Below are 70,602 nucleotides of genomic sequence, written 5' to 3'. Positions count from 1 at the left end.
AGGACATTATTTTCCAAAAAAGCTCCGGTGGTTATATGTTCATATGATAACCCACTGAACATTTGTTGAGAACTTTTATTCATAAGAGTGAAAATGTATGGACATTACAACATAGGAAAAAGGTCTCAATAGGATAGGACAACCTGCTGCGTTGACTATTGCTTGTTCCAGCCCAACAAGATGTAATCTTTATATGGCATTAAAACACCAGAATGAATTAAACACAAACAAGCAATTAACAGACCTGATGGTATAGGTGACCTGAAGAAGTGATATTCTAACATCAGGTGTGCTTTTCATTGGTGTGCTTTTCATTCATTTTCATTGTTTATGTACTACTGTAGGCTCCCCAGTTTACCTCTTAAGACACCCATGCTGACTGGATACCCACTGTGAAGATGAGCAATGCTGCAGAAGCATCCGTTTCTACTTCTACTGCTTTGTCCTTTTCCAGATATGAAAGGAGACTTCTCTCAATTATACAAGATGGTTGTTAAATGATATGCTTTGGTCAATCTGAATGGTTCTGTTGTGCCATTTGAGTAGAGCACCTTCACTTTGTCAAGACAAAACTGTATGAATATGTAAAATGTAAAATACTGTTTATGATATTGTAAACATACTGTACTTTAATAATAGGCTACATTGTTGTATGGGTGAAATTAAAATAGTAATCTTTGCTTTGCCTAGTCCCATTGAATATAAAGTATTTCTTATAGCCTAACTATTTTATTTCTTAACAATTTAAACACATTTAGCATAGACAATGTAATTGTGGTAGTCTTCGTCAAACCATCTTTATCACAGTGCCACTCAGACCATGGATAAAAGTATCTGGCATTGGACTTGGTAGTAGTAGTTGTGTGTGTTTTAAGCTAAGGATCCCATCTCGTGCTTCCAGACATTTCACCACCTAGATTTCAAGGGTTGTATTTGAAACAAAATATGTAATGTCAGCACAAGGCATGTACAAAATCTAGTATAATGACTAGCTTCATATATATTGTCTACTGGTATCGTTTTTAAGTTGAGAACATATAGCTGAACAATATGTAAACTGTGATTTAAGCTATCCTATGCTTCAGATGCATAATGTCAAGGGGTTCATTGCAAATGCCCAAAAGGCAAAGGCCATTATACTGTGGGCAGTACAGCTTTAGTGCAGCCCCGGACAAACACACTTGTCAACTAATTATCAGGCCCTCAATGAGTTGAATCAGGTATGTTTGCCTGGGTCTACATCAAAAATGTGTGCTGTTGGGGGTATTCAAGGACTGGAGTTGGGAACCACTGTAGGCCTATGGCTGCACTGGCATTGTATGCCATTATCAGCTGCAAAATGGGTTCACATGGTTGATATCCTGGAAAAAATAGCGAGAATCAAATAAAAATAATTGGAGAGCTTATGACTGAACAAAAAGGTAATGTTCATTTGAGAAAACAACAGACTAATTAGAGACAGATTCCATTCCCCTCTTTATTGCAGGAATGTGATCTGTGATTAATCAACATCAACACTAGTTAATCTTGAATAATAGTTAACAATTAAAACAAGTTTAAACGCAACTTCAAAGAATCAACAAGTTCAATGTGTATAAGTAAGCTAACGCATATGTAAAGGTTAGACATTTTAGTAACAAGTAGGCTATTATTACCAAAACAATTTCCGGTGAACCAAAAAAAAGACAATACCAGTGTTGGCCAACCTCAAGCCACTTATCCCTGATCTATTGGGTGAGCAAACTAGGACACTGGCTTATTAACTAATTAGGCTTGATATATTGAATAAGGTGTTTTAGTGCTGGGCTAAAACAGAAGCATGCACACCCAGCAGGGTTGGTCTGCTCCAGTTGTAATAGGTTTCTACATTGTGACTTTTAAAACGGTATATACTCCATGGCGTACAGGGATGTACCCTTACTCTCTTGGGACATTCACTGGGACCTCTTCATCTGCAGACAGGCTTCGACAGCTCTCTGTATCTGAAGACAGAAAACATCACAAGGAAACAGGCTGCATTTTTTCCTTTCCATTATACTCAAGTTAGACAGCCCTTAATATTACGATGCTATATCACTCTGTCCTCAGTTTCTCACTAGGGGCTGGAACTTCCCTAGCCCGAGTAGCCTACTCTCCCTTCTGACACCTGGAAGTGCTAGCTAATCCTTTCACCCTCTTCCATGGCTGTTAGCTAGCTAACGTTACCTACCTAGCTACAAATGCATTTTGGTGTTACAATGATAAATAAAGTACATCAAGATAGCTAATATGAAGTTGGCAAGCTGGTGATATGTAAAGTTAACTAACGAGTGACATTTTTACTTACTTTAATAGGTTCTCCCACTGCCTCTGTTTTATGGGTCCTTGGAAAACTAAATAATGATTGTAGCAAAACGCAGCCAGTCATGTTGACGATTGGAGGTCTTTCATCTCCTTCTTCTATGAGGTTAACGAGGGTTGCATCCAATTTGTTGCATTACTGCCAGACCTACAAGACCTTATACTTTACTTAAAGTAGAAACATTTACTAAATACCCATCTAACACTATATTCACTAATTTCAAAATTATTTAAAATAAAATTAACACCCCCCTACTCCACTAATTAAATGTATTTATTCCTACCTCATGCCATCACCCTAAAAGGATGGGAAATCACCACATCCTGTAACTCTCCTGCTGTCAAGTCCTGCACACCCAAATGCCTCTACAGCTGCCACCACAACCTCAATTTTCTGAGACTTCTGATCTATTCCTACAGTACAATTAATAACCATTGCTGTAAATGCTAAAAATCCAATCTTACTGAAACTTATTTCACTTTTTGGCCTATCCCTCTGTACTGGTATATCTTTACTACTCTCACCACTTCTCCCATCTTCCTCTACTTTCTCCACCGCCTCAGCATATGACAACTTCTGCTCTACTCTTAACTCTAGAAACCTCAACCTGTTTCTCTCGCACGGGACATTTCTGAACCCCAGCTCCATGGGCACCCCTACAATTAACACATTCCGCCAATACTACACAATCCTTTGTCTCATGCCCTTATGCACATTTCTCACACCTTGGACCCTCCCTCCTACACACTGCTGCCACATGCCCATAAGCTTGACACCTGTAACATCTTAACATATTCGGCACATACGCTCGTACAGGATAACTTATATATCCCATCTTCACTTTATCAGGCAAAGACTCGGCTTCAAAACTCAAAAGAACAGACACTGACTCTGTTTCCCCACCCTGTCTGCGTCGCATCAAACGCCGAGCATCACATTCACCGGGAATATTTGCCTTCAACTGGTCAACGTCTATATCTATCCCAAGTTATATCTCCTTTTATTGGTGCCTTTTTCTTGAACGAAACGCTTCACTTTACTTACCTCCATTCGTTTTACTTCAAGCGCATTCTTCCTCTGCCCAACAGAAACACAAACAATTATCACTAGACCACTTCCAGTTACCCTCATCGATTCCACATGACCCAACACTTTTTTTCCACCCACCGTGAAACCACAAATCGATCAGCCAAAAGGCAAGAGTCCACTTTCTACATAAACTTCACACCTACTGTCAGATTCTTCTTCATCCTGATCATCGGTGCATACATCGATCTCCGATGACTTTACCGCACCTACCACCTCCGATACTTCGCCCTCATTCACTTCCATTTCGCCTCCTGTCTTCTATCCGGCGTACAGCTCACTCTGCTTACACTTTCTTCCAATCTCCCTTTTTTCCGCCCGCCCGCTAACCGACTCAAACACCTTTTCCTCCTTCTCTCTTCGACCTCATCTGCCTCTCTTTTCCCCTCTATTCCTCCCCCGTATTCCAAGTATACCTTTCCTTGTGATAATACTGCACTTTTCCTCCTGACATACATATTGTTCTTGTCCTCGCAAGGGATGCCATTTAACTGTCTTTTCAAGGTAAAGGCGCTCTTCCAACCATCATCAACTCTTTCCCTCCCGAAAAGTCTGATGTTATTTTGGGATGTAGCTAAGTAGTCCATGGCCGTGTTCGATAGGATCAAAACCACAATGTATCATGGGTAAATTGTGACTGACTGACTGACTGACTGATCTACAAATAACAAATTGTAGGTTTATAATTTGTGACGTTTATTTATAATTTGTTTATTTTCATACAGTATAGTTGTGGCTGCCCATAAGGTAATGTAAAAATGGTTTAGATATTGTTGTGTCAAACAGTGGGTTGCGCCCACAAGGGGGAGCGCGCAGGTTCGGCAGGAACTCAGTCCGTCTTTAAATTTACCTTTGAAAATTTTAATAGTAGAATGTACAAGGTGCAATTTTGAAATTGGGTCAAATGCATCATCAATTCATATTGTCATGTTAGTCATTGCATACCTTAGAGAGAGATGTATAACTTTTCAGAAATGTCCAGATCAATTAGCTCATTTTTTTTTATTGCGATTTTTTTAGATCATAGATATTGTAATTTTTTAGACACTCATATCACATGAATACACATTAGACATGGCCAAATGCATAGAATTGCAAGAACATTTGCTTTAAACCTGTTTGTGTCATGAACAGTGTCTGTGCCCACAGAAATAGACTTTACCGCACCTACCACCAATTCTGGAAGGGAGGCCCCGATTGAAAAAATTGGGGAACCCCTTGTATAATCCACTATTATTCTGGTCTTCCAACGATTTCCATTGGGAATTGTTTATACATGTTGCCACCAGCAGGGGTTGCGAAGGAGAATGAGCACAGTGGTTTGCTTCTCCCTCCTATTGCTTTGTTTTGTTAAAAAGGTAGGTACACAGGTAACAATTTGAAAGATTTTACTGAGTTACAGTTCATATAAGGAAATCAGTCAACTGAAATAAATGAATTAGGCCCTATTCTATGGATTTCACATGACTGATCTGTTGGCCACTGATACCTTCAAAAAAAGGTATAGGCGTGGTTCAGAAAACCAGTCAGTATCTGGTGTGACCACCATTTGACTCATGCAGCGCGACAACTCCTTCGCATAGAGTTGATCAGGCTGTTGATTGTGGCCTGTGGAATGTTGTTCCACTTCAATAGGTGTGCAAAGTTGCTCGATATTTGCTGGAACTGGAACATGCTGTCATACACGTCGATCCAAAGCCTCCCAAACATGCTCAATGGGTGACATGTCTGGTGAATATGCAGACCATGTTAGAACTGGGACATTTTCAGCTTCCAGAAATTGTGTACAGATCCTTGTGACATGGGGCTGGCTGTACATTATCATGCTGAAACATGAGGTGACGGCTGCTGATAAATGGCACAACAATGGGCCTCAGGATCTCATCATGGTACCTCTGTGCATTCAAATTGCCATTGATTAAATGCAATTGGGTTCATTGTCAGTAGCTTATGCATGCCCATACCATAAGCCCACCATGGGGCAATCTGTTTAACACATTGACATCAGCACACTGTTCGTCCACACGATGCCATACACACTGTCTGCCATTGCCCGGTACAGCTGGGATTAATCCGAGAAGAGCACACTTCTCCAGTGTGCCAGCGGTCATCAAAGGTGAGCATTTACCCACTGAAGTCGGATACTACGCCAAACTGCAGTCAGGTTAAGACGACAAGCGAAGACGTTTTCGGACAGAAATTATTTGGTTGCGCAACTCCACTGTTTTTCATCAGCAGTCTCAAATGGTCCCGCAGGTGGAGGAGGTCCTCGGCTGGGGTGGTTACACATGGTCTGTGGTTGTGAGGCCGGTTGGACGCACTGCCAAATTCTCTAAAACAATGTTGGAGGCAGCTTATGGTAGAGAAATGAACATTCAATTCTCTGGCATTAGCTCTGGTGGACATCCCTGCAGTCAGCATGCCAATTGCACACTCCCTCAAAACCTGAGATATCTGTGATATTGTGTTGTCTGAAAAACTGCACATTTTAGAGTGGCCGTTTACCAGCACAAGGTGCACCTGTGTAATGATCATGATTAATAATCAGCTTCTTGATATGCCACACCAGTCAGGTGGGTGGATTATGTTGGCAAAGGAAAAATGCTCACTAACACGGATGGGAACAAATTTGTGCACAACATTTGAGAGAAATAAGCTTTTTGTGCATATGGAACATTTCTGAGAATATTGTTTCTCATGGTCTTTAGGTGGCTTTTGCCAAACTCCAAGCGGGCTGTCATGTGCCTTTTACTTGAGGAGTGGCTTCCGTCTGGCCACTCTACCATAAAGGCCTGATTGATGGAGTGCTGCAGAGATGGTTGTCCTTCTGGAAGTTTCTCCCATCTCCACAGAGGAACTCTAGAGCTCTGTGAGTGACCATCGGGTTCTTGGTCACCTCCCTGACCAAGGCCCTTCTCCCCAGATTTCGCAGTTTGGCCGGGCAGCCAGCTCTAAGAAGAGTCTTGGGGGTTCCAAACTCCTTCCATTTAATAATTATGGAGGCCACTGTCCTTTGTGACATTCAATGCTGCAGAAATGTTTTGGTTCCCTTCACCAGATCTGTGCCTCGACACAATCCTGTCTTGACACTCTACGGACAATTCCTTCGACCTCATGGCTTGGTTTTTGCTCTGGCATGCACTGTCAACTTTATATAGACAAGTGTGTGCCTTTCCAAATAATGTCCAATCAATTGAATTTACCACAAGTGGACTCCAATCAAGTTGTAGAAACATCTCAAGGATGATCAATGTAAACAGGATGTACCTAAACTCATATTCAAGTCTCATAACAAAGAGTCTTAATACTTATGTAAATAAGGTATTTTTGTTTTCAATTTGTTATAAAATTAGCAAACTTTCTAAAAACCTGTTTTTGCTATGTCATTCTGGGGTATTGCGTGTAGATTTCAGAGGATTTTTTTTACATATACATTTAATACATTTTAGGATAACCAAAGGCGCTGTAAGTGACCGACTGGCTCGATTCGGTTTAACATGGGATAAAAGTAGAGACTCAGAGCTAGAAAATTGTATATCAAACACTACAGTTGAGGAACAATGGGAAAGTAATTTTGCTTTGAAAGTTGATAAACTAGTAACCTCACTTTTGAGAAAATGTCTCTTGAATATTTTTGGTACCTACTGGAGAGCTCTTTTTAGTCTACACCCATTCAGCATCGTTCTCTTAAAGCATTAGCCTCACCCATCTCTTTAAGGATTCACATGTGAGGCTTTGTACTATACAACCAAAGATTTCAAGACTAAAGACTGGCTTATACTGTGGGTGTATTCGTAAATTGAATCTGCAGTGCCAGAGTGTGCTCTGGGCGTTCGTAAACTCAGAACGCTTTGATCTCGGAGCGTTCAGAGCGCACACTGGGCACTCTGGCCGAGGAGTAGGGTTGATCCAAGCGTTCTGACCTAAAAACAGCAGTCAAGCACCCAAGCTAACTGGCTAATGTTGGCTAGCTTTCTAGCTACTTCCAGACACAAATGAGAGAACAGCTCACTCTGACCATTTTACTCACCCTAGCAGAGCTGGTTAGGCTGTTTTTATGTTATCCAGATCGTTGGTTACTGCAGCTGTTTGCTGGCAACAATTTAATGAAGCTTTTTTGCCAACGTTTACTGATGGCAGACGGCGCACTGGAGTCTCATGTGGGCATCATTCCATACCTCTTCTGCAAGCCTAAACCACTCGTCCACCGCAGGAGTTTCGGTCTGGCTCGGAGTTCACGGAGCCAGGGCTGGCTGATAACCCAGAACACACTAGAAGGGAGTCAGCCCCGTGGAGGAGTGTTGCAATGAATTCTGTGCGTATTCAGCCCAGGGAAGGAATCGTGCCCATTCCCTCTGCCAGTACTGGCATTGGCCCCTTAAGAACCTCCCCAGCTCCCGGTTCATCCTCTCCACCTGCCCATTAGACTGAGGCTGGTACCCGGAAGTGAGGCTGACCGTGACCCCCATCTTCTCCATGAAGGCCTTCCATACAAGTGATGTGAATCGGGGGCCATGCTCAGAGATTATAGCCTCCTGGAGGCCATAGTGCCAGAAGACCTGCAGGAACAGTGCCTCGGTGACCTGGATAGAAGTATGGAGAACAGAGAGAGGGATGAAACAACATGATTTAGAGAATCTGTCCAATATCAAAAATATGGTGGTAAAACTAGAAGAGCGGAGATCGTGACAAAATCAATAGACAGATGAGACCAAGGATGCTGAGGCACGGGGAGGAGATTCCCTGCTGGAGCGTTCCAGGGGGATTTGGATTAGGCACATATGGAACAGGAGTTGTCATAACGAGTGACATCCTGCACCAAGGTGGGCCATCAGTACTTTCCAGAGAGATTGAATGGTGCGGGTGATACCTGAATGACCAGTGATGACAGCTGTGTGCTCCCAGGTGCACAGCCGATCCCTTATTCCCCTGGGAATGTAGGTGCGCTCAGGAGGACAGGTAGCAGATGCCGGTTCCCTCACCAAGTCCTGGCGAATGTCCACATCTACATCCCAGAGCACGGGGGCTACTACTCGAGAGGGCAGAATTATGGGTGTACTCAAGACAGGAACCTCTCCCGAATTGTAGAGATGGGACAAGGCATCAGCTTTGATGTTTTTTTAACCTGGGAGATATGTCAGTGTGAAATCGAATCTGGTGAAGAAAAGGGCCCACCTGGCTTGGTGCGGGTTCAGTAGCCTCACTGTCCATATGTAGCGTTTAAGAGCAGTTAGCTTGGGTGCTTGACTGCTGTTTTTAGGTCAGAACGCTTGGATCAACCCTACTCCTCGGCTAGAGTGCCCAGTGTGCGCTCTGAACGCTCCGAGATCAAAACGTTCTGATGTTGCTCTTGCTGCGGGCGATTCCCTGATCCACCTCTACGCAAACGACACCATTCTGTATACTTCTGGCCCTTGCTTGGACACTGTGCTATCTAACCTCCAAACGAGCTTCAATGCCATACAACACTCCTTCCGTGGCCTCCAGCTGCTCTTAAACGTTAGTAAAACCAAATGCATGCTTTTCAACCGTTCGCTGCCTGCACCCGCACGCCCGACTAGCATCACCACCCTGGATGGTTCTGACCTAGAATATGTGGACATCTATAAGTACCTAGGTGTCTGGCTAGACTGCAAACTCTCCTTCCAGACTCATATCAAACATCTCCAATCCAAAATCAAATCTAGTCGGCTTTCTATTTCACATAACAAAGCCTCCTTCACTCACGCCGCAAAACTTACCCAAGTAAAACTGACTATCCTACCGACCCTCGACTTCGGCGATGTCATCTACAAAATAGCTTCCAATACTCTACCTAGCAAACTGGATGCAGTTTATCACACTGACATCCGTTTTGTTACTAAAGCACCTTATACCACCCACCCCCGAGACCTGTATGCTCTAGTCGGCTGGCCCTCGCTACATGTTCGTCGCCAGACCCACTGGCTCCAGGTCATCTACAAGTCTATGCTAGGTAAAGCTCCGCCTTATCTCAGTTCACTGGTCACGATGGCAACACCCACCCGTAGCACACGCTCCAGCAGGCGTATCTCACTGATCATCCCTGAAGCCAAAACCTCATTTGGCCGCCTTTCCTTCCAGTTCTCTGCCTGCTGCGACTGGAACGAATTGCAAAAATCTCTGAAGTTGGAGACTTTTATCACCCTCACCAACTTTAAACACCTGCTATCTGAGAAGCTAACCGATCGCTGCAGCTGTACATAGTCCATCGATATATAGCCCACCCAATTTACCTACCTCATCCCCATACTGTTTTTATTTTATTTACTTTTCTGCTCTTTTGCACACCAGTATCTCTATCTGCACATGTTCATCTGATCATTTCTCTCCAGTGTTAATCTGCTAAATTGTAATTATTCACTCATATGGCCTATTTATTGCCTACCTCCTCATGCCTTTTGCACACAATGTATATAGATTCTTTTTTTCTACTATGTTATTGACTTGTTTATTGTTTACTCCATGTGTAACTCTGTGTTGTTGTCTGTTCACACTGCTATGCTTTATCTTGGCCAGGTCGCAGTTGCAAATGAGAACTTGTTCTCAACTAGCCTACCTGGTTAAATAAAAAAATTAAAAAATGTACTCCAGGTTCTGATGGTCAGTGAGGATGAGAAATGGGTCCTCTAATGCCAACTTCAGCGCCAGGAGCTCCAATTCATCAACATCATTGTTCCTCTCTGCAGGAGACAGCTTTTTAGAGTAATATGCGCGTTTTCTTTGGATTAACTTGACGTTGGGACAGGATAGCACCCACACTTACTTCTGAAGCATCCACCTCCACCACGAAGGGCAGCGTAGGATCTGAATGTTTGAGCAATGAGGCGGAGGTGAAACATCCCTTCAGTAGGCAGAAGGCAGGATTCCACCCCTATTTCCGGGGACCATCCTTGAGGAAAGAAGTGAGAGGAAAGGCGATCGGGCTAACGTTCTTAATGAATCAGCGGTAGTAGTTGGCAATCCCCAAAAACGTTCGAACACCTTTATGGGGGTTGGGACTGGCCATGACCTGACATCATCCACCTTCTCATCCATCATGACTCCTTGCGGGCCGATCTAGTAACCCAAAAAGGAGACATCCCCTTGATGGAATAGGCACTTCTCCGATTTGACATACAGGTGGTTTGCCAGGAGGCGTTCCGAGACTACTCGGATGTGAGCAATGTGATCCTCTAAGGTAGACCAGGATGTCGTCGATATACACAACCACCTGGCATCCAAGCATGTTCCGGAGCACCTCATTGACGAATGCCTGGAACACTGACAGCGCATTGGCTAATCCAAAAGGCATCACCAGCTACTCGTAGTGACCATTTGGAAAAGAAAAGAAGAGCCGCACACTCAGATGCAATAATTTAATAATTTAATAACCAACATTGATAGACAAGCTGTCTTCATCAGGGTATAATGACAAACACTGCGGGTCACTAGTTTATAAAGTGTAAAAGAACACACAATCATGGCCTGATAACATTGGTTAATTCTCAGATAATAAGAACATACAAAAACATGAAAGGATAGCATACGACAATATATATATATAGTTCAGATCAAAGTCAACGTTGAGACCGAAGGGAGCAAGGGTCTTTAAATTAAAGATCCATGCAGCCTCTCGTTTTAACAATAAATGGTCGAGGTCACCCCCTCTCCAAGGGAGGGCGACATGTTCAATGCCGATATACAGTTGAAGTCGGAAGTTTACATACACCTGGAGTCATTAACTTGTTTTTCTTGCTAACAAACTATAATTTTGGCAAGTCGGTTACGACATCTACTTTGTGCAAGACATAAGTAATTTTTCCAACAATTGTTTACAGACAGATTATTTCACTGTATCACAATTCCAGTGGGTCAGAAGTTTACATACACTAAGTTGACTGTGCCTGTAAACAGCTTGGAAAATGCCAGAAAATGTCATGGCTTTAGAAGCTTCTGATAGGCTAATTGACATAATTTGAGTCAATTGGAGGTGTACCTGTGGATGTATTTCAAGGCCTACCTTACAACTCAGTGCCTCTTTGCTTGACATCATGGGAAAATCAAAACAAATCAGTCAAGACCTCAGAAAAATAATTGTAGACCTCCACAATTTGGTTCATCCTTGGGAGCAATTTCCAAATGCCTGAAGGTACCACGTTCATCTGTACAAACAATAGTATGCAATAAACTCCATGGGACCACGCAGTCATCATACCGCTCAGGAAGGAGACGCGTTCTGTCTCCTAGAATTTAATGTACTTAGGTGCAAAAAATGCAAATCAATCCCAGAACAACAGCAAAGGACCCTGTGAAGATGCTGGAGGAAACAGGTACAAAAGTATCTATATCCACAGTAAAACAAGTCATATATCGACATAACCCGAAGGGCCGCTCAGCAAGGAAGAAGCCACTGCACCGAAACCGTAGCCAGACTACGGTTTGCAACTGCACATGGGGACAAAGATTGTACTTTTTGGAGAAATGTCCTCTGGTCTGATGAAACAAAAATATAACTGTTTGGCCATAATGACCATCGTTATGTTTGGAGGAAAAAGGGGGAGGCTTGCAAGCCAAAGAACACCATCCCAACTGTGAAGCACAGGGGTGGCAGCATCATGTTGTGGGGGTGCTTTGCTGCAGGAGGGACTGGTGCACGAAGGGAAATTATGTGGATATATTGAAGCAACATCTCAAGACGTCAGTCAGGAAGTTAAAGCTTGTTCGCAAATGGGTCTTCCAAATGGACAATGACCACAATCATACTTCCAAAGTTGTGGCAAAATGACTTAAGGACAACAAAGTCAAGATATTGTAGTGGCCATCACAAAGCCCTGACCTCAATCCTATAGAAAATGTGTAGGCAGAACTGAAAAAGTGTGTGCGAGCAAGGAGGCCTACAAACCTGACTCAGTTACACCAGCTCTGTCAGGAGGAATGGGCCAAAATTCACCCAACTTATTGTGGGAAGCTTGTGGAAGACTACCTGAAACGTTTGACCCAAGTTAAACAGTTTAAAGACAATGCTACCAAATATTAATTGAGTGCATGTAAACTTCTGACCCACTGGGAATGTGATGAAAGAAATAAAAGCTGAAATAAATCAATAATTCTCTCTACCATTACTGACATTTCACATACTTAAAATAAAGTGGTGATTCTAACTGACCTAAGCCAGAGGATTTTTACTAGGATTAAATGTCAGAAATTGTGAAAAACTGAGTTTAAATGTATTTGGCTAAGGTGTATGTAAACTTCCGACTTCAACTGTAAGTAGGGACAAAATCAAGGGGTTCGCTTCCAAAAAGTGGGCTGCAACTGGGTAAGTTGTGTTTTTGCACCTAATGGTACTGCGATGCTCTGAAATTCATACATTTAATTTGCGCTTTGTTTTACCCACATTTTTTTATCATTTCCAACACATTTCCAATACTGTCATCGAATCTTAGAATGTGCCAATGTTTGAACGATTCCCTTAATTTGTTCAGAGAACTTTGAATAGCGGGTAGTTAGAACGCAAGAATGCTTATTTTTGCAAGGCTGTCCTTGAAAGAGATCATGTCTCAATTTGTTTAGAATTTTCTCAATGGCAGTATTAATCTGACTATTTGTGTACCCCCACACCTTGAATTTTCTTTGCATCTCAGCCATATTCTTGTCAAAATCTGACTTTTTTGCAAATTCTTTTAGACAGAATTGGCAGTAGGACAAACTGTGTTTCAAGGGAAGCGGGTGACAACTCGTAGTGACCAGACATCGTGCTGAAGGCTGTCTTCCATTCATCCCCCTTCCAATGAAGATCAAATTGTAGCTCCACAGAGTTGTTTGATCGCAGCCGGTACCAACGGGAGAGGGTAGCGGTACTTCGTGGTGATGGATTTCAGATTTCTGTAATCAATGCACGGGCTCAACCCTCCGTCCTTCTTGCCATGAAGAAGAAGCCTGCCGATGCAGGGGAGGTGGACGTGCGAATGAAACCCTGCTGGAGCGCCTCCTGGATGTACACCATAGCATTGGTTTCAGCCACCGACAGAGGGTAAATGCGGCCACGTGGAGGCACAGAGCCTGCAAGCAGGTTGATGGCACAGTCCCAGAGGCGATGAAGAGAGAGACAGGTGGCGCAGGTCTTAGACAAAACCTCCCGAAGATCAATCAAATATATTTATGAAGCCCTTTTTACGTCAGCCAATGTCACAAAGTGCTGAACAGAAACCCAGCATAAAACCCCAAACAGCAAGCAATGTTGGCTAGGAAAAACTCCCTAGAAAAGCCGGAACCTAGGAAAAAACCTAGAGAGGAACCAGGCTCTGAGGGGTGGCCAGTCCTCTTCTGGCTGTGCCGGGTGGAGATTATAACAGAACATGGCCAAGATGTTCAAACGACTTGTAGTAGAAAATTCTCTGCTGTTGGATGCCCCTTAAGTAATGTTGACTCGTTGAAGAACGAGGAGGACCTCATCCATAGCCGTTCCCAAAAATGAGCCAGCTGGTCATGGTGTTGACAAAGTAGGTGTCCCTGTTTGCTGACCATCTGTGAGATTAACTCCTGCTTCCATTTGTTAAGGTAGTATTCTGTAATGTAGACGCAGGGAGTCTGGTGCATTTAGTGAGTTTAATGATAACGAATATGGAATGATACAAAACAAGAGTCTGACCTGAAAACACAGACAATACTACCTGATGACTGACAAAACAGTGTACTAGATACATTTTAAGTAATGTAGGTAGTAATGAAATCCATGTTACGCTCGTCGTTGTAAGAATGGTCAGACCAAGGTGCAGCGTGGTAGGCGTACACCTTACTTTATTCAATGAACACCGAAAAAAATTATAATACAAACAAAACATAAAGTTTAGTAGGGCTAAACAGCACAGTACCAAAACAAGATCCCACAAACTACAGGTGGGAAAAAAAATGCCTTGGTATGATCCCCAATCAGAGACAACGATAGACAGCTGCCTCTGATTGGGAACCATACCCGGCCAACAAAGAAATATAAAACATAGATTGCCCACCCTAGTCACACCCTGACCTAACCAAAATAGAGAATTAAAAGTTAAATTAAAATCTAAGGTCAGGGCGTGACAGATTATTATTTTTTTACCTTTATTTAACTAGGCAAGTCAGTTAAGAATAAATTCTTATTTACAATGACGGCTTATCCCGGCCGATGCTGGGCCAATTGTGCACCCCCCCTATGGGACTCACAATCACAGCCGGATGTGATACAGCCTGATGATATGATCGTAATGATGGTTGCCAGGTGTGCATAAAGATGGATTGCCAGTACCGGTGGTTACTAGACCGGTGCCAGAGCGGGAGTAGACACAACAAATACGTGTCACACATACAATAACAGTCAAAAGTTTGGCCACACCTATTCGTTCCAGAGTTTTTATTTATTTGTACTATTTTCTACATTGTAGAATAATAGTGAAGACATCAAAACTATGAAATAACACACATGGAATCATGTAGTAACCAAAAAAAAGTGTTAAACAAATCAAAATATATTTTATATTTATCATGACACTAGGCGAGACCCAAATGCGGACAGGAGGCTGGTTGATGGTTGTGGACAGGCAAAAGGTCATAGGTACAGAGTGGCAGGCAGGCTTGAGGTCAGGGTAGGCAGAATGCTCAGGCAGGCAGTAAACAGAGTCCAGAACAGGCAAGGGTCAAAACCAGGAGGACTGGGAAAAGGAGAAAAGGCAAAGCAGGAAAAAACGCTGGTAGGCTTGTACATTCAAGACAAACTGGCACAGAGAGACAGGAAACACAGGGTTAAATAGACTGGGGAAAACAAGCGACACCTGGAGGGGGTGGAGACATTGTTGCATTAACGAGGACAGGTGAAACAGATCAGGGTGTGACAATATTTTAGATTCTTTAAAGTAGCCACTCTTTGCCTTTGACATCTTTGCACACTCTAGGAATTCTCTCAACCAGCCTCATGAGGTAGTCACCTGGAATGCATTTCAATTAACAGGTGTGCCTTGTTAAAAGTTTGTGTGGAACGTCTTGCATGTATTTTCATAGTTTTGATGTCTTCACTATTATTCTACAATGTCAAGAAAAGCCCTGGAATGAGTAGGTGTGTCCAGACTTTTGACTGATACTGTATCTGTGACCAATAGATGCATCTCTGTATTCCAAGTAATGTGAAATCCGTAGATTAAGTTCTAATGACTTATTTCCTCACATGAACTATAACTTGGTGAAATATGGGCATATATGAATCCTACTACACTGGCTTTGACGCTTGTCGTATGTGGCAGGGCTAGCAAACTATTACGGACTACAAAAGGGAAACCCAGCTGTGAGCTGCCCAGTGACACGAGTCTACCAGACGAGCTAAATGCCTTTTATGTTCGAGGCAAGCAACGCTTAAGCATGCATGAGAGCACCAGATGTTCCAATGTGATCAAGACAGGTCAACATTCGCAAGGCCGCGGGGCCAGACGGATTACAAGGACGTGTACTCAGAGCATGCGCAGACCAACTAGCAAGTGTTTTCACTGACATTTTCAACCTCTCCCTGACAGAGTCTGTAATACCTACATTTTTCAAGCAGACCCCCATAATCCCTGTGCCCAAGAAAGCGAAGGTAACCTGCCTGAATGACTACTGCCTGTAGCACTCACGTCGGTAGCCATGAAGTGCTTTGAAAGGCTGGTCCTGGCTCACATCAATACCATCATCCCGGAAACCCTAGATCAACTCCAATTTGCATAACGTCTCAAGAGATCCACAGAGGATGTATTCTCAATCACACTCCACACTGCCCTTTCCCACCTGGACAAAAGGAACCTATGTGAGAATGCCTACAGCTCAGCGTTCAACACCATAGTGCCCACAAAGCTCAGCACTAAGCTAAGGACTATGGGACTAAACACCTCCCTCTGCAACTGGATCCTGGACTTCCTGACGGGCCGCCTCCAAGTGGTAAGGGTAGGCAACAACACATCTGCCACGCTGATCCGATCCTCAACACAGGGGCCCCTCAGGAGTGCGTGATTAGTCCCCTCCTGTACTCCCTGTTCACCCACAACTGCGTGGCCAAGCACGACTGCAACACCATCATTAAGTTTTCTGATGACACAACAGTGATCACCGACAACGATGAGAAAGTCTATAGGGAGGAGGTCAGAGACCTGGCAGTGTGGTGCCAGGACAACAAATGTGAGCAAGACAAAGGAGATGATTGTGGACTACAGGAAAAGGAGGACCGATCACGCCTCCATTCACATTGACAGGGCTGTAATGGAGCGGGTCAAGAGTTTCAAGTTCCTTGGTGTTCACATCCCCAACAAACTTAATGGTCCAAACACAACAAGACAGTCAAGAAGAGGCAAGAGGCACGAGGCACCTTTTCCCCATCAGGTGACTGAAAAGATTTGGCATGGGTCCCCAGATCATCAAAAAGTTCTACAGCTGCACCATCGAGAGCATCATGACCGGTTGCATTACCGCCTGATATGGCAACTGCTCGGCATCTGACCATAAGGCGCTACAGAGGGTAGTGCGTACGGCTCAGTACATCACTGGGGCCAAGCTTCCTTCCATCCAGCACCTATATACACAAGACAGTGTCAGAGGAAGGCCCAAGAAATTGTCCGACTCCAGTCACCCAAGTCATTGACTGTTCTCTCTGCTACCGCACGGCAAGCGGTACCGGAGTGCCAAGTCTAGGTCCAAAAGACTCCTTAACAGCTTCTACCCCCAAGCCATAAGACTGCTGAACAAACACACTACATGACCAAAAGTATATGGACACATGCTCATCAAACATTAATATGGAGTTTGTCCCCCCTTTGCTGCTGTAACAGCACACTATGCAGTTTTTACACACTATGCGCTTCAGCACGCCACGGTCCCGTTCTGTGAGCTTGTGTAGCTTACCACTTCGCAGCTGAGACATTGTTGCTCCTAGACGTTTCCATCAGCACTTACAGTTGACCGGGGCAGCTCTACCAGCACAGAAATCTGAAAAACTGACTTGTAGGGAAGGTGGCATACCATTACGGTGCCACGTTGAAAGTCACTGAGCTCTTCAGTAAAGCCATTCTACTGCCAATTTTTGTCTATGGAGATTACATGGCTGTGTGCTCGATTTTATTCACCTGTCAGCAACGGGTGTGGCTGAAATGGCCAAATCCACTCATTTGAAGGGGTGTCCACATATTTTGTATATATAGTGTATGTTTCCACCACATATGCCCATATAAAACATATAAGTAATATAAATATATTGCCATATATAACTTTTCTTAAAGTACTATGGTCGTGTGGTCGAATCCTCCTAGGGCAACATTTTTATTTGATCACAAAACGCTCCACTGTTGGTCGTTGAGTCAAATAATGCTTATGTTGTACATGTCAATTTTGTTTACACGTCTATGTAGTCTGCACTCAATGGTGTCTGAAAACACTTTCGAAAAACTATATATTTATATAACCTTACAAACATGGCGATTGCAGTGCCCATAAGTGTGTTTTAGAAGAGTTATTTTGCTGACCAGTCCTTTACAAGCGCTTTCATCCAATCCCAGTCCTGCTTTGCATAGAATGCCACACCCTCTCTATCGTCACTCAGGAGATGGTGGGGCCTGTGTGAGTTTCTGGTCCTCGTCTTGGCAGGACAGGGGAAACGCTCGGATTTTCAGAACTAAAGCAACAACTGACCGAGAGGGGTACAGTAAGGAAACGGGTTCAACCAATTGCTGATTCACTTCTAAAGGTGTATCATTATCAAGTATCCGTTTGGTTCTTAACTTGAGACAAAACAAAGTTCTAGAATTGTTTCGCGTCATTGTATCCGAAACGAGAACCCGTTTGAGGTTCGACGGATAGATAAAGCGACGGGGTCAGACAGACTATTGTTTCCTGTCCAACTTCAGCCATTAACAGGGTTAACAAAAAAAGACTGGGATATAAAAAATTAAATAAAAACTTTATCCAACGCCAGAGAATAAATGGGCTAAAACATGATTCCGGTAAGTTTGTTTCTTTGTTATTACTGAAGCGTGTCCGAGTGAGTGCGCCTGTGCAGTCTGACCATTTGAGCTGGTACGCCACAAAGGATCAAAATATCTGTTCCAACTTGTGAGCTGTTCCGCATTGTAAGCTGTCTTGATGTTACATTTGTAACAATGTTAAAATGAGGGCTGTTTGGGCTACTATTAGCAAAGCGCCGGATATCTTTCTCTGTCGGCCACATTTGTACCTAGCATTTTTTGTTGTTGTCAAGGGCTACTAGTTTGCTCGCTCACTGGTTGACCCACATCTTTTTGGGGGAATATAAATGTATAATTTTCGAAAACTAATGAGTTGCAACAGAACGCAGCATGATACATTAAGTTCGCTAATCACTTGGGTGATTTGGTTCTGAGTTTGGAGATTATATAGCCCAGCCCCTGACCGTCAGTCTCGTACATTGGATCAGGGCCAGCGCCCGAATGAACCAATTGGACTGCCATTTGAATTCTATAGGCGGGACCATTTTTATCAATGGGTGTTCTAGTAAATGGGTGTCACAATAAAGAATAAGCAGCTCCTGAGTTTCAAATTTGGCCAAACTTACAATTTATCCTAAATTTCTACCAATCTGCGTGTCAGTTTAGTATTTGTAAATGCAAATAAAAAGATGGACAAGTTTCAGTTCAATAATTGTCACGTGGTTAATCATAATCTGAATTAATTAAAATTATACAAATCAAAACGTTTAAATTCAACTAATGCAAGAGCACCAGCCTTTGCCATATGGACACATTGATTGCCTACACCGTGATCCATTGGCGACTAAAGAAATTAGCGCATGGAACTCCGAGAGAGTTCGACTGCGGCATTGGCCTATAGGCTATCACTCCCATCGTCAACTAAGTCATGCATAGGCTTAAAGCCAATAATTAGACACAGTAGAAAATATCCTGATACATGTCTGTCTTTATTTGAGCTATCTCTAGTGAAGTGCAATATTGTATGAACTCAGCAGTTTGGTGTGCTCAAGCGCGCACGCTCTACGTTATCAGGACAGAGGATCCACACACATGCTCATTGCTCACATGAAGCACTCCAAACAAAAGACAATGACAACATTTACAAAACTCGTAAATTATGGTTATGAAATGAACCAAAAGTTATTTCTCACAAGTATAGCAGGTTGTGAACTCTGCAAACAACGTTTCCACTCTGAGAAAGTGAACGGTAAATGACTGTAATGCATGCATTAACAGAAATGAATGTAACCAAATGACTGGGATTAATGGTACATTTACTAGGCCTACTGGTTAAATATGTAAAAGGGAATTGATAAAAATATATAATCAAAGGCCAAACAATTCACACAATGAAACAATGAATGTGCAGGAATTGGCAGGAGACAATGGAGCACATTCTGGAAAGCTGAGTGCATGCATTCTGGAGAGCGATGCCCATATCTTTGCCACACAACCCTTCCGTTCTAGGCCTATGCACTTGTGATTTAAAATGTTATTTAACCTTTATTTAACTAGGCAATTCCAGTTAAGAACAAATTCTTATTTACAATGATGGCTTACCCCGGCCAAACCCTGACCCGGGCGACGCTGGGCCAATTGTACGCTGCCCTATGGGACTCCCAATCACGACCGGTTGTGATACAGCCTAGAATTGAACCAGGGTCTGTAGTGACATGTGATTTGTCACATGTGCCGAATACAACCGGTGTAGACCTTACAGTGAAATGCTTACTTACAAGCCCCTAACCAACAATGCAGTTTAAAAAGAACAAGTGCTAAGTAAATAAAAAAATAATTAAAGAGCAGCAGTAAAATAACAATAGAGGCTATATACAGGGGGTACCGGTACAGAGTCAATGTGCGGCGGCACCGGTTAGTCAAGGTAATTGAGGTACAATATACATGTAGGTAGAGTTAAAGTGACTATGCATAGATGATAACCAGAGTAGCAGCAGTGTAAAAGGGGGGGGGGGGGGGGGGCAATGCAAATAGCCTGGTTAGCCATTTAATTAGCTGTTCAGGAGTCTTATGGCTTGGGGGTGGAAGCTGTTAATTCTTTTGGACCTAGACTTGGCGCTCCAGTACCGCTTGCCATGCGATAGTAGAGAGAACAGTCTATGACTAGGGTGGCTGGACTCCTTGATAATTTTTAGGGCTTTCCTTGACACCGCCTGGTATAGAGGTCTTGGATGGCAGGAAGCTTGGCCCCGTGATGTACTGGGCCATACATCTACCCTTTGTAGTGCCTTGCAGATGGCCAAGCATTTGCTATACCAGGCATTGATACAACCAGCCATGATTCCCTCGATGGTGCAGCTGTAGAACTTTTTGAGTATCTGAGGACCCTTGCCAAATCTTTTCAGTCTCCTGAGGGGGAATAGGCTTTGTCTTGCCCTCTTCACGACTGTCTTGGTGTGTCTGGACCATGATAGTTTGTTGGTGATGTGAACACCAAGGAACTTGAAGCTCTCAACCTGCTTCACTGCAGCCCAGATGACAATGGGGGTGTGCTTGGTCCTCCTTTTCTTGTAGTCCACAATCATCTTCTTTGTCTTGAACACATTGAGGGAGAGGTTGTTGTCCTGGCATCACCCTATAGGCTGTCTCATCGTTGTTAGTGATCAGGCCTACCACTGTTGTCATAGGCAAACTTAATGATGGTGTTGGAGTCGTGCTTGGCCATGCAGTCATGAGTGAACAGGGAGTACAGGAGGGGACTGAGCATGCACCCCTGAAGGGGCCCTGTGTTGAGGATCAGCGTGGTGGATGTGTTTGTGTTACTTGCCTCGACGCGAGCATAGAAGTAATTTAGCTCATCTGGTAGGCTCGTGTCACTGGGCAGCCCATGGCTGTGCTTCCCTTTGTAGTCTGTAATAGTTTGCAAGTCCTGCCACATCCGACGAGTGTCGGAACTGGTGTAGTATGATTCAATCTTAGTCCTGTATTTACACTTTGCCTGTTTGATGGTTCGTCGGAGGGCAGAGCGGGATTTCTTATAAGCTTCCGGGTTAGTCCCGCTCCTTGAAAGAGGCAGCTCTTCCCTTTAGCTCAGTGCGGATGTTGCCTGTAATCAATGGCTTCTGGTTGGGGTATGCAGGTACAGTCACTGTGGGGATGACGTCATCGATGCACTTATTGATGAAGCCAGTGACTGGTGTACTCATCAATGCCATCTGAAGAATCCCGGAACATATTCCAGTTGGTGCAAGAAAAACAGTCCTGTAGCTTAGCGAATGACGGGATGAGGGCCTTGTCGGGTGTCTGGAGTAAATCCTTTGCGTCCGAGTTGTTAAAGAAAATAAAAATCTTATCCAGTATGGGGTGAATAATTGCTGTCCTGATTTCTGGAAGCTCTTTTCTCGTCATAAGAGATGGTGGCAGAAGCATTATGTACAAAATAAGTTACAAATAATGATAGGGGAAAAAAACACGTACATTTGGTTAGGGGATCGTAAAACGGCAGCCATCTCCAGCGCCATTTGGATAGGCAAGGTGGTACAGTTGCCCGTCCATAATGCCGGCCCAGAATTAAACCGCATATCTTAGTCAACTTGATCTAATTTCTCAAATACTTTGCTAATTTCATTTTGGGTTACTTTCGGCTTATTATGTTATTGCAATCATCATTTAAACTCCTAGCTGGAAGGCTGCAGGGTTTGCATATTTTGTCCCAGTTATGCCCTTATTCATTCATCGTATACAGTCGTGGCCAAAAGTTTGATTAATCCCACATTTGCTTCAGTGTCTTTAGATATTTTTGTCAGATGTTACTATGGAATACTGAAGTATAATTACAAGCATTTCATAAGTGTCAAAGGCTTTTGACAATTACATGAAGTTCATGCAAAGAGTCAATATTTGCAGTGTTGACCCTTCTTTTTCAAGACCTCTGCAATCTGGCCTGGCATGCTGTCAATTAACTTCTGGGCCACATCCTGACTGATGGCAGCTCATTCTTGCTTGGAATTTGTCAGAATTTGTGGGTTTTTGTTTGTCCATCCACCTCTTGAGGATTGACCACAAGTCCTCAATGGGATTAAGGTCTGGGGAGTTTCCTGGCCTTGGACCCAAAATATCGATGTTTTGTTCCCCGAGCCACTTAGTTATCACTTTTGCCTTATCAAGGTGCTCGATCATGCTGGAAAAGGCATTGTTCGTCACCAAACTGTTCCTGGATGGTTGGGAGAAGTTGCTCTCGAAGGATGTGTTGGTACCATTCTTTATTCATTGCTGTGTTCTTAGGCAAAATTGTGAGTGAGCCAACGCCCTTGGCTGAGAAGCAACCCCACACATAAATGGTCTCAGGATGCTTTACTGTTGGCATGACATAGGACTGATGGTAGCGCTCACCTTGTCTTCTCCGGACAAGCTTTTTTTCCGGAAGCCCCAAACAATCGGAAAGGGGATTCAAAAAGAAAATTACTTTACCCCAGTCCTCAGCACTGTACACTGTACCCTGTACTTTTAGAATAATATCAGTTTGTCCCTGATGTTTTTCCTGGAGAGAAGTGGCTTCTTTGCTGCCCTTCTTGACACCAGGCCATCCTCCAAATGTCTTCGCCTCAATTCAGCTAATGAAGGTTCGGTATTGGCAATCGAAGTTGAATTAGATGTTAGTTAATTTTTGTCATTTAGCAGATGCTTTTATCCAGAGTGACCTACAGGAGCAATTAGGGTGAAGTGCATTGCTCAAGGGCACATTGGCAGACTTTTCACCTCGTTGCCTCTGGGGTTCGAACCAGCGACCTGTCTGTTACTGGCCCAATGCTCTTAATCGCTAGGCTACCTGCCGTTAGTGCCAGGCTAGGACATCCAGACTGAAGCCCCTCCAGGACCAGGGGGGCAAAAATGGACCATATGGGATATTGGATTTAGTCCGAACTTTGTAAATATATTTGTCAGGGGGAAATGTCCAGATGATACACATGCTGTACACACTACAGTACAATAAAATGTTTACTTCCAGGTTCCCTCTCAATAATGCTACAACAAAAGGAATATAAGAAATACAAAATATGCACTTGTTGCGTTCCATAGTTTTCTCTGTGAATTGACAGTTAACTTCATTTATGCTTTTGGTCAGGTCAGGGCAGAGTTGTACATAAATTCTCCCTAATAGCCAATCTCGAGTTTGCCTTTTGTATGAAGTCAACTGTCCTCTGCCATAGCTGTTTTATTTCTGTTTTTCAAAAAGAGATTATATTATAAAACATCTTACTCTAATTTTTATATATTTTCTCATGTATGAATCGCCTACACATTGAGAATGTCAAATGTTCAATCTATTTTCTCTTTCCATAGGTGTTTCTGTTGTGACTCACTGCCTCTGGTGTGGGGTCAAACTTCATTCTCAGAGGACGGAGAACTTGTGAAAAGAGGACAGAGCGCTTTGAAAAGTAGATGCAATTATACTTAGCTGTGGATATTGTCTCACATTCCTACAGCCCAAAGGACCAACTGCACGGACAACTGGTAAAGTATGTTAAAATACATTTTTTTCCAACATTCTTGCTTGTAGAGGTCGTGAGAGCACACTTTCCTGATTCAAATGCTAATTTCAGTCCGACGGGCAAGCGATCTACCTGTTGGAGACCCCTGGACTAGACATTGGCAAACTCCAGTGCTAGTTCTCATATTTTTTTTGTTAGTGCGATAATCAATTTGAGCACAATGTATTTTACATCTTTGTCTTATCTCTACTAGACTGGAGTGACGTGCGGTGACACCACCGATGGCAACACACATTGACCGTAACAGAAGAATAGGCCTGGAGGTGAATATGGAGACATTCCAGAGTGACGTCACAAAGACGGCGTGTGAAGGAAAGCATGCCGCCCCGCGTTCCTCCAAAACGCCACACCACCAGATAACCAATGGAAAGAGCCATCTATCCTTTGACCACGATGCAACAGACAGTGATGGAGGCAAGGTTAGAGATGGTGGTGTTAGTTTCAGCACCAACCACAACTCTGTGGTGTGCCTGCCTTTGGTCTCTGAGGGCCCGAAGCTAGTATGGACACAGTCAAATCAGACACGTGAGCTTGACACCATCCAAGAGCTGATCCAGGCATTCAATGTGTTCCCATACCCAACATCTCGTGAGGTGAATGCCTTGGCACGGCTCTGTGCCCTGCCTCTGGACAAAGTCAAGGTCTGGTTCATGGTGCAGAGAATCAAATACGGCATCAGCTGGGCCTCAGAGGAGATTGAGGAGACGCGTGGCAAGCTGGCCGGACCTGAGTGGACTAACGACTATGCAAATGAGAAAGAGGAGATAAAGATGAGGAAGGGGTGTGGGGAGATGACTGTGGAAGCAGAGGACACAGGCCAAATGAATAATGGTCTTAACTCTTCCCTGCTCCACCCAAGAAAACGTGCCAGACATGAGACTCCAGAACACTGCAAACCAGCCTCCACCATCCGACATTTCAGTTCCTCTCTCCCACCCCCTCAGGATTCATACTACTACCGCCCTCCTGTAGACATGCCAGCAACTACCGCGACAGAGCCTTCCCTGAACCTCTCTGAGACCTCACTTGGCTCTCCACAGCGACAACAACGCGGACGCTACAAAAAGACCAAAGCTCAGCTTGCAGTCCTTCGCAGCAGCTTCCTGCGTGAAAACTGGCCTGCAGAGACAGAGCTCCGATGCCTGCAGAATGAAACGGGCCTGAGCCGCAATGACATCCGCAAATGGTTCAGCGACAGCCGGTACCAGCTTAGAAATGGGCGCGGACTGCTAAGAACATCCATGGTCTACCCTCAGCTCGTCATAGGAGAAGCAAAGGACGAGTCTCAGCAACTCCAGTCTTTTCCACGCGTAGCTCACAGGCCTCGGGATCAAGAAAATGATATTGAAGTGCAGAGAGGGGCTCAATGGAAGGGAGCTCGCAGCAATGGGGTGAAAGATTCACATTTCTTCCAGAACTTCCTGTCAAACAGCCTGGAGACCTTTGGGGAGGGAGCAGTAGAGGCGGAGGAGGACGAGGTTGCGGAGGAGGACGAGGTTGCAGAGGAAGCCTCTGTTCACACTGAGACTGTTAAGGAAGAGGAGGTGAAAAAGGAAGAAAAGCCCCTACAGTTGATTAGGGGCAACAAAGACCCAGAGATTAAACAACCACCATCATCCGTTACCATCTGTGCTTCTTCCTCCCCCTCTCATTCTACCACCCCTCCCCTTTCGACTATTGTCCCCACTATTAAGTATAGTTCCACTAGCACCAGCACCCTGCAGAAGTCTGCTCGCTCAGCCAAAGCCTCACTCACAGCCCTGTCTCTCTCCAGTCCTCCCTCATCCTGGTCTACTCTTACACCTGCTGGCCGACTACGGAAGACCAAGGAACAACTGGACATACTAAAGGAGCACTTCCTGCACTGCCAGTGGCCTATGAGTGAGGACTACACCCAGCTGGTAGAACTCACAGGCTTGCCCCGTGCAGACATCATCCAGTGGTTTGGGGATACGCGCTACGCTGTTAAAAATGGGCAGCTACGCTGGGTGCAGGGGGTCCGTGAGCAATTTCTGTCTGAACTAGCCACACAGCAAAATGGCAGTGGAGTCACCGGTGGAAACTGTTCCAGTGGGATCCCTCGGGTTATGGGTAGCCGCAAACGTAAGTCTCAAGCGAATGGCGCCACAGCAGCATCCACTGCCGATTTCCCGGACATCAAGCCGCTGGGGGTTTACCATCGCTTGACTGGGGTTCTTCATGAGAAAGACCTTGATGCCCTTTGCAAAAAGTCACGAATGAGCTACCAGCAGGTGCGAGACTGGTTTGCATCTCAGGAGAGCAAGGAAATTGACCCAGAAACCAATGTTACTGATTGAGATGAGGAAATTGTGGGCGGATAAGGGTTGGAAATCAGCACTCTTTTTACAGAGGACAAGACTGATCATCTCTACGCAGAACGATGACGCTCCTTAGTTACAAAAACGTTTCATATTGAATTGACTTTGCTCTAATGTGAGCAGGTGTGACTCTTAAATGCTTACAGTCTTTGTAGTATAAGCACAGATCTGGTGACTGTGCTGAATTATTGCTGCATTCAGTGTTTTGTTTTCTCATAAGCTTGGTCTTGAAGTCCTGCTTGTGCTGCCTGCCTACTATAGATAGGACAGTACCTAGTGCACTGGTTCAATTCCCCCACCCCCTTATTTTGTTTGTGTGTTGTGATATAATTTGTAGTCCAGTATTGTAGCAAAATATAATTAACTGGATATAAAGTATGTATTGGTTGGAGCTCCTTAGGTAGTGTGGTTCTCCATTTTATTCAGAAGTGAAACTACACTGTGGAAACCTAAATAGAACAATTTATGAGCCTTAGGGTAAAGACACTGACTAATCACTGAAAGTATTTTCATTCCTTTACAACCTACAATTCCTCTTCGCTAAATTAACAAACTGGACATTAACACTTTATCCTTCTAAATAGACACGTTGCACTTGAATTTTTTTAACCCTGACATTTTAGCTGCCATAATGTTAATTAAATAGATTCCTTTTTATAAAAGTTTGAATTCCTATTAAAATTGTTATGCAGTTTGCACTGACCTACAAATGTTTTAAAGTGAAGTTCAATGTCCATGCAGACCATATGTTCAAAACATTTTGATCAACTGAATTGCACTCTTTGGTCCTGTAAAATCCTGTATTTGTGGCCTCTGCTCACCAATTATGTTCTGAAGGGCTGCAATGTAGGCTTATTTTATTGTTGTGTGTGCAGTTTATTTCCCCTTGTTCATACCCCAGATTGGTGGGAGTAGAGTATTCTGCCTATATCGAGCATTTGTGTGAGTAGAATGATTAGGGGCACAGAGGTCACTGGAATTGTGTAGTCCAACCAAATTCCAAGTTCAGGCATAGATAGATAGATTGGCTTAGTCCACTATAATCCAAAGCAATAACTAGTGTTTTGTGCAGGCCATTTCCTATGCCTCAGAGATTAAAAAGCATGCAAATGTGTCATTCAAACAGGTATACTGGAAAGTATTTAATCAACATTTTCTAGTGTAGAAGTTTATTCTGTTAGCTATGAGAAGATTACACGTGGAAGTACAAGAATACTGAAGGAGAAATGTTAATGTCCTATTACACTTGTCACATTGCAGCCTTCAGTTGTAAACCGTTATTTACATTTGTACTTCACTGGATAGATGGCACTCATTTTCATAAATTCATCTTTGTTAAATTTCAAATGTGCCCTACTGCGTCACTAGAAACAAGTAAAAAAACATATTTGCAAATGTGTGAATGTTTTCTTGTTTGTGTGAACTGGTTCGATGGAGGCCTTTCATTCCCTGAACTTTCTGAGATGGGGGTCAGTTTTTCATCACAGATGCTGCAGAAAGAGGTAAGAACTATGCCATAATACTTAGTTGTCTTTTGGCTTAATGTTATGTTAAGTCACATACTGAAATCAATCAGAATTTATCAATTGGATTTCAGTTTTGTCATTGACGAAATGTTATTTTAATTCCAATGGGGTTTACTTGCCATTTCTGAAAAGATTTGCAGAGTGTAGTGATTAACCCAGTCAAGAACTGGTATTGGATGTTAGTCAGATTCTCAGACCTGAGAATAGAGGAGAGAGGTAGTAGTTAAGACTGAGCAGACAACTTTCAATGATGCACTGTGGAAATCAACTGATATTAATTCATTCTTACCGGATGGGAGTGTTAATAATGGTGGGTGTCCCTATTCGGAGAGATAAAAACGATTAACATTTCAGTCCCACATTTGACAGTTTGATGTTCCAAGTGATTAACAGAAAAATAAAGTATTGTTCCATGAATGGATAACCATGGCATGCTAAGACAATTTTGTGCCAATATTTTACCGTCTGTATGTGGACTTTAAAAAATATATATTGTTACCAATCATGAGAACCAGCAGTAGAATGAATACACACGGAACACAAATATAAACGCAACATGTAAAAGTGTTGATCCCATGTTTCATGAGCTGAAATAAAAGATCCCAGTCATTTTCCATATGCACAAAAATCTTATTTCTCAAATTTTGTGCACAAATTTGTTTCCATCCCTGTTAGTGAGCGTTTCTCCTTTGGCAAGATCATCCATCCGCCTGACCGGTGTGGCATATCAAGAAGCTGTTTAAACCGGATTATTACACCGGTGCACCAAAGAAACTAAAATTTGCAGTTTTGTCAGACGACACAATGTCGCAGATGTCTCAGCTTGCAATTGACATGCTGACAGCAGGAATGTCCACCAGAGCTGTTGGCAGACACTTTCATTTCTTTACCATAAGCCACCTCCAACGTAGATTACATTTCTTTAGTAGGACAGCCAACCGGTCTCACAACTGCAGACCATGTGTAATGGCGTTGTGTGGGTGAGCAGTTTGCTGATGTCAACATTGTGAACAGTTCCCCATGGTGGTGTACGCTACGGTCAATGATCAGAATTGCATTTTACCGATTGGCAATTTGAATGCACAAAAATACAGTGAAGAGAGGCAAGTTTATTTTTAAAGGTAACTAACCAACAGATGCATATCTGTATACCCAGTCATGTGAAATCCATAGATGAAGGCCTAATGAATTTATTTCAATTGACTGATTCCCTCATAAGAAACTGTAACTCAATGAAATTACATTTTGTTCAGTGGTACAGCTTGGTAATTTTTGAACGGTTAGAAATGATACAATTTGAACGTGTCAATGTGTGAAAATAATGGTTGTGGAAGATCCTTTCCCTCCCCTGATCCCAACCCCTCCTAGCTGTCACTTTGTGGACTGTTGAATTATTTCTGTGACGTCTTTAAAAAATGTTTAGCATGAAAATGTGGCCAAAATGTTTTTTTTTTTTTTTTATGAGATCAAGTAATCTGGTATGTACCACTCGTGCAGAGAGTTACCACCCTCGTGCAGAGAGTTCAGGCTGGAGAGTGATGTGGCAGAACCAGGCAGAGTCTGGGAGCAGGCAGGATTGAGACCATAAGCAAAGGCACTACTGGAGGAAAGAGTTAGTCAGATGCAGAAGAATGTCAAGACAGAGGACAGGGACATGAAACCCACTTCAGCAAAGAAGGAATGCAAATTCACTGCAAGGGTGAGTAGAGTTTCTGTCTCTGAACCTCTCCTGGGATTCAGCAGAGCCTGGGTGTGTCAAACAGTTATTGATGGGTGAAAACATCTCTGAATTGAATAGATTGTTTGACAGACTGTTTTGTTAGTACGCGTACAGATGTAGGTTCTTAATTTTTTGCCAGTTTGCTACAGCATGAAGACAATCATGCAATAACAGGACATGGATATGGATTATGATTAATCAAATCTGAAATTTGAAAGTGGAAATGACAAACATCAGAAGCCTTTTCTAACCTCAATTACACTACAAGTTTTACATTTCCTGCATTGAAGAAATCCTGCAACAGGGTGATCAAATTAAGATCCGACATCTGTACGCGTACTAACAAAACAGGTTGCCCAGCCTGGCGGTGATACAATCTTCGGCATAATCATTCGCAAGGAGATTCCTGCAAAAATATTATTTGAAGATGATATATCTTCTATCTAATAGGATGTGAGCGAGGGGTGGCTGTAAGAGCAAGGATAGATACAGAAAGTGGCACACCATTGCTCATCATCTGAGGTTTAAAATGGATTTCCCCATGGGGATTGATTGAAATAATATCATGTCAAGATCTCTAAGATGCATCTAACCACAACCCATCAGTGTTCCCCATTACCTGGGGAGATGACAGCCACTGGTAGACATACTTTTTACACTGCTGGGGAAACATCTCAAAGCGTAAACGCTTTGAGCTCATGAGATATATTGAAAATCAATATGATAAATAGTAGAGACCCCCCCCAAAAAAAGTATAATGTATAAAGTCAGAAGTTTACATGCACTTAGTTTGGAGTCATTAAAACTCGTTTTTCAAACTCTCCACACATTTCTTGTTAACAAACTATAGTTTTGGCAAGTCAGTTAGGACATCTACATTGTGCGTGACAAGTAAATTTTCAAACAATTGTTTACAGGGAGATCATTTCACTTATAATTCACTGTATCACAATTCCAGTGGGTCAGAAGAAAACATACATTAAGTTGACTGTGCCTTTAAACAGCTTGGGAAATTCCAGAAAATTATGTAATGGCTTTAGAAGTCAATTGGAGGTATTTCGAGGCCTACCTTCAATGCCTCTTTGCTTGACATCATAGGAAAATAAAAATAAATCAGCAATGACCTCAGAAAAAGAATTGTAGACCTCCACAAGTCTGGTTCATCCTTGGGAGCAATTTCCAAACACCTGAAGGTATCACGTTCATCTGTACAAACAATGGTACGCAAGTATAAACACCATGGAACCACGCAGCCATCATACCGCTCAGGAAGGAGAGGCGTTCTGTCTCCTAGAGATTAACGTACGTTTGTGCGAAAAGTGCAAATCAATCCCAGAACAGCAAAGTACGTTGTGAAGATGCTGGAGGAAACAGGTACAAAAGTATTTGTATCCACAGTAAAACGAGTCCGATATTGACAACCTGAAAGGCCGCTCAGCAAGGAAGAAGCCACCTCTCCAAAACCGCCATAAAAAAGTCAGACTACGGTTTGCAACTGCACATGAGGACAAAGATTGTACTTTTTGGAGAAATGTTCTCCGGTCTGATGAAACAAAAATATAACTGTTTGGACATAATGACCATCGTTATGTTTGGAGGAAAAAGGGGGAGGCTTGCAAGCCGAAGATCACCATCCCAACCGTGAAGCAAAGGGGTGGCAGTATCATGTTGTGGTGGTGCTTTGCTGCAGGAGGGATTGGTGCACTTCACAAAATAGACGCCAGGAAGTTAAAGCTTGGTGGCAAATGGGTCTTCCAAATAGACAATGATCCCAAGCATAATTTCAATATTGTGGCAAAATGGCTGAAGGACAACAAAGTCAAGGTATTGTAGTGGCCATCACAAAGCCCTGACCTCAATCCTATAGAAAATGTGTAGGCAGAAAGCTTGTGGAAGTTACATTTTAAGGCAATGCTACCAAATACTAATTGTGTCAACTTCTGACCCACTGGGAATGTGATGAAAGAAACCAAATCTGACAAATCTATTGACATTTCACATTCTTAAAATAAAGTGATCGTAACTGCCCTAAAACAAGGAATTTTTACTTGGATTAAATGTCAGGAATTGTGAAACTGAGTTTAAATGTATTTGGCTAAGGTGTATGTAAACTTCCGACTATCTACATATAGAATCTAAAAGGCAAGGGGTGGCTACTTTGAAGAATCTTAAATACATTTGGTTTTAGTCTTTTGGTTACATCATTTCGTATGAGTTATTTCATCGTTGGTCTTCACTATCATGCTACAATGTAGAACATAGTAAAAATAAAACTTTGAATGAGGTGTCCCAACTTTTGACTGGTGCTGTGTATAGAATTTTTGGAAATGATCTTTAAACCTGCAAAATTCTCACCAACAAGAGGGTTTTGAACAGTGTATTCCCATAGAAAGATGAGACGTAACGATGCTCCTACAATGAATTTACCCATAAATGCCCATGGGAAACTTGGCACTAATCCCAGATGGCTAACTGGCAATCCCTTTGATCTGCACCGAGTTGGAGAAATTTGCCTTCAGATTTTCACACTTTACTTTCGGAATCGTCGCCACAGCACTCACTGGTTCCTATTGGTCAATTCAAAAGGGCCGATTGAGGACCTTTAACTGAAGAATGTGTTGTTTTCTATGATCACGTACAGGGATTTTCTACAACAGACACCTTGGTAAAGAAAGGGTAAATAAAAACTGAAAGACTAGTGGAAGAACTGGAGAGCCATGTCAAAGTGATCGTACCTACAAGCTTAGTGTTGTGGCTCAGGCTTCTTGTTAGCAGCCGAGTACAACTTAACTTGAGTAAACGCCACACTTAAGAGAAAGTTGCCTTCCCTGCTGGGACAGTTGTCAGCCTCTCCAGATCATTTATAGCCACTTCAGCTGCATTGTCATGCTTTTTCACAACTGCAGGCATCGTCAGGGCAGTAGTTGGAGTCTACTTCAGAATCACTAGTACCCAGCTAGTGTGGCCCAGTCATGAAACCTGATGGCCAAGGCATAATACCAGGCCTACTCTGCCAATACAGCGGTGCTACAACTGGATGTATAGGAGAATACTTGAGCCTCGTCAGGTTAGAGCAGGAACATCATTTTTACAGTGGGTTTCTGCTCTGTAAGCATAGTTGAGTCGTCCAAGCACTCATGTTATAATAATGTGCAAAATTTACTGTCACTGCACCATGTTGACCACTGACCTGATGCAAAACCAAGTTATACTTCTGCAGAGTATAGCTTTAGATGCTTATTGAGAGACCAAACCAAGACACCACTGTAAGTATTAAACATTTATTTCAAATCAAGTCAGACACTACAGAGTCAGGCATGCAAGGTAGATGGCCTCCCACGAGTCACATCTGTTCAGGTTCATACCTGAAACAAATACAAGAACTGATGTACAGGTCAATGAAATAATGCAAATCCAACAATAAACTCTCAAATGTTAATTGGGCAGGGATAAAAGCAAACCCAGTCAATCTTCTCAGGCCAGTGAATTGTCAGTGATTACAAGTGGTCCAATAAGAACAGCATTTTGAGTTGACCCATGTTTCCCTGAAAAGAGGAAGTTCAAACATTAAACCTGATTGGGACACCTTCGTTTCTGTGTCCAGCAATCTATTGCCCTGGGACAATAAGTAAACATTTTAGTGGGGTGCACAAAGAGTAGTACCTGATGCAATTCCACTTGTCTTCCAGGGCTCGCAGCTGGAGTCACAGCAGCCACAGAGGGTACTATGGTAGGGGTCATCAAGGAGCGCCCAACTGGAGGGCGAAAACAAGCACATGAAACCAGAGTAGTACTTTAACGTGCTAAAAGTACCTCCAAAATACTAATATTTTTGTAACGTGTACACATTTTACCCATGCCCTTTCACATAGTGGCAGGCCTTCTTGCTTGTGTCAAGGCCACTGGGGTCCCAAGCCAAAAGATTGCAGTGAATATACACCTGAGAAGAAATTAAGGATATTACTGCACATTTAAGAGGTGACAAACTGTCAATCATGTAGATTAGTACACCCACTTCCTTGCCAACGGCGAACTTGAAGGCTTGCAGAGACAGACGGATTTCAGAGGTTTTCTGTCTTGGTTCAAACTTTGAATTTGAATTCTTGCTAGCGACAAGACATCTGAGGAGAACAAAACACTTGACAATCACTAATGATTTAGACAAATCCAGAGTCACGTGGAGCAACAGCTCTAACAGCATCCTGCTGTATAGCCCAGTGGTACATACCCCTTGTTGGTGATGATGGGGTGCACCGGGCCCTCAGACTGCACCTCTGGTGTTGTGGTTGCCACACACTCCTCTAACAGCAGCAGCAGGGGCTGATGGACCAGCTGCTCCACTGCTGCAGAGATGTGGATGAAGGAGCCCAGGGGATATTCCCGAGACAGATGTGGTCCAGAGAAGTCATCTGTAGGATACGTATGTGGTCAGGCTTACATCTACAAGATTCAAGTGGTGTACTTCAGGCAGTGTCAACCCTACCCTTCATAAGTTCCATGTGGAAGACAAGATCTCCTTGACCATACGTATGAAACACTGGGTCAAACATGCGAGGCGCCCAGTCTGCAGGCCTACACAGACCCAGGGAAATAAATTAAACATTTAGCCAAGAGTCAATTCATGGTTAAACTTGTTCTAGTTCAGCATTAGGACACAATGCAACATCAATAAAATAGAAACATTTATTATTGAGTACACAAACAGCCACAAATCACCTTTCATAGGCACAAACCACTGGATGAGAGAAAGACTTCAGTTGAGCTTTAGGACCAGACATATAGATCAGCTCATTCATGTACATCAATGTGTCCCCAGTCACCTGTAGTGAGGTAGGAGGGATAGGGTTTAAACACCATTTCTGACAGCCAAATACACAACTTCTGCTAAACCCTACCAGTCTACTGAAGTTACAGTCACTGAATTCCACTTGAAACATGGCCTCCCCAGCAGAGATACTGCTTGGATAACAGCCTCCCAGCCGGAGGAGTGAGGTGTCCATCTGTGACTGGGCCGCCCCCCATCTCAGGGTGACTGAGTCACGGCCACAGTCCACCTTCAGATCTGCCAGGAGGACAAGGCTGTCTAGTTATAGTCTCAAATATAAAATTAAACTTCTGCAACATTGCCATGAGTTGTATTTTATAAGTCAATGCTCACCTCCCAAACAAAAACTGAATGCACAAAGAAAATAATAGAACACATTACCATCCTGTGCCACAATGGTCGCAACAGCCATGCCTAGGAGGACCGCACTGTGCCAAAAGTAAGCCTTCATGACTAAATAGTATTAATTGAATGACAATGTTCAGTTGAAGAGACGTATTTATACCTGCCAGCAAGCGCTCAAGTTAATCACTGTCATCAGTGTGTTCGCTGTTAACAACCTCCAGCTGCAGGCGATCAATCCCTGATTTGGAAATCGTTACGAACTCATCCAATTCTCCTAATTTATTTACTATCAGATAGGCTAGGCTGCATTTAGATATTATCAGATATCTGCAATGAAAAAGAGCTACAGTGAAAAGATCTAATGTGATTGGTCAAAACACCAAAAAAATATCAGAATTGGGCTGCCTGTGCAAAACAGCCATAGTTCCTAAAGCAAAAGGATCAGATGGTTTTCATTGCAACGATATCGTTGAACAGTAACATCAAGCAAATGTAATCCTGTGCAGATTTAATATTGTGCAAATTAAATTGAGATAGTGGTTTCTGTCGGTAAAGAAAATGGTTAAAAACTGAAACCTTTTATTATGGTGGAGTGCTTTCACTCAGTCATGTCAGATCAGTGATTAGCTCATGGAAAGAAGCAAACAATAATGCATTTTCAAAGTATTTGTACAGGGACAGAAAGATTCAAGGGGAACTGCCTCGTAGAACCAACTTCTCTGGTTATAAACAGCCTATGTGGCATTGATATGAGTCAGAAACATTCAGAATCGTGTCAAGATGGACTACACAGTGTACATAGGATAAATTTGGTCATAAAGTCAGTCTCGTCTAAAACAAGATTTGAAGTGAGTATGTCACAATGGGTTGGGTATGGATTACTTGCATGCCCACTTTTGCCAATGATGTCCAGTTGCCCAGAGACAATAAAGTGTGGTCCGCCTCCCAGCTGCCATGTGTTGTAGACATGTCAAGTCTGCAACGTACAGTGACGTATTGCTGTCACTCAGATTTTTTTCATTTACAGTGGGGCAAAAAAGTATTTAGTCAGCAATTGTGCAAGTTTTCCCACTTAAAAAGATGAGAGAGGCCTGTAATTTTCACCATAGGTACACTTCAACTATGACAGACAAAATGAGAAAAAAAAACAGAAAATCATATTGTAGGATTTTTAATGAATTTATTTGCAAATTATGGTGGAAAATAAGTATTTGGTCACCTACAAACAAGCAAGATTTCTGGCTCTCACAGACCTGTAACTTCTTCTTTAAGAGGCTCCTCTGTCCTCCACTCGTTACCTGTATTAATGGCACCTGTTTGAACTTGTTATCAATATAAAAGACACCTGTCCACAACTGCAAACAGTCACACTCCAAACTCCACCATGGCCAAGACCAAAGAGCTGTCAAAGGACACCAGAAACAAAATTGTCGACCTGCACCAGGCTGGGAAGACTGAATCTGCAATAGGTAAGCAGCTTGGTTTGAAGAAATTAACTGTGGGAGCAATTATTAGGAAATGGAAGACATACAAGACCACTGATAATCTCCCTCGATCTGGGGCTCCACGCAAGATCTCACCCCGTGGGGTCAAAATTATCACAAGAACGGTGAGCAAAAATCCCTGAACCACACGGGGGGACCTAGTGAATGACCTGCAGAGAGCTGGGACCAAAGTAACAAAGCCTACCATCAGTAACACACTACGCCGCCAGGGACTCAAATCCTGCAGTGCCAGACGTGTCCCACTGCTTAAGCCAGTACATGTCCAGGCCCGTCTGAAGTTTGCTAGAGAGCATTTGGATGATCCAGAAGAAGATTGGGAGAATGTCATATGGTCAGATGAAACCAAAATATAACTTTTTGGTAAAAACTCAACTTGTCGTGTTTGGAGGACAAAGAATGCTGAGTTGCACCCAAAGAACACCATACCTACTGTGAAGCATGGGGGTGGAAACATCATGCTTTGGGGCTGTTTTTCTGCAAAGGGACCAGGACGACTGATCCGTGTAAAGGAAAGAATGAATGGGGCCATGTATCGTGAGATTTTGAGTGAAAACCTCCTTCCATCAGCAAGGGCATTGAAGATGAAACGTGGCTGGGTCTTTCAGCATGACAATGATCCCAAACACACCGCCCGGGCAACGAAGGAGTGGCTTCGTAAGAAGCATTTCAGGTCCTGGAGTGGCCTAGCCAGTCTCCAGATCTCAACCCCATAGAAAATCTTTGGAGGGAGTTTGAAAGTCCGTGTTGCCCAGCAACAGCCCCAAAACATCACTGCTCTAGAGGAGATCTGCATGGAGGAATGGACCAAAATACCAGCAACAGTGTGTGAAAACCTTGTGAAGTCTTACAGAAAACGTTTGACCTCTGTCTGTCTTTGCCAACAAAGGGTATATAACAAAGTATTGAGAAACTTTTGTTATTGACCAAATACTTATTTTTCCACCATTATTTGCAAATAAATTCATAAAAAATCCTACAATGTGATTTTCTGGATTTTTTTTCTTTCTAATTTTGTCTGTCATAGTTGAAGTGTAGCTATGATGAAAATTACAGGCCTCTCATCTTTTTAAGTGGGAGAACTTGCACAATTGGTAGCTGACTAAATACTTTTTTGCCCCACTGTATATAAATATTACGAGAAGATCACGTTATTACAAAATAAAAATTCAATAACTCCTTATAACGAAATAAGCCATTAGCTCATTATTACGAGAAAGATGACATTATTATGAAATAATCTGGTTGCACATTATGAGAACTATTCTATGCCTTTATTATGCTGAAATGTTAGCAAAGGCTACTGGGCAGGTTGGCTTCCTCTCATGCACAGGCTGACATGAGTTGATCAACTTTAATTTTCTCCTCGGTTTTAGGCATTGGGAGATATTAAGGTCACTGTTCAACTATTGTATCTCTCTCTCTCTTTGAGTCAACTACTCAACACATTTTATGCACTGCAGTGCTAGCTAGCTGCAGCTTATGCTTTCAGTACTAGAATCATTCTCTGATCTTTTGATTGGGTGGACAACATGTCAGTTCATGCTGCAAGAGCTCTGATCGGTTGGATGACGTCCTCCGGAAATGATCATAACTACTGTTTATGGATGGTGAAAACCATGAGCTTCCTATGTTTTGTATTGAAGTCAATGTACCCAGAGGAGGACAGAATCTAGCTGTCCTCCGGCTACACCATGGTGCTACCCTAGAGTGCTGCTGAGGCTACTGTAGACCTTCATTTCAAAACAGTGTGTTTTTATCAATTATTTGGTGAATATATTTAGCATAGTGTTATCTAAAAATTATAACTTTTTTAATGTTTCACTATTATTATTTGTATGAAATTCACTGAGGAGGATGGTCTTCCCCTTCCTCCTCTGAAGAGCCTCCACTGGTGTGAGGTGCATACTTTTGTTTAAGACTACCAAAAACACTCTGTGACCCTGATTAAGCACACTGCAGTAAAATGTTTAATAACAGCCACACCAAACCTTCACAAAAGTTTCTAAACTTTATCAGGGTAATATCAAAAGTAAATCAAGGTATTGTTTACAGGGAAAATGTGAGCAGGCTATTACATTTCAGCAAACACAGCATTACATTTGGAACTTAATTTGGCCAAAGAAAATGGCTCAACAGAATGAAGCAAAACAAGCTTTCCTGATTAACTGCGTGTTATTGAATGACACCCGCCTGTCTTGATCAATGAGAATATTTGAAATAGATAAGATTGCGGCATACACATTGTCGGTGTCACGACTCCCACCGAAGGTGGCTCCCCTGCCTGTTCGGGCAGCGCTTTCGTAGACGCTTTCGTAGACGAGATTCTCAGAGACCTGCACGGGCAGGGTGTGGTGGTGTATATCGATGATATACTGATCTATTCTGCCACACATGTGTCTCTGTTGCGTAAGGTACTTAGGTGACTACTGGAGCATGACCTGTACGTCAAGGCTGAGAAATGTGTGTTCTCCAAACAAGCCGTTTCCTTCCTGGGTTATCGCATTTCCACCTCAGGGGTGGGGATGGAGTGTGACCGCGTTACAGCCGTGCGTAATTGGCCGACTCCGACCACGGTTAAGGAGGTGCAGCGGTTTTTAGGGTTTGCCAATTACTACCGGAGGTTTATCCGGGGTAGCTGCTCCCAATTACCTCACTGCTGAAGGGGGGGCCGGCTCGCTTGCGGTGGTCAGCGGAGGCAGACAGAGCATTCAGTTGTCTGAAGGAGCTGTTCACCGACGCTCCCGTGCTGGCTCATCCGGACCACTCGTTGGCGTTCATAGTGGAGGTGGACGCGTCCGAGGCTGGGTTTGGAGCCGTGCTGTCACAGTGCTTAGGCACGCCACCAAAGCTTTCCTCTCGAGAAAGCTCAGTCCGGCGTGGGGGACCAGTTGTTAGCTGTTGTTAGTTGTTAGCTGTGGTAAAAGCTCTGAAGGTGTGGAGACATTGGCTTGAGGGGGGCCAAGCACCCTTTCCTCATCTGGACATACCATCTTAATCTCGAGTATATCCGGGCAACGAGGAGATTGAATCCGCGTCAGGCAAGGAGGGACATGTTTTTTTTTTTTACCAGATTTCGGTTCACGATCTCCTATAGGCCAGGCTCCCTTAATACTAAGGCTGACGTGCTGTCCCGTCTCTATGACACCAAGGAGCGGTCCAACGATCCTACTCCCATCCTTCAAGCTCCATGTCTGGTAGCACCGGTGGTATGGGAGGTGGACTCAGAAATTGAGCGGGCGTTACGGTTGGAACCTGCACCTCCTCAGTGTCCAGCGGGTGTTCAGTACGTGCCGCTTGGTGTTCGTGATCGTTTGATTCGGTGGGCCCATACGCTACCCTCTTCGGGTCATCCTGGTATTGACAGGACAGTGCGGAGTCTTAGGGGGAGGTACTGGTGGCCCACTTTGGCCAAGGACGTGAGGTTTTATGTCTCCTCCTGCTCGGTGCGCGCAGAGCAAGGCTCCTCGACACCTGCCTAGAGGGAAGTTACAGCGCCTCAACCGTTCCACAACGGCCGTGGTCGAATTTGTCGGTGGATTCTCTCACCGACCTTCCCCCGTCTCAGGGAAACACCACGATCCTGGTCGTTGTGGATCGGTTTTCTAAGTCCTGCCGTCTCATCTCGTTGCCCGGTCTCCCTACGGCCCTACAGACTGCGGAGACCATGTTTACCCATGTCTTCCGGCACTACGGGGTGCCTGAGGACATCGTTTCTGATCGGGGTCCCCAGTTCACGTCCAGAGTTTGGAGGGCGTTTATGGAGCGTCTGGGGGTCTCGATCAGCCTGATCTCGGGTTTTCACCCCGAGAGTAATGGGCAGGTGGAGAGAGTAAACCAGGATGTGGGTAGGTTTCCTTGGTCGTATTGCCAGGACCGGCCTGGTGAATGGGCGAGGTAAGTCCCATGGGCGAAGGTGGCTCAGAATTCCTTCCGCCACTCCTCCACTAACATGTCACCTTTCCAGTGCGTGTTGGGCTACCAGCCAGTCCTGACCCCATGGCATCAGAGCCAGACCGAAGTTCCTGCTGTGGAGGAGTGGGTGCAGCACTCGAAGGAGACCTGGAGAGCCGTCCGGGAATCACTTAAACAAGCTTGTGGATGGCAGAAGAGGTGCGCTTGACCGTCACCGCAGTGAGGCCCCCCCTTCCGGGCAGGCCCCCCTCCGCCTGCCCTGCCGGAAGCTGGGGCTGTAGTGTGTTGGGCCAAATTTCAAATCAAATCAAATCAAATGGATTTATATAGCCCCTTCTTACATCAGCTGATATCTCAAAGTGCTGTACAGAAACCCAGCCTAAAACCCCAAACAGCAAGCAATGCAGGTGTAGAAGCACGGTGGCTCGGAAAAACTCTCTAGAAAGGCCAAAACCTAGGAAGAAACCAAGACAGGAACCAGGCTATGAGGGGTGGCCAGTCCTCTTCTGGCTGTGTCGGGTGGAGATTATAACAGAACATGGCCAAGATGTTCAAATGTTCATAAATGACCAGCATGGTCAAATAATAATAATCACAGTAGTTGTCGAGGATGCAGCAAGTCAGCACCTCAGGAGTAAATGTCAGTTGGCTTTTCATAGCCGATCATTCAGAGGATCTCTACCGCTCCTGCTGTGTCTCTTAAGAGTTGAAAACAGCAGGTCTGGGACAGGTAGCACGTCTGGTGAACAGGTCAGGGTTCCATAGCCGCAGGCAGAACAGTTGAAACTGGAGCAGCAGCATGGCCAGGTGGACTGGGGACAGCAAGGAGTCATCATGCCAGGTAGTCCTGAGGCATAGTCCTAGGGCTCAGGTCCTCCGAGAGAGAGAAAGAAATGGATGTCAGGAGTATTTGTACAAAGTTATAGAAACAATTTCCACTTATAGTTAAGATCACATCCCTCTCAACAAAAACCCCAAAATAATTGTTCATATTTCATACACAACGTTGAAGATGGAAACTTTGTACATGTAGTGTGTACACTTTTCAAGTTACAGTATTTCCTTTACAACACTTTTAATGACATCACAAAATAACTGAAATTACATTATTATTTTTTTAGATCACCTTTGACCATTCCCCACATTCTATGTTAGAAATATTGTTCCAGTATTCGCTTTAGAACATTTTTCAGAAGGAAAATGTATGTGTCAACAAAGGCACATTCCTTAGGTGAATTTGGAGAGGGAGATAGCTGAATGTTCTGGTTGTGAGCTGTCAACCCCCCACCAGTTCCCTTCTCCCCCCTCTGCGAGTGAAAGGGGGTCTGGCTGAAGTAATTTATTGTAAAGCTGATCTGACCTATTTGGAGCCTTACAGGACTCTCATGAGAGTGCCTTTTGGAAAACTCATAGCGGGCTGTCACGTGCCTTTTACTGAGTAGTTGCTTCCATCTGGACACTCTAACATAAAGGCCTAATTGGTGGAGTGCTGCAGAGATGGTTGTCCTTCTGGAAGGTTCTCCGATCTCCACAGAGGAACTCTACAGCTCGGTCTAAGTGACCATCAGGTTCTTGGTCCCAAATCTGACCAAGGCCCTTCTCCCCCGATTGCTCAGTTTGGCTGGGTGGCCAGCTCTAGGAAGTCTTGGTGGTTGATGGAGGCCACTGTGTTCTTGGGGACCTTCAATGCCTTGACACAATCCTGTTCCGAACCTCTACAGACAGTTCCTTCAACCTCATTTTTGCTCTGACATGCACTGTCAACTGTGGGACCTTCCAAAATAATGTCCAATCAATTGAATTTACCACACATGGACTCAAATCAAGTTGTAGAAACATCTCAAGGATGATCAATGGAAACAGGATTCACCTGAGCTCAATTTTGAGTCTCACAGCAAAGGGTCTGAATACTTATGTAAATAAGGTATTTCTGTTTTTAATATATTTGCATAAATGTAAAATTCTGTTTTCGCTTTTTCAGTATGGGGTATTGTGTGTAGATTGCTGAGGAAATTGTTTTATTTAATACATTTTAGAATACGGCTGTAATGTAACAAAATGTGGAAAAAGTCAGGGGGTCTGAATAGTTTCCAAAGGCACTGTAGAGTTGGGGACACAAACTTCCCATTTCTGGATGGTGCGGTCATGGAGGTTGTAGTGTAATGTTGACTCCCTTTCGCTATTGGGCAGAACATTAAAGAGTAACTGAAGGCAATAAACAAATTATCTTGTAGATAACGGCCTATGTGCCATCGATATTAGTCAGAAACATTCTAGTGTCAAACTTGACTACAAAGTGTAAATAGGATTATTTTGGTGATAAAGTCAGTCTCGTCCAAAATTGAGATTTGAGAGATAATTAGGGGGAAAAATGATATGTCATGGAATGAAGGGTACCGTAAAAGGTTTATTTTAATCCTGCCCACATGCCCACAGCTGACAGCACCAAAGTAATCATCAATTTGGATCGTCGCTGCATGCGACCCGATGGTAATGGCCATGGTAAATTTGGTTTGACATTCCGAATGGGCTAGTTAGGGACCATTAGTAAATAACACAATGTACATGGGGCATTATTTAAAAAAGTCTAAAGCAAAAATGTCTATGACTTAACATTCATATACACATATTTAAAGCATTTAATGAGACATCAAAAATATGTGCAACATGTAAATATAGTCAAATTTACATTCTATAATTTATTGACAGTCCCTAACTGGCATAGGCTATCCAGAGTCAAACCAATTTTGCCACCATTGCACACTGGACGGCTGAAGCTAATTGGTGAAAGAAGTTGACTAACTTGCTAGCTAGTCTAGGCTACTTCCAGACACAAGACCTAGTTAGATTGTTTCAAGTTATCTAGAAGGGTATGTGAATAACTGTGTACTGTTTTAGCAGAGTGAAAGTACAAACGCTTCCCACATTCAAACACACACACAAAAGACACTCACATCAAAGCACGTCTCCAAGACCCAAATCTTGTTCTCAGTCGCATTTCCTAATGAGGAGAATTGAAACCAAAGCTAAATCAGGGAGTTCAGCCTCCCTTTAAATGTGGATGGAACGCAGTTTCCAAGGAAGAGACGGCTGCGTTTTCAACCAACTCTGGACTGACCTTCCATGTCACTTTAATGGAGCATGTCTCACAATCTACATTCAAATCTGAAAATGAAATTTGACAACGTCATCATTCACATCTCATTAGCCAACATCAACACAACTTGGCAAGTCTATTAGGCTGTCATCATGAGATAGGTAGCAGTAGTCTATTCAAATGGTCTCGCAGATATTATATCATGCACTTACCTTTATTTGTAACACTTGCTGATACAACAGACAAAATGGTTGCACATTGCCAAAGGAGAATTATGACTGAAGGATCCCGGAGTGCCTGAAACTAGAAACATTTATGGACTAATTAAGCCGAACCAATTAGCTTAAAGCAGTGGTGGGCCGTCAGGGCCAGCAAGGCCTTCTCTGCTGGCCTTAACATCATCAGAATATATATATTTTTTTAATATATTTTCCCACAAAAATGTATTCAATTATGCCCCAGAGTAAGAGTTATACTCTTCATTTCATCGCTTTCCTCTTGGTTGCACTGCTTCCAGCCCCAGGTTGAGATTTGGAGGGCTGGTCTTTATGTTAGATTTTTTATCCAATCATATTCAGCCATCATGTGTTGCCAGGGGTCTAAAATCTGCCCTCAGGCTTTCAGAATCAACAGTGTGGGCACTTGTAGAGTGAATGGAAATGAAAATTTAGTGTCAACCAATCAGCTTTAGAGTTGGCTATTGTCCGCCTGCTGGCTGGCTCCAGTGTTACACAGGAGCCAGCTAGCAGGCGTAGTGCGTGCACGTCTTTTGATTGGATTACCAATATTGAGAGGCAGGTCTATGCAGAACCTCAGAACTAGGAAACTGAATTTGATAAACAAATTAATTTGCGTACTACTAAGCTGTTTTTTCAACCCACAATGGCGGAAGGAGGAGAAGATATCGATTTGGTCGAGGATATAATTATAACGCCATTCTCAAGACAAACTTTTCAAGAAAAGTTAAAAATTGTAAGGAGAGGTCGCCCGACGCCGACGCTACAAAGCCTGTCACAGGCGGGAAAGGGGTTTGTTCGCCACTTTCAAAGTTCCAACTACGAGCACTATCAATGGCTCACAGGCTCCGAGAAGCACTACAAACTGTACTGCTTGGAATGCCTATTATTTGCAAGTGATCGATTTGGTGTTTGGAGCCACACTGGCTTTGCAAACTTGAGTTGTCTAACCAAGGCAGCAACGAGACACCAAAGTACGGCTGGGCACTTACACAATGGTGCTTTTGAAAACTTTTTGGGACACCGGAGTGGATCTACAGCTCAACGAACAAGCGGGCAGGGCAACGGAGTTGCACAATGAAAAGGTGAAGAAAAATAGTTAAATATTGGGTAAACAGGAACTTTCATTTAGGGGACACGATGAAAGTGCTAACTCTTTTTTTTTTTACTTAAAGGTCAAAGTTTGTGGACCAGAAATGGATAGAAGAAGAATATTAATATAACTCTGATGCACTCGACTATGTTCTTGCCTATTAGTTGAACTGTACTGTATTGTACTCTTCCCCTCTGAATAAAAATGTAAATTTCAAGGTGACGCAACGCATGGTTATACTGCGTTTCTGTCTAAATGTATAGTGTCTAGAGCCATGGCATCATAATGATGGTAATAAGAGGTGGATTAATTTGGGTGGGACTGTGTAGGACCTCACTGAAGGCCCAGGCCCCAGGCCCACGGCACGCCACTGGCTTAAAGTCCTCCTCCAGTCTCCTTTTTCACTTACTTTAAGACCTGATTTACTTAAAGGGCAACATGCATGAGTTTTTACTCAACAAAGTAATAACACAGTGTGGTCAAGGACTTAATAACTTAGTTGTAGTCACGATCCGGTTTCCTATAACTAGAAACATAGCATGTTAACATGTCAAACATGTTATTTCCGGATATCTTTGGAACTACCCACAATGCACTCTTTCTCAACTTCATATGGAGAATCGGTGCTACCTAGCTAGTTCCAGCTGGCTAACGTTAGCTACAAGCCATTCCAAACCAAGTGTTGGTGCAGGTGATTTACTATGTATATCCATGAAGAAGAAACCATATAAATTAATGTAAAAAAAACTATGTTGCCTCTTTTTCTGTGCATTTGGTAGTTAAGTGAGCGAGTGAGTGAGTGTTATAGTAGTTTTCCGTCATTCGTAGCTAGTACTGTAATACCCACATAGAGTAGTAATACCCACAAGGACGGTGTTACGACTCATTTGTGCCCCAAAAACAAGAAGCTGGCTTTGCAGTGGGACCGGTTTGTCTGGTTGAAACATGCGGATTGGAGATTGGGAGCTATGCGCAGGTCTACTAGGTACAGTGCTAATTTCATCCCAGAAAACTTTGGTGGCTTAGTATAACTAGTGGAAGGCAGGATTCGGAATGAGCAGAGCGTGAATGTGAAGCCTGCAACCTCTATTTCCTACCAACCTACCGGTACATCGCAAGTGTCATCGCGAGTGTTACCTTAGCCAGTGAAACATCCTCTCCCGCTGAAGGCCTCTCCTTGGCTCTTCTTTGACTTTGGTAGCTAACTCAGCCATCAATTAGTAAGTCTCCGCTCTCTCTATTTCATATCCCCTTACCAAAAAGATTGCAGTTTTGAGACTGCAGTAAAAGGGCAGTAACTGCAGTCAACTGTGGTATTTTGGCGCAGTAATTGAAGAATAACTACAGTGTACTGCAGTTGACCTGCCGTTATACTGCACTAAAACTGCAATTATTTTGGATGCAGTATTTGCAACATACTGCAGTTACACTGCACTGTAACTGCAGTTACAGTATACTGCAGTGTACTGCAGTTATACTGCACTCTGACTGCAATAGTGTTTTGTAAGGATGCTGGCTTTGTTGTTGTTCTGTGGGTTCCTGCCTGTGCTAGACTAGTTATTCTCTGGCTTAACGTTACTATTTAGCTATGTTGACCGTAGTGGTTGGCTGGCTAGGCAAGCTGACAGACTAAAATAACTCATTTTAGCTGGCTAGGATAACTGCATATACCGGTAACATTATTTGATAACTGGTTAGATTGCGTATTTCCAAAACTTTAGTTTACATTAATGTGGCTGTAAGCTATTGTGTTGATAGCAACTGGCTAACTCACGCAGTGCTAACATAACATTATCGGGCTGGTAGGGCTAACTTCAGCAGGCTTGTAGGGCTAACACTAGCAGGCTAGTTGGCTAGCAACCTTGCAAGGAGATTTGTAATAATACATTCATTAAGTGTTTACTTGTATGTTGGCTGAAAATGTAATTGAAACAAGTAGTCATGAGTGCAAATTATTTGGTTTAATTTGAAGTTATTTCTGTTGGAGTTTACATTATAGGGAATAGGCTGGCTTGCCGGGTACTCCATATTACGTCACACCCCCCCAAATGTTTTTCCCGCCGTGACATAGGCATTCTTTGGAATTCTGATCAGTTTTATGTAGTAACTAAAAAAATATAAAAGTGAAGTATAACTTTGCATTGGGACTTTTGATTCTTATGAAAATCTATATGTTACATGTGGCTAAGTTTATTAAATATATTTTGTTTATCATCACTGTATGTCTAATAAATCAATGTGTGTGTTTATTTCATGAAATTAATTCAAAATACATTTGTAATCATTTATTTCCCTGAGCCTCCTTTTGTCATTGAAATGCTCAGTCTGATCGTGTGGGCGTGTTGATAATTTTTTAAATATATTTACATAAATAGCCCTGATTGGCGGATAGGATCATCTAGACTCTAGCGAGCCTACCCCATTTCCCCTTTAAAGTAGGATACATATGCAAATAAAAATGACTGGTTCTTGGTCAGAATAATCAGATCAGATTGTGGGCCAAAAACTCCATCCCATCTGAAGAGGCTGAAATTCCAGGCACTTTTTTCCAAAAAGATCTGACACTTGAAAGGCCATTATCTTCATTCTCACAATTTCACAGTGTTATTTCGATCTCATAGTATGGAAATATCTCTTTTATTCTTTCTTTTTTTACAGGAAAATCACGTTTTTGACTGCACTGCCTCTGTAACAAAAAGCACATCTCAATAGGTGGTCCAGGTCAGACATGACATGGCACAAGTGGCTGGGTGGGCCTTTCCTCTTTTGTTCTCCTCAAGGGCGAGGCTGATGACATCACATTCGACCATCAGATCAACTCCTTGAATGCCTACTCCTTGAAGTTTGGAGTTGTTTCAAAAAAACACTATTTGGCAAAACATTTGTGTGTGTGTGTGTACTTTACTGTATTATGCCAGCATTGGGCTCAATTAGAATTAGGCAGTCAATTCAGGAAATAATCTAAAATTATAATTAAATAATAACAAAAGAGCATTTATTTTCAATGACTTCTCAATAAACTGAAAAGTATAAGCTATTTGTTTCAAAACAGGGCCGGCTCCAGGCATAAGCAACATAATTGGTCACTTAGGGCCCCATAAAAACCCCATAAATGGAACTCAGTCGGGGTCTCAATTTACTGTTGTGAGTTCAAATAGTAGAATACACAAGGTGCAAATTCTAAATTTGGTTTTGCATCAGCAGTTTTTCTCTTGTTTTGTCCATTAATGGCACTCACTCAATTAGCCATGTTAGCTAACCATTTTTAATTGATAAGTTAGTCTAGCCGGTTATCTAAACTTGGGGCACATGCCCAGGGGCCCTGAACTCCAGGGTGACCCTATTGATTTTGTTAGTCACTTTCACTCAGATATCCTTATTCGGGCATACTGTAAGTCATGGCAAAATTTGTAAAGTTGCAGAAAACTTTCTTTAAAACTGCACACATTTCTCTCTGCCCCATGGCAAAATGAGTAGAATTGCAGGCAATTTGCTTTAAATGACCAAGAACCCAATGGTCACTCTGACAGAGCTCCAGAGTTCCTCTGTGGAGATGGGAGAACCTTCAAGAAGGACAACCATCTCTGCAGCACTCCACCAATCAGCCCTTTAAGGTAGAGTGGCCAGACGGAAGCCACTCCTCAGTAAAAGGCACATGACAGCCCGCTTAAAGTTTGCCAAAAGGCACCTTAAGACTCCCAGACAATGAGAAACAAGATTCTCTCTGTTGAAAGATTGAACTCTTTGGCCTGAATGCCAAGCATCACGTCTGAAGGAAACCTGGCACCATCCGTATGGTGAAGCATGGTGGTGGCAGCATCATGCTGTGGGGATGTTTTTCAGCGGCAGGGACTGGGAGACTAGTCAGGATCGAGGGAAAGATGAACGGAGCAAAGTACAGAGAGCTCCTTGATGAAAACCTACTACAGAGCGCTCAGAACCTCACACTGTGGCGAAGGTTCACCTTCCAAAGGGACAATGGCCCTAAGCACACAGCCAAAACAATGCAGGAGTGGCTTCAGGACAAGTCTTTGAATGTCCTTGAGTGGCCCAGCCAGAGCCCGGACTTGAAAATAGCTGTGCAGCGACGGTCCCCATCCAACCTGACAGAGCTTGAGAAGATTTGCAGAGAAGAATGGGAGAAACTCCCCAAATACAGGTGTGCCAAGCTTGTAGCGTCATACCCAAGAAGACTCGAGTATGTAATCACTGCCAAAAGTGCTTCAACAAAGTACTGAGTAAAGGGTCTGAATACTTCTGCATATGTGATATTTAAAATTTTAAAAAATTACATTTGCAAAAAATATATATATATTTTTGCTTTGTCATGATGGGATATTGTGCGTAGATTGATGAGGAAAACATTTTTACATTTACTCCATTTTAGAATAAGGCTGTAAAGTAACAAAATGTTGGAAAGGTCAAGGGGTCTGAATACTTTCCGAATGCACTGTATGTGAAAACGGCAAATTTCTATGTTTTGAAGAAATATATACAAAGTTAAAAAGTTAAAGTTTTTTCTTTTAATCCAACCAAGTGATGTTACAAAGAAGCATTGTTTTAGGACCATATATTTTTCAACCATAGATCATAGAAATGTCTCTGCCTGGCCGATTCCCGTCTCTCCACTGGGATTCTCTGCCTCTAACCCTATTACGGGGGTGAGTCACTGGCTTACTGGTGCTCTTCCATGCTGTCCCTAGGAGGGGTGCGTCACTTGAGTGGGTTGAGTCACTGACGTGATCTTCCTGTCTGGGTTGGCACCCCCCCTTGGGTTGTGCCGTGGCAGAGATCTTTGTGGGCTATACTCGGCCTTGTCTCAGGACGGTAAGTTGGTGGTTGAAGATATCCCTCTAGTGGTGTGGGAGCTGTGCTTTGGCAAAGTGGGTGGTGTTATATTCTGCCTGTTTGGCCCTGTCCGGGGGTATCATCGGATGGGTCCACAGTGTCTTCCGACCCCTCCTGTCTCAGCCTCCAGTATTTATGCTGCAGTAGTTTATGTGTCAGGGGGCTGGGGTCAGTCTATTATATCTGGAGTATTTCTCCTGTCTTATCGTGTCCTGTGTGTATTTAAGTATGCTCTCTCTAATTCTATCTCTTTCTCTCTCTCTTTCTTTCTTTCTTTCTCTCGGAGGACCTGAACCCTAGGACCATGCCTCGGGACTACCTGACTCCTTGCTGTCCCCAGTCCACCTGGCTGTGGTGCTGCTCCAGTTTCAACTGTTCTGCCTGCGGCTATGGAACCCTGACATGTTCACCGGACTTGCTATCTGTCCCAGACCTGCTGTTTTCAACTCTCTAGAGACAGCAGGAGCGGTAGAGATACTCTGAATGATCGGCTATGAAAAGCCAGCTGACATTTACTCCTGAGGTGATGACCTGTTGCACCCTCGACAACTACTGTGATTATTATTATTTGACCCTTTTGGTCATCTATGAACATTTGAACATCTTGGCCATGTTCTGTTATAATCTCCACCCGCCACAGCTAGAAGAGGACTGGCCAACCCACATAGCCTGGTTCCTCTCTAGGTTTCTTCCTAGGTTTTGGCCTTTCTAGGGAGCTTTTCCTAGCCACCGTACTTCTACACCTGCATTGCTTGCTGTTTGGGGTTTTAGGCTGGGTTTCTGTACAGCACTTTGAGATATTAGCTGATGTAAGAAGGGCTTTATAAATACATTTGATTTGATTTGATAGAAATGCAATGTTTTTACGTATGTAGACGCTGGTTTGGTGCGGAAGATGATGAATATGAGGTTGAAAAGTGGTGGAATTGCCCTTTAAAACTGCAATAATTACTCTACACCCAATGGCAAAAAGTGTAGCACTGCATGAAAACATTTTTTAAAACTGCAAAAATTTCTCTCCACCCTATGGCAAAATTAGGAGAATTGCATGAAATTTGTTATAGAATTTCTAAATGTTCTCTCCGCCGCATGGCAAACTGTGTAGAACTGCAGAAATGTGCTTTAAAACTGAAAACGTTTCTCCCTGCCCCATGTCAAAACGAGTAGAATTGCTTGAAATTTGTTATAAAACTGCAAAATTATCTCTCTGCCCCATGGCAAAATTAGTAGAATTGCAAATTCCCTTTAAAACGTAAATATTTCTCTCCACCATCAAGATGGGGCCACAAAAAATGTTTGCCTGCTTGGTGGAGGGAGGGCCTCTGTCCTCGGTTGCAACACTCACTTCCGAGTTCCAAACTGCCTCTGGAAGTAACGTCAGCACAAGAAAGGTTAGTCGGGAGCTCCATGAAATGGGTTTCCAAGGCCGAGCAGCCACACACAAGCCTAAGATCACCATGCGCAATGCCAGTGCTGTAAAGTTCACAGCAATTGGGCTAGGCCCCTTAGTTCCAGTGAAGGGAAATCTTAACGCTACAGCATACATTCTAGACAATTCTGTGCTTCCAACTTTGTGGCAATAGTTTGGGGGAAGGCCCTTTCCTGTAACAACATGACAATGCCCCCATGCACAACGTTTTTTAAAGTAAACTTTATAACAGTCACATACAGTATTTTCCCATAAAGTAATTATTTGCAAAGCGGGAACCTATGTCTCACAAAATACGGTAGATGGACAACGGACAAAACAGTGACTTACACAGGAAGTAAAGTTTAATCAGAAGGTTTGCTCAGTTTGACAACAATACCACAACACTATACTTGTGGATTAGATATTTAATCTTAAATTGATTGAAAACGTATTTAAAGTAAAAATGCTGATCAAGGTTAAGGTAAGACCAGCCATTTAATTTGTGGCCATGCCCTCTAGTTTACAGACTGTATGGTCGTATTTCACCATCGTCGAGCTGACGTTAGTTGGATTGTAATATTAGACGTAATTTACATGTTATTTATACATATATTTGGGAAAGGTATTGATCTGAACAGCACTAGTTATATAGTGGACATTACAGGTTTTGAACCGTCATCCCCGTATAGCTACAATGTTGTAACAACAGCCATGTTAGCTAACTAGCTAGCTGCCTAACATAACGTTAGTTAGCTAGTTAACGTACTTTTTCTGTTTCAGACTCTCACTGGCAAAGAAATAGAGATCGACATTGAGCCCACAGACAAGGTATGAAACATCATTACTCTGAAGGTTGATTTTAATCTAATGCATTTTATTTCTATGTGTAATATAAAGATCAAGTTGCTCATGTCAGTAATACATTGGAGAGTCATGTCCAGTAATGATGTGCGTATATCCTCTCTTGTACACGTATGAAGGTGGAGAGAATTAAAGAAAGGGTGGAGGAGAAAGAGGGGATTCCACCTCAACAACAAAGACTAATCTACAGTGGAAAACAGATGTAAGTGATAAACCCTTCCATCACAATCTTGTCATGAAACATCTGCTCCCTTTAACACCAGAAGCGCCTGGCCTTTCTGCCTATAAGTAGAGCAGTTGTTCCCAAACTTTTGATAGTCCCGTACCCCTTCAAACATTCAACCTCCAGCTGCGTACCCCCTCTAGCACCAGGGTCAGGTTTTTTTTTCCATCATTGTAAGCCTGCCACACACACACACACTATACGATACATTTATTAAACATAAGAATGAGTGTGAGTTTTTGTCACAACCAGGCTTGTGGGAAGTGACAAAGAGCTCTTATAGGACCATGGCACAAATAATAATAATAAATAACTTAGCTCTTTATTTAACCATCTTACATATAAAACCTTTTGTTCATTGAAAATTGTGAATAACTCACCACAGGTTAATGAGAAGGGTGTGCTTGAAAGGATGCACATAACTCTGCAATGTTGGATTGTATTGGAGAAAGTCTGTTTTAAATAATTTTCCACACACAGTCTGTGCCTGTATTTAGTTTTCATGCTAGTGAGGGCCGAGAATCCACTCTCACATAGGTACGTGGTTGCAAAGGGCATCAGTGTCTGAACAGGGTGATTGCCAAGGCAGGATACTCTGAGCGCAGCCCAATCCAGAAATCTGGGAGTGGCTTCTGATTATATTTAATTTCCACAGAACCGCTTGTTGCAATTTCGACAAGGCTCTCTTGTTCAGATGTCAGTAAGTGGACTGGAGGCAGGGGATGAACGGGATAACGAATCCAGTTGTTTGTGTCATCCGTTTTGGGAAAGTACCTGCGTAATTGGGCACCCAACTCACTCCGGTGCTTTGCTATATCACATTTGACATTGTCCGTAAGCTTGAGTTCATTTGCACACACAAAAATCATACAATGATGGAAAGACCTGTGTGTTGTCCTTGTTGATGCAGACAGAGAAGAGCTCCAACTTCTTAATCATAGCCTCAATATCCATGTATAAATATAACGTCAATAGTTATTTGTTAGTCGTGGATATGTTTTAAATTATTCTACGACGTCCTCGTGAAAAACGTAAGCCTAAAGCCAATTTTCGACATATCCAGCCAATGACCCATCAGCATTATAACAGTCTAATAAATACATGTAGTATATGCAATCTGAAGAATAATCATTTGGTTGTGTTTATAAAGGTCTTAGCTAACATTAGAATACTAAACAATTATTTCAAAGACCATAATAGCATTTTCATTAGTTTGTCCAAACTAAAAACACTAGTTCAAGTCCATCACAAATAAGTCCCTTTATAATTTAGTTTTGGCAGGTCTACAGAAACATTGTGGAAATAAGAAAATGTATTTAAACTTAAACAGAATACCATATTTTAAGTTTTATTATGTTACTCATCTTGTCTTAGTAGCCAGAGAAATGCTGCCTCCGAGTGGCCATGTGCTGAGTGCATGGGCAGCAGATATTCTTTTAAAAAGTGAAATTTGGAAATAGAGCTGCACCTCTTGAATTTTGAGTTATTTGACAAACGTGAGTGTCATAGAAACTGCACAATATGATCTTTCTGATACTATATAGCAATCAAAACGTTTTACCTGCATGTGATGATTTGATGAAGTAATGCTTCTTTCCCTGCATCTGTCAATTACAAAATGTGCCCGTCTCTTCGTGTGCAATTCGACAACTGATAATATTGTCACTCAGACTGTCAATTTAATCTTGTCTATAGGCTGTGTGAAATTAGTTTCGGTATAGTTTTAGGTGTAGTTTCGATGGGCCGGCTGCGTAGGCTGACTGGCATCGTTTCTTTCTTTCCCCTCGCTCATCATCTTGGATAAAGTCAAGGATGTGTTTTGCATTATTCGAAAGGCCTAATGCAACGCGTAGCATGTTTTAGTTGCCGTTACAATAAATATGATTTAATAATAGTTATAGTAAATAAAACAGTCCCGTATCAACCAGCAAAGCACGGTCAAATTATTAACATGAGCCAACACTGATTAAATAGGCATAACACAAACTCATCATTATACTGTTGTTCTAAATTAAATCAACCTGTTCACCCTCATCATTTAGTTAGGCCTATTTTAAATTCGATTGTGAAGGACTGTGCAATTATCGCCCATTCATTCAGTGGGCTGGCATCGTTTGAGTCCCTTGGCTCAACAACTTGGATATTCAAGGGTATGTTTGGCATTATTCTAAGGACCTACTGCAACAAGTAGCATGTTTTCCGTTCTAGTAAATAAATCAGTACTGTAACAGCTTCTTTTTATAAAGTAAAATGTGAAAGAATGATATACCCGCAAGGAGCACGGTCAATTTAAATTCAGTTGTGAAAGTGCACAATTATTGTCCATTCATTGTTAATTTAGTCAGGAGAGTGACACGCATCAGCACCTGGCTGGGTACCAACGTCTTACAGAGCATTGTCTTGGCAGGTTAAGTTGGGAATACGTGTGAAAAGAAATGTATGTTTGTGATTTAAAAAAAATGGACAAATGAGTAATGTAAAATACAACAGGAAAATGTCAGGGAAGGAGCAGGACATAGCTATGGGCGGGCTGATTTATTTTATTTACAATATCAAACAGTTGGTTTAGGGTGGTTCTAGTGTTAATCAAGTGGCAGCATTACATCTTGGATGCAACACTTGTTTTATCTGCTCTGACTTAAACCCATCCCTCTCAGGAACGATGAGAAGACAGCTGCAGACTACAAGATCCAGGGAGGCTCAGTGCTGCATCTGGTCCTGGCGCTAAGAGGGGGGCTAGTCTGCCACTGTTCCAGCATACACCTCATCTCCTAGTGGGCAGTGGGCAGAGTTTGTCATCGTCACACCATGTTGCAACACAGAGCAGCAATGTGGACTGCTGTAATTCCTCTGTTTTTGTAACCACTGTTGGAATTTAAGCAAGTGGGACACTGAGTTTTTTTTGGCTTGTGAATAAAAGGTGAAATGTACTGTTTTCCTTTTGAAGTACATGCATGGCTGCTATTGCACGGGTGTGTAATTTAGCAGTGGCTTGTGTAAAAACAACTTTCCATATAGGCAGTTATGAACTCTGAACATAATGCATTCACAATTCAATTTGATAACCTTTTAATTACAAATGTCAAAGGCAATGCACACAAACTGAATTCTCTTTCCCGGTACTACACGTCGTTCACAGATAAAACAGCAACTCCCACCTCAAAATAAAGTCTATATACACATAGGTGATAATACCTCAGCTCCAAAAGGGGTTCTGAGTGACAGGCACAGGGGAAGAGAGGAGCAGTTGGTAAATAGAGGTAGGGAGGAGGAGAGTACACCAATGGAAGGCATGTACCGTTAAGTATGGATAAGGCGTAGTGTTAGTGGATGCTAATCACACGGCTCAGATTGACGAGAGGGAACTGTAACAGTGAGCCACAACAGTAGGTAGGTAAAGTAGTCCTGGAGTGAAAGAAAAGTTGTCGCGGTTGCACGGGTCAAGACTTCAAGGGACTCTCTTAAACGACTATCCCGACAGACGCCTTTCAGGGGGACAGTCTTGGTTGCACAGTTCTCAGGATAGATGTATCTTCTGATTGGACAAGTCCCACGGGGCCAGGCAGACAGCTGCATATTACTATTGTTGGTTGATGTGACACCAAATACACACCAAAGATAGTGCCATTAATACTGTTGGTTATGCTATGGGAAATGTAATACCAGTAGTCCAATCAGAAGCTGAAAAGGTCATGGTGACAATGGCTTTTAGGGTGACAGTATCAAGAGTTTATCTACATAAATCCCTGCCAACTGTAGGGGGACATTTTCCACAGTTCTTGAGGGTCAGCCATTTAGAAAAATAAAGAAGAGTCATTTGGAAAAACATCAGGTTGTACTGTAGAATAGTTGATTGACAGGCAGCTGTCAGGTAGAATGGATCCCCACTCCTGGGCCTGGTCGGTTGTCGATCCTTCCATGGTCTGATGTGAGTGTTGATGGACAGGTTGATTTCAGCGGTCATTACCAGGCGGGGCTGGGAAATGAGTCGATCTGCACCGTGTCCTGGCAGACAAAGTCCTGGCTGGTGTAGCACACGCGCACCCTCATTTTCAGACTCACCTGGTTGGGAAGAAAGTGAATGTTTAGCTCATTGTGAGTGTGGCAACCACGGACTGACTGAACGAAGACCCACCTTGTTGGGGTTGTTGAGGAGCACAGTCTGGGTCACCTGACCTAAGCCGTGTGCGGGGATGACGTCACCACTCGGAGCCTTCATCTGTAACTGGACACTCTGAGGCGGATGGGAGAGAGAGACAAAGGTCATGAATAGCCTATAATTTGGGCCCTGGGTTTTTCCTGGTCTGGTCACATGGTCTAGAGGGGCCTACTCATAACGTACAAGTTTGGAATACCAAATAAGGTAAGTAAGGTAGCCTGACAGGCGGACCCAAAGACAGACGGACAGACCTTGGGTACTGCTGCTTGCAGGGTGAGGCTGGTGATCTCCCTGTCAGTAGAGTTGGTGGCAGTGAGGGTAATGGTCATGCCCGTGTCTGTCTGTCTGTCAGTCTGTAGTTTCAGTGTCACGCCGTTCTTCTCATACACTATAACACTAGGTGGCACTATGGAAACACAAAGAAACATCGGTCACACTGGGGGCCCATGAAATTCAGCACCACAAAACAGACCATCACTAAATACATTATGAAGATGTGGTGCATCTTTCGCATGTGTTCATTCAAGTACATCTTCATAATGTATTTCTGATGGCTTTGTCCATCTCTCTGAAAAGCCGTTTCTCGTTCCGTTTCTCGTTCACTCTCACTCAGCAGCTCCGTGTCTCACCAGGTGTGACGTCCAGGCCTCCCAGCAGGTCCAGTAAGTCTCCCCCAGCCGTGCTGCTAACAGGGCCTAGCATTGTGGTGGACAGGGCGGGGCTGGGCTGGGGAGGCTCCCCAGAACCACCTAGCAGGTCCAACAGATCACACACCTTGACAAGGGAAAATGAGGGAAATATTTCCAAATTGAGTTACTTTTGAGAGGTTTAGCTTGAGAAAGGACACTATACGTCAAGTCTATACTTCATATCCAGATAGCTGAACTACCAAAGTTTATTGCAGTCATTTTCATCCCTTACCTGGTTAGCAGGTTCCTGGGGTAATACTACTTCCTGTGTCCGTTTGGTTGGCTCCATCTCTTTGATAGACCCCCCTGCTGATTCTCCATTGGTATGTCCCGGTGAGCTCTTGTCAATCACTGGCATTCTCTCCAGAACGGCAGCCCTGCGAACACAGAGCTCTCTTAGCAGTGTAATGGGCAAAGCAAAAGTGGCTACCATGACGAAGACCATAATTGAGTCACCTGCCATTTCCCCTCAGCGTTGTATTCATAGACATAACAATATATGTATACATCATTGGCTATCACTGACAATACACTGTATGCATATGCATAAGGACTACCTCATGTGGTCGTATTTCTTAAACAGAGCGTTGTATTCCACTGCCCTCTGCTGGAGTTCCACGTCGATGCAGCTGCCGTAGATGCTGACAATGCTCCTAATGCGACTGCCGGACAGGGCCGAGGAGAGGAAAAGCAGCAGCAAACAAGAGCTATTTTAGTATTCCCTACGTCAGCAATGAGAGTCACAAGTCCCAAGACAAGTGGGCAAAACTGACATGCGCAGTTTTCAGTGGCTGCTGTCTAGCGGTTGAAGCTGTGTTCTGAGGGGTGCGAGATAATGATGCTTACTCCACGTTGTGTGTTATGCGCGTGCTGAGTTTCATTGTCGCCGTGAGAGCGAAGCCCCTGGTTGCCGGCGACGACATATGCGACTGTAGAACCGTTTCCAAGGCGTCCAGGACGTCATCCTCTGCCACCTAATGGCAGGACAGAGGACACAACAAGAACCGTCTCGGTTTTATGACAGTTAATATTGTATCGTCAATGGGTATTAACCATGCCGGTGTTTAAACGACCACAGCATCCTCCCTCATGTACCTGAACAGGTTCTGTCTCCTCACACTCGCCTCTCAGAAGCAGGTCTCCATACTCCCCAATACACCAGCATGCCACCTGTACCAGGGATTGCTGCACACACAAACCAACAACGTTGCACAGTTCCACAGCTGAGAATAGAGGTGAACCAGGACATTGAGGTCTTCCGGACTGATAACACAAATCCCATTTCGACAGAGCGTGGCACACAAACACATTCACACTAAAGCCATACCACTGAGATGTCTGCAATCAGGGCTCTGTACAGCTTGTGGACCGTGTAGCAGTGGAGTTCTGTCGCTGTGGTGATGAGCTGGATCAGGTTGGGAACCGTCTCGTCCCTCACGTCGCCCCCTGCCTAAACGAGACGGTACTACTGTCAAACACAGGAAAGGTCTCGACTAGTCCAGACAGGGCAAAAAGTGGCAATGTGTGCGTGGCCACCCAGGCAGCTTGACGTACAGCGGGTGATATAAGTGGGATACATCTTGGGGTTATTTACAATAGCTGGTCATAGTTAAAACAAGTCGTACGGTAGTTAAAACCAGTTGTGCAGTCACCAGGTGATTGTGGTGCAGTAGAGTGCCAGTATTTACCGTGGTGAGGACATGCAGGATGGTGTCAATGTGCCAGCGCTGAGAGGGAGCATACCTGACAGAGACACGGAGACAAGAGACTCAGTGGTGTTCAGTGCTGCGGCTCAGACACAAACACAGACAGTGACACGCAGCGAGGGCAGGCTACTGGCTAGGCCTGTGTGTGTTCAGTGGTAGAACAGCCCGATGGCAGTGAGACACATACAGACACAAAGAGCAAGACAGAAACACAGTACCACAACCTGACACAGGGACAGGGAAACATTCACATAGACAGAGATACAAAACGAGACATCCAGATACACAGAGACATTTAAAGCCCCCTAGACAGGTGACGGGGCCAGCCCAGTACCTCTCGGCAGCGTTGAAGATGCCCGAGGTGGTGTGTGCTCTGAGCTCTGGGGGACAGCTGGAGAGGAAGAGGAGCAGCTCTTTCATCAGAGAGCGGATGTTGACGGCTGACACCAGGGCCAGAGAAAGCTCCAGTGCCCGGCTGAGGGATAAACACAAAGAAGATGGTAACTAGATACTGTTACTCTCTATAGCCATATGCCACCGGCCATTGTCGCATGGCTAACTGGCAGTGCACGCTCAGAAATCAACACAGTACCGTTTGACAGAGGCATCCTGGTCCTTCAGGCAGTCCACTATGGTCCCTCTGTGACGCTGCACTGCATTGTGGTCCGTCTGAACAATCTTCTGTAGGGAAGTCATTGAGATGTACCTGTGCACGAACAAAAAAGGTTTTAGACATAGAAAGAGAAAGACGCGTTACATTTGTGTGTGTTTCTGAATGTGTAGAAGGGCTGTGATAGTTCATCAACACAACTGGTGCATGGACACATGTCACGGAACAAACTTTCCTTCTGCAACTATCATTTCCAAGGTCTCCCTCAATCACGCATCTTCCGGCAAACATTTTTAGCTGTGTGCTGCCTTCCCGGATGGGGAGCCTGACCGCTCTCCTCTTAAGTTTAAGGTCTTTGAAATGTATATCTGGTGTAGCGATCTGCAATCACTCTGCATGCGGAGAGAATGGTCACATCTGCTCTGAGCCAGTCTAGCAGCGTTCCACCAGCCACAGGGAGGACGCGCTTTAAGCCTGGGACCAAGACCAGAATAACCTGCTGGGCCAGACAGGCCCCTACGGGAACAATCCCAACAGGAACAGACAGATAAAAAGGAAATGTATATGTGATCGTTAGCCCATACAGCGTACAGACAGCCCCACAACCCTGTCTGTCACTGTAAGGCCTCTAGCTCAACAATCACAGGAATAGACATTACTGACTGTGCTTAGATTCATTAGAACGCACAGGTTTGTCTGCCTCGGGCAACAATAAGCTTCTAAGCAACAATAAGCTTCTAAGCAATGGGTTTAGAAACCATGAAGAAGGACCAAATCAGGACCAGATGAGATAAAAGGTAGAGACAGAGGGAAGGAGGGCACTAACCGGATGTTCCTATCGTTGTTCAGAAGAAATCGCCCCAGGATGTTCACAGCTAGGACCTGTCGCACACACACACAACAAAACACAACCTAGACATACGGCCTCTGATGTACATCCATGTTAGATACATTGGCCTCTACCACCTGTAGCACATTCAAAAAGATGTGAACACATACAAACAACAACTGACTTGATGATGGTATCACTCCATTACCCTCAAGCCACTTTCCGATTTGATGTCCATGACAGTGAGAACGGTTTCATACAACACAGCACTGCCTGCGGTCTTACTGCTGTCTGTGTTCGTGGCCACCTGTATAAAGAAGCAGTATATAAATATCGAATCATAAACTGGGAGGTTTGAGCTCTGAATGCTGATTGGCTGACAGACGGTGCGATATCAGATTGCATACCACAGGTATGACAAAACATGTATTTTTTTATTGCTCTAATTACATTAGCGACCAGTTTATAATAGCAATAAGGCACCTCTGGGGTTTGTGGTATATGGCCAATATACCACGGCTGAGGGCTGTGTCTAGGCACTCCGCGTTGCGTCGTACATAAGAGCAGCCCTTAGCCGTGGTATATTGGCGATATACCACACCACCCCGGGCCTTTATTGCTTACATAGAATCATTTCAACAACAACAACCCTGCAAGACTATTTACTGGTGAAAATCCTGCCGTGTGAATCCTTGTGTGCGGTTTCATTACTGTACCTGGGCCAGCAGGTCATTCACGGCATCACTAGCTGTTTCGTTATTACGACCCAGGATCCTCAGCAACCGAAGAATGCGCACCTAGTGATGGATAGACAGAAAGAGAAATACACTATATATATATATACGCAAAAGTATGTGGGCGCCACTTCAAACAGTGGATTCGGCTATTTCAGCCTGACCCGTTGCTGACAGGTGAATAAAATCTAGCACACAGCCATGCAATCTCCAATAGTCAAACATTGGCAGTAGAATGGCCTTACTGAAGAGCTGAGTGACGTTCAACGTGGCAGCGTCATAGGATGACACCTTTCCAACAAGTCAGTTCGTCAACTGTCTGCCCAGGTCAAGTGCTGTTATTGTGAAGTGGAAACATATAGGAGCAACAACGGCTCAGCCGCAAAGTGGTAGGCCACACAAGCTCACAGAACGGGACCGCCGAGTGCTGAAGCGCCTAGCGTGTAAAACCCATCTGTCCTCGGTTGCAACACTCCCTACCGAGTCCCAAACTGCCTCTGGAAACTATGTCAGCACAATAACTGTTTGTCGGGAGCTTCATGAAATGGGTTTCCATGGCCGAGCAGCCACACACAATCCTAAGAGCACCATGCGCAGCAATGCCAAGTGTCGGCTGGAGTGGTGTAAAGCTCGCTGCCATTGGACTCTGGAGCTGTGGAAACGCATTCTCGGGAGTGATGAATCACACTTCACCATCTGGCAGTGCGATGGACGAATCTGGGTTTGGTGGATGCCAGGAGAAATCTACCTACCCAAATACATGGTGCTAAAGTTTGGTGGAGGAGGAATAATGGCCTGGGGAAGTTTTTCAGACTCTGCCCCTTAGTTCCAGTGAAGGGAAATAATAACACTACAGCATACAATGACATTCTAGACGATTCTGTGCTTCCAAATTTGTGGCAACAGTTTGGGGAAGGCCCTTTCCTGTAACAACATGACAATGTCCCTGTGCACAAAGCAAGGTCCATCCAGAAATGGTTTGTTGAGATTGGCTGTGGAAGAACTTGACTGGCCTGCACAGAGCCCTGACCTCAACCCCATCGAACACCTTTGGGATGAATTGGAAAGCCGACTGCGAGCCAGGCCTAATCGACCAACATCAGTTACTGACCTCACTAATGCTCATGGCTGAATGGAAGCAAGTCCCAGCAGCAATGTTCCAACATCTAGTGGAAAGCCTTCCTAGAAGAGTGGAGGCTGTTATAGCAGCAAAGAGGGGACCAACTCCATATTAATCCCCATGATTTTGGAACATACATACATTTGGTCCCTGTAGTGTATGTATGTTCAGTCACAAAAGTGACTCCAATTCACCTGGTAAAATAAACGATTTAAAACACTGACCTGTAGGAAGGGGTCACTGATACCAGCCACATTGTGTTCTGGAGAGTAACCAGACATCACCAGGCCTTTCATTATCTGGACCAGCTCCGGCACCGCCTAGACCAAACACACACACACACACGGAGTAAAAATGACAGATCATCATCTGAGAATGTGCAACCGTGTACCATTTTTCACAAGTATCGATTTGGCATTTGTTACAGCCTATAACCAAATCTATACTTTTCAAGGGGCTGAAATGTAATGTCTCATGTCTCATGTTGAGTGGATGTACTGGAATGGGGTGAGATGAGCTGTGTGAGTGTGTGTGTGTGCATTTTACCTTGCGAAACTGCTCTAGTGTTTCTGGGTTGCGCTCACACAGCTCAGTGATCAGAACCACAGCTCCATGTAACACCCCTGCAATCAGACCAAACCACGAGGGGAATAATTGCCACACGGACACTGTTGACTAAGCTAAAACATACATAGTAATGGCTAATCTGTCAAAATACAAGACTACGTACTGTACTCAAACGTAACAGACTGTGAAACAGTTAGGCACAGGGAGATTGACAGAAAGGAGCAGACAGTGAACAGCCGGTAATATAAGAAGAGCAAAACAATGACGACAGACTCACCGTGGTTCTTTTCAGAGAGCAGGGATCGAGATGCAGGGGTAAACAGCTCTCCTAGTTCTGGTACTTTCCTCACTATGTGCACCGCACAAAGAGCGGCCTGAAATGTCAGTGTCATCGCGATCAGCTTCATAGCAAATAATAACCTTCAATGTCAGCGCATCACTTTACGTCTCACCCTCAGTTCAGTCTGCATGACGGTTTCCCTTAGTCTGTAATGCAGTGTTTTACAGTAGTGTTTTGCAGTAGTGCTTTACAGAAGTGTTTTACAGTAGTGTTTTACAGTGGTGCTGTAATGCAGTGTTTTACAGTAGTGTTTTACAGTAGTGCTCAAGATGGATTGGTTTGGGTTTCTGCATTACCAAGGTCAGCCATGAAGGCGTGATGAAAGGAGTGGCATTGTGTGTGTGTGTGTGTCTACAGAGACTGCTCACCTTCTTTTTGATGTAGGAGTTAGAGGCTCTGAGGAGGCGGTCGATCTCTGGGGCCAGGTCTCGACACATCTCAGCTGAGCCCATACAGCCCAGAGTACACAGAGCCAGAGACTGGACATACTGACTGCTGTGGGACAGGTCACTGAGATGGGGGTTTGATGAGAATTCATCAATTGCTTTGTGCTCAGGTAGAGGTTACTAGACCACTAGTTCAATGTTTATGTATGGCAACATTGATCGTACACAGACTAGACATGATCATGGAACTGTATGAGAATGCTGTCTGACTGTCTCAGCGTTCCGGCCGTCTGTGTCAGCATTCCGTTCGTCTGTCTATGTTAGTATTTCGTCCAACTGTCTCAGCGTTCCGTCCGTCTGTCTCAGCGTTCCGTCCGTCCGACCATCTCAGCGTTCCGTCCGTCTGTCTGACAGTGTCAGCGTTCCGTCCGTCTGTCTGACAGTGTCAGCGTTCCGTCCGTCTGTCTGTTCGTGTCAGCGTTCCGACGTGTCAGCGTTCTGCCCATCCGTGACTGTGTCAGCGTTCCGTCCGTCTGTCTGACAGTGTCAGCGTTCCATCCGTCTGTCTGACCGTGTCAGCGTTCCATCCGCCTGTCTGACCGTGTCAGCGTTCCATCCGTCTGTCTGACCGTGTCAGCGTTCCGTCCGTCTGTCTGACCGTGTCAGCGTTCCGTCCGTCTGTCTGACCGTGTCAGCGTTCCATCCGTCTGTCTGACCGTGTCAGCGTTCCGTCCGTCTGTCTGACCGTGTCAGCGTTCCGTCCGTCTGTCTGTTCGTGTCAGCGTTCCGACGTGTCAGCGTTCTGCCCATCCGTGACTGTGTCAGCGTTCCGTCCGTCTGTCTGACCGTGTCAGCGTTCCATCCGTCTGTCTGACAGTGTCAGCGTTCCGTCCGTCTGTCTGACCGTGTCAGCGTTCCATCCGTCTGTCTGACCGTGTCAGCGTTCCGTCCGTCTGTCTGACCGTGTCAGCGTTCCATCCGTCTGTCTGACCGTGTCAGCGTTCCGTCCGTCTGTCTGACCGTGTCAGCGTTCCGTCCGTCTGTCTGTTCGTGTCAGCGTTCCGACGTGTCAGCGTTCTGCCCATCCGTGACTGTGTCAGCGTTCCGTCCGTCTGTCTGACTATGTTAGCGTTCCGTCCGTCTGTCTAAGCGTTCCGTCCATCTGTGACTGTGTCAGCGTTCCGTCCGTCTGTCCGACTATGTTAGCGTTCCGTCCATATGTCTCAGCATTCCGTCCGTCTGTCTCAGCGGTCCGTAAGTCTGTCCGTGTCAGCATTCCGTCCGTCTGTCTGACAATGTTAGTGTTCCATCCGACTGTCTCAACGTTCCGTCCGTCAGTCTCAGCGTTCCGTCCGTCTGTCCGTCTGTGTCAGCATTCCGTCCGTCTGTCTGACCGTGTCAGCATTCCGTCCGTCTGTCTGACCGTGTCAGCGTTCCGTCCGTCTGTCTGACCGTGTCAGCGTTCCGTCCGTCTGTCTGACAGTGTCAGCGTTCCGTCCGTCTGTCTGACCGTGTCAGCGTTCCGTCCGTCTGTCTGACCGTGTCAGCGTTCCGTCCGTCTGTCTGACAGTGTCAGCGTTCCGTCCGTCTGTCTGACCGTGTCAGCGTTCCGTCCGTCTGTCTGACCGTGTCAGCGTTCCGTCCGTCTGTCTGACCGTGTCAGCGTTCCGTCCGTCTGTCTGACCGTGTCAGCGTTCCGTCCGTCTGTCTGACCGTGTCAGCGTTCCGTCCGTCTGTCTGACCGTGTCAGCGTTCCATCCGCCTGTCTGACCGTGTCAGCGTTCCATCCGTCTGTCTGACCGTGTCAGCGTTCCGTCCGTCTGTCTGACCGTGTCAGCGTTCCATCCGTCTGTCTGTTCGTGTCAGCGTTCCGACGTGTCAGCGTTCTGCCCATCCGTGACTGTGTCAGCGTTCCGTCCGTCTGTCTGACTATGTTAGCGTTCCGTCCGTCTGTCTAAGCGTTCCGTCCATCTGTGACTGTGTCAGCGTTCCGTCCGTCTGTCCGACTATGTTAGCGTTCCGTCCATATGTCTCAGCATTCCGTCCGTCTGTCTCAGCGGTCCGTAAGTCTGTCCGTGTCAGCATTCCGTCCGTCTGTCTGACAATGTTAGTGTTCCATCCGACTGTCTCAACGTTCCGTCCGTCAGTCTCAGCGTTCCGTCCGTCTGTCCGTCTGTGTCAGCATTCCGTCCGTCTGTCTGACCGTGTCAGCATTCCGTCCGTCTGTCTGACCGTGTCAGCATTCCGTCCGTCTGTCTGACCGTGTCAGCATTCCGTCCGTCTGTCTGACCGTGTCAGCGTTCCGTCCGTCTGTCTGACCGTGTCAGCGTTCCGTCCGTCTGTCTGACAGTGTCAGCGTTCCGTCCGTCTGTCTGACCGTGTCAGCGTTCCGTCCGTCTGTCTGACCGTGTCAGCGTTCCGTCCGTCTGTCTGACAGTGTCAGCGTTCCGTCCGTCTGTCTGACCGTGTCAGCGTTCCGTCCGTCTGTCTGACCGTGTCAGCGTTCCGTCCGTCTGTCTGACCGTGTCAGCGTTCCGTCCGTCTGTCTGACCGTGTCAGCGTTCCGTCCGTCTGTCTGACCGTGTCAGCGTTCCGTCCGTCTGTCTAACCGTGTCAGCGTTCCGTCCGTCTGTCTGACCGTGTCAGCGTTCCGTCCGTCTGTCTGACAGTGTCAGCGTTCCGTCCATCTGTCTGACAGTGTCAGCGTTCCGTCCATCTGTCTGACAGTGTCAGCGTTCCGTCCATCTGTCTGACAGTGTCAGCGTTCCGTCCGTCTGACAGTGTCAGCGTTCCGTCCGTCTGACAGTGTCAGCGTTCCGTCCGTCTGTCTGACAGTGTCAGCGTTCCGTCCGTCTGTCTGACAGTGTCAGCGTTCCGTCCGTCTGTCTGACAGTGTCAGCGTTCCGTCCGTCTGTCTGACAGTGTCAGCGTTCCGTCCGTCTGTCTGACAGTGTCAGCGTTCCGTCCGTCTGTCTGAGTGTCAGCGTTCCGTCCGTCTGTCTGACAGTGTCAGCGTTCCGTCCGTCTGTCTGACAGTGTCAGCGTTCCGTCCGTCTGTCTGACAGTGTCAGCGTTCCGTCCGTCTGTCTGACAGTGTCAGCGTTCCGTCCGTCTGTCTGACAGTGTCAGGGTTCCGTCCGTCTGTCTGACAGTGTCAGCGTTCCGTCCGTCTGTCTGACAGTGTCAGGGTTCCGTCCGTCTGTCTGACAGTGTCAGCGTTCCGTCCGTCTGTCTGACAGTGTCAGCGTTCCGTCCGTCTGTCTGACAGTGTCAGCGTTCCGTCCGTCTGTCTGACAGTGTCAGGGTTCCGTCCGTCTGTCTGACAGTGTCAGCGTTCCGTCCGTCTGTCTGACAGTGTCAGCGTTCCGTCCGTCTGTCTGACAGTGTCAGGGTTCCGTCCGTCCGTCTGACAGTGTCAGGGTTCCGTCCGTCCGTCTGACAGTGTCAGGGTTCCGTCCGTCTGTCTGACAGTGTCAGCGTTCCGTCCGTCTGTCTGACAGTGTCAGCGTTCCGTCCGTTTGTCTGACAGTGTCAGCGTTCCGTCCGTCTGTCTGACAGTGTCAGCGTTCCGTCCGTCTGTCTGACAGTGTCAGTGTTCCGTCCGTCTGCCTGACTATGTTAGCGTCTGTCTAAGTGTTCCGTCCGTCTCAGCGTTCCGTCCGTCTCAGCGTTCCGTCGTCTGTCTGACTGTCTCAAAGTTCCGTCCGTCTGTCTCAGCGTTCCGCCCGTCTGTCTGACCGTGTCAGCGTTCCGTCCGTCTGTCTGTGTCAGTGTTCCGTCCGTCTGTCTGTGTCAGTGTTCCGTCCGTCTGTGTTAGCGTTCCTTCCGTCTGACCGTGTCAGCGTTCCGTCCGTCTGTCTGACCGTGTCAGCGTTCCGTCCGTCTCAGCGTTCCGTCCGTCTGTCTGACTATGTTAGCGTTCCATCCGTCTGTCTAAGCGTTCCGTCCGTCTGCCTGACTATGTTAGCGTTTCGTCCGTCTGTCTCAGCGTTCCGTCCGTCTGTCTCAGCGTTCCGTCCGTCTGTCTCAGCGTTCCGCCCGTCTGTCTCAGCGTTCCATCCGTCTCAGCATTCCGTCGTCTGTCTGACTATGTTAGCGTTCCGTCCGTCTGTCTCAGCGTTCCATCTGTCTCAGCGTTCCGTCGTCTGTCTGACTATGTTAGCGTTCCGTCCGTCCGTCTCAGCGTTCCGTCCGCCCGTGTCAGCGTTCCGTTCGCCCGTGTCAGCGTTCCGTCCGCCCGTCTCAGCGTTCCGTCCGCCCGTCTCAGCGTTCCGTCGTCCGTCCGACCGTCTCAGCGCTCGTCGTCCGTCCGACCGTCTCAGCGCTCCGCCCGACCGTCTCAGCGCTCGTCGTCCGTCCGACCGTCTCAGCGCTCCGCCCGACCGTCTCAGCGCTCCGCCCGTCCGTCTCAGCGCTCCGCCCGTCCGCACGACCGTCTCAGCGCTCCGCCCGACCGTCTCAGCGCTCCGCCCGACCGTCTCAGCGCTCCGCCCGACCGTCTCAGCGCTCCGCCCGTCCGTCTCAGCGCTCCGCCCGTCCGTCTCAGCGCTCCGCCCGTCCGTCTCAGCGCTCCGCCCGTCCGTCTCAGCGCTCCGCCCGTCCGTCTCAGCGCTCCGCCCGACCGTCTCATCGCTCCGCCCGACCGTCTCATCGCCCCGCCCGTCCGTCTCAGCGCTCCGCCCGTCCGCCCGACCGTCTCAGCGCTCCGCCCGACCGTCTCAGCGCTCCGCCCGTCCGCCCCGGCGTTCGTTCGTTCCGCCCGTCCGCCCCGGCGTTCGTTTGTTCCGCACGCCCCGGCGTTCGTTTGTTCCGCCCGCCCCGGCGTTCGTTCCGCCCGCCCCGTTCGTTCCGCCCGTCCGCCCGCCCCGGCGTTCGTTCCGCCCGCCCCGCGCCCCGGCGTTCGTTCCGCCCGTCCGCCCGCCCCAGAGTTCGTTCCGTCCGCCCGTCTCAGCGTTCGTTCCGTCCGCCCGTCTCAGCGTTCGTTCCGTCCGCCCGTCTCAGCGTTCGTTCCGTCCGCCCGTCTCAGCGTTCGTTCCGTCCGCCCGTCTCAGCGTTCGTTCCGTCCGCCCGTCTCAGAGTTCGTTCCGTCCGCCCGTCTCAGAGTTCGTTCCGTCTGACTTTTTCAGAGTCATGTCTCTCTGATTGTCGTAGTTATGTCTGTCTGTCTTATACAAGTTTCAAGATTTGTTTTCACGTTCACAAGTACAGTGAAATGCCTTTCTTGCTAGCTCTTACCCAACAATGCAGTAATCACTTCAAATTTTCATACTTCCAATTTCATGGTAAAATTGCTGATAAAACTGTCCTTACTTCTTGATGGAGTTAGTGATGAGAAGGCTAGCATCCTGCTTCTCGTCTAGAAGCATCATGGCACCCAGGTACCCAACACGCTTCTCATTGTACCGAGGGCTGGCAATCAGACGCACACACTCCATCTGAGATCAGAGAGGGAGTTGGGGAGTTGTTGGGATACAAATATAGTAAATATACCAACACTACAGACATCTTAAGAGACACTTTTCATTACCTGACCGAAGTGGGCAGGGTAACCCAGCATGTGCACATACAGCAGCTTTGCCAGATTGTGAGAGCGCGTCCCATTGTCAGCCTGTCTGAACTGCGCCCGGATTGCAGCACACTCCCTCTGGATCACACCACGCTCCTCTCCCTGTGTACGGGCTCCTCTGATCACCCTGATCATCTCCTGCAGGCGCACAGACGGAGACATGGCTCCTGTGTGTATGTGTTTGTGTGGGACAGAAAGAGGGAGGTTGCAGAATTAGAGATGCTCAACAGACATACAAAAAGACCCACACATACTAACCTGAATAAGAAAATGCATTGACTATCGGTGCATGTAGGACAACAAAGCAGGTAAAACAACTAATAAGTTATTCATGAGCACCTGTAAAAGCATTAACATTTACTGTACAGTCATTTGAATAGAGAGATAATACTCCTGAAGTGCAGGGGTTGTTAATAAATTACAATGAAAAGTGAAACACGAAACAACCATGTACAACCATAAACCTTACAAGATACAGGCAGCCGTGACGTAAATATTATCTTGATACAATGTATCGAATGAATTCACCTAGCATTGCTAGCCACAACACCCCGCAGCAATTGCCTAGAAATGCAGTTCATTAGGCGATCTACTTTTACAACATGTTTAGGGTAAACCCTACCAAGGCGATGTCAACTATGCATTTATTTAGTCAATTAATGCTCGATAACCTCGGATTACATGGGAGCTCGATGCTAGTCGCTTACCTTCAGAAAGTGAAAACGCCCCTAGAAAAATACCAAGCCGTTTCTGTGCTCAATTAACAGCGATGTTGTCAACATTAATTAAACTCTTCCCTCAGAAATGAATGGGCAACTAAAACTACTCGGCGGCTATCTTGGATGGACGCCTACTGTACGGTCCCCAAGCTTCATGTGAAAACCATAATGGCAGCATCACTTCCGCCATCTGATCTCTGACTAGGTTTGAACTCCGCCCCTCAGGAAAACTGTAGGCGATCTACGTGGAGGTCGGTGTCCTTGACAACAGGTGGAAGATGGATGAGGTGGGGGTGCAGTTACTGATGGTGCATGGTCAGATGGAGAAGTGATCACCGGAATAATTACAATGAAGGTAAATGGTCAGTCTCCTTTACAATTATTTTCATACATAAAATGTTTGTGCCGTGTGTATATACATTTCAGTGTGTGCAAGAGCAGTGAGATGATTTTGTGATTTTTTTTAAGTTTAAAAGCGTGCAAGCACGGACTTTTCCCGTCTGTTTCCCTGCCACTGCAGACATGTCAGAATATCCAATAAACACATTAATGTGGTGTGGGCCAAGAGCTCTATTACATCATGTGGTTTCAAACAGTGGTGACACATCATATATTGCATAGTGTGATTACATGAAAGTGGTGCTGATTATCTAGGGCCTGTCCTGACTGTTCTGCAGCCCTAGGCAAGACAGAAGAAATGCCTTCTATGATTGGTTCGGACGGGACTACAAAAAAAACCCATATGTGGATGTGGAAATCAAGGCAAGTCTGGACAGGACCAAATAAAGACGTCGGCGTCGGGCCATGCTTACTGAGGTGTAGCCTACAGTGTCGCCTGAAAAACAAGCGGTTGGCTCTATTAGTCCTGATTCCTGTGACTATTCAATTTGGCTATTTAAGCTCTGCATATCAGCTACCCAACTTTATCAGGAGTTATCCTGAACCTATTTGCAATGTGTACACAGTGGGAAATCAGAAGAGTTTTCCTTTTGACCATGATCAGCTCATAAAAAAATGGACAGATACAAACTTGAACCCACTGATCATGACAATTTACCCCACAGGGTGAAACTCCTGGACAGCAGTTGGGAGTAGCCTCTTTAGGATACGTTGTTTGCTAACATGTCAGCACATTTTTTGGGGGATTGGGCGCCATTTAAGTTAGGCTATTTGATCGGAGAAACATGCACGATGTAAAAAGTGTCATTATTGTCATACATTTTATCTCCAGCCTGTAGGCTACAAAAAGGCCACATACTCTTTCTACCATATGGTATATCCAGTGGGGAATGTATAATTCATT

At 44.8% G+C, this 70,602-nt stretch overlaps 4 protein-coding genes and 2 long non-coding RNA genes across 9 annotated transcripts in view; 3 read left to right on the top strand and 3 right to left on the bottom strand.

Moving 5' to 3' along the window:
• Positions 1–674, top strand: part of LOC118944863 — a 1,688-nt gene extending 1,014 nt beyond the window's left edge. Inside the window, exon 2 of the long non-coding RNA XR_005040255.1 lies at positions 345–674. This is a non-coding gene — a long non-coding RNA (uncharacterized LOC118944863). The remainder of the gene's footprint in view (positions 1–344) is intronic.
• A 789-nt stretch (positions 675–1,463) lies between these two features.
• On the bottom strand, positions 1,464–4,021 carry LOC110508479. Its single transcript, XR_002471317.2, has 2 exons — positions 2,327–4,021; positions 1,464–1,982 (listed from the first exon to the last, which is right to left on the bottom strand). It is a non-coding gene; the product is annotated as an uncharacterized LOC110508479 (long non-coding RNA).
• A 13,977-nt stretch (positions 4,022–17,998) lies between these two features.
• On the top strand, positions 17,999–28,237 carry LOC110508478 (zinc fingers and homeoboxes protein 1). Of its 2 annotated transcripts, none has more exons than XM_021589019.2 (3): positions 17,999–18,420; positions 23,725–23,895; positions 24,127–28,237. In XM_021589019.2, the coding sequence occupies exon 3, from the start codon at positions 24,155–24,157 to the stop codon at positions 26,249–26,251; it is 2,097 nt and encodes a 698-aa protein (XP_021444694.2). In that variant the 5' UTR covers positions 17,999–18,420; positions 23,725–23,895; positions 24,127–24,154; the 3' UTR covers positions 26,252–28,237. The 2 variants fall into 2 exon arrangements, with proteins under 2 accessions (XP_021444694.2, XP_021444693.2); XM_021589018.2 differs by having other exon boundaries at positions 18,000–18,420; positions 23,725–23,900.
• Positions 28,238–32,783: 4,546 nt separating this feature from the next.
• LOC110508477 (zona pellucida sperm-binding protein 3) lies at positions 32,784–34,846 on the bottom strand. Of its 3 annotated transcripts, none has more exons than XM_021589016.2 (10): positions 34,725–34,846; positions 34,414–34,580; positions 34,235–34,338; positions 34,002–34,090; positions 33,747–33,927; positions 33,534–33,639; positions 33,373–33,458; positions 33,182–33,273; positions 32,980–33,063; positions 32,784–32,901 (listed from the first exon to the last, which is right to left on the bottom strand). In XM_021589016.2, the coding sequence occupies exons 1-9, from the start codon at positions 34,792–34,794 to the stop codon at positions 32,993–32,995; spliced, it is 966 nt and encodes a 321-aa protein (XP_021444691.2). In that variant the 5' UTR covers positions 34,795–34,846; the 3' UTR covers positions 32,784–32,901; positions 32,980–32,992. The 3 variants fall into 3 exon arrangements, with proteins under 3 accessions (XP_021444691.2, XP_021444692.2, XP_021444690.2); XM_021589017.2 differs by having other exon boundaries at positions 32,784–32,883; XM_021589015.2 differs by having other exon boundaries at positions 32,784–33,063.
• A 16,254-nt stretch (positions 34,847–51,100) lies between these two features.
• On the top strand, positions 51,101–54,804 carry LOC110508476 (NEDD8). Its single transcript, XM_021589014.2, has 4 exons — positions 51,101–51,271; positions 51,571–51,618; positions 51,771–51,853; positions 54,532–54,804. The coding sequence occupies exons 1-4, from the start codon at positions 51,254–51,256 to the stop codon at positions 54,647–54,649; spliced, it is 267 nt and encodes an 88-aa protein (XP_021444689.1). The 5' UTR covers positions 51,101–51,253; the 3' UTR covers positions 54,650–54,804.
• Positions 54,805–54,926: 122 nt separating this feature from the next.
• Positions 54,927–69,517, bottom strand: ap1g2 (adaptor related protein complex 1 subunit gamma 2). The gene is made up of 22 exons (XM_021589011.2): positions 69,288–69,517; positions 68,542–68,747; positions 68,325–68,449; positions 62,997–63,138; positions 62,566–62,662; positions 62,268–62,344; positions 61,946–62,041; positions 60,584–60,664; positions 60,076–60,174; positions 59,865–59,920; positions 59,021–59,134; positions 58,763–58,903; positions 58,411–58,465; positions 58,050–58,172; positions 57,818–57,907; positions 57,569–57,696; positions 57,280–57,384; positions 56,955–57,099; positions 56,663–56,807; positions 56,285–56,439; positions 56,010–56,108; positions 54,927–55,936 (listed from the first exon to the last, which is right to left on the bottom strand). Exons 2-22 carry the CDS (start codon positions 68,740–68,742, stop codon positions 55,838–55,840), a joined length of 2,373 nt encoding a protein of 790 aa, XP_021444686.2. The 5' UTR covers positions 68,743–68,747; positions 69,288–69,517; the 3' UTR covers positions 54,927–55,837.
• Positions 69,518–70,602: the final 1,085 nt, after the last annotated feature.

Source organism: Oncorhynchus mykiss, chromosome 28 (genome assembly GCF_013265735.2).
Source record: "Oncorhynchus mykiss isolate Arlee chromosome 28, USDA_OmykA_1.1, whole genome shotgun sequence".
NCBI classification, from domain to species: Eukaryota; Metazoa; Chordata; class Actinopteri; order Salmoniformes; family Salmonidae; genus Oncorhynchus; species Oncorhynchus mykiss.
Note: the sequence above shows the minus strand (reverse complement) of the source record. Positions and strands in the feature narration are given on the sequence as shown.

Excerpts from the sequence above, each read along its gene's own strand:
- LOC110508478 (XM_021589019.2), top strand. The coding sequence starts at position 24,155 with ATGGCAACACACATTGACCGTAACAGAAGAATAGGCCTGGAGGTGAAT.
- LOC110508477 (XM_021589015.2), bottom strand. The coding sequence starts at position 34,794 with ATGAAGGCTTACTTTTGGCACAGTGCGGTCCTCCTAGGCATGGCTGTT. Across the intron at positions 34,339-34,413 it reads ACTGTAACTTCAGTAGACTG|GTGACTGGGGACACATTGAT; the intron begins GTAGGGTTTAGC and ends ACCTCACTACAG. Across the intron at positions 33,928-34,001 it reads CCACATGGAACTTATGAAGG|ATGACTTCTCTGGACCACAT; the intron begins GTAGGGTTGACA and ends CGTATCCTACAG.
- LOC110508476 (XM_021589014.2), top strand. Across the intron at positions 51,619-51,770 it reads ACATTGAGCCCACAGACAAG|GTGGAGAGAATTAAAGAAAG; the intron begins GTATGAAACATC and ends ACACGTATGAAG. Across the intron at positions 51,854-54,531 it reads ATCTACAGTGGAAAACAGAT|GAACGATGAGAAGACAGCTG; the intron begins GTAAGTGATAAA and ends CATCCCTCTCAG.
- ap1g2 (XM_021589011.2), bottom strand. The coding sequence starts at position 68,742 with ATGTCTCCGTCTGTGCGCCTGCAGGAGATGATCAGGGTGATCAGAGGA. Across the intron at positions 62,345-62,565 it reads GCTCTCTGAAAAGAACCACG|GGGTGTTACATGGAGCTGTG; the intron begins GTGAGTCTGTCG and ends GTCTGATTGCAG. Across the intron at positions 59,921-60,075 it reads AATCGGAAAGTGGCTTGAGG|GTCCTAGCTGTGAACATCCT; the intron begins GTAATGGAGTGA and ends TGTGTGCGACAG.